Source organism: Protomyctophum bolini (assembly GCF_963924005.1).
Source record: "Protomyctophum bolini genome assembly, chromosome: 8".
NCBI lineage: Eukaryota > Metazoa > Chordata > Actinopteri > Myctophiformes > Myctophidae > Protomyctophum > Protomyctophum bolini.
Genome location: NC_137869.1, coordinates 1,830,197 through 1,902,285, shown reverse-complemented (window position 1 = coordinate 1,902,285; position 72,089 = coordinate 1,830,197). Strand labels below are relative to the sequence as shown.

At 46.1% G+C, this 72,089-nt stretch overlaps 1 protein-coding gene across 1 annotated transcript; it reads right to left on the bottom strand.

Moving 5' to 3' along the window:
* Positions 1-12,548: 12,548 nt before the first annotated feature.
* Positions 12,549-54,667, bottom strand: dsg2.1 (desmoglein 2, tandem duplicate 1; the record flags this gene model as incomplete). Its single annotated transcript, XM_080769636.1, has 18 exons — positions 54,583-54,667; positions 40,180-40,305; positions 38,408-38,566; positions 37,644-37,785; positions 35,813-35,979; positions 34,757-34,891; positions 34,248-34,433; positions 32,241-32,448; positions 30,758-30,983; positions 29,780-29,922; positions 23,542-23,763; positions 22,647-22,889; positions 20,202-20,332; positions 18,928-19,281; positions 18,695-18,795; positions 17,165-17,517; positions 12,748-13,234; positions 12,549-12,666 (listed from the first exon to the last, which is right to left on the bottom strand). The coding sequence occupies exons 1-18, from the start codon at positions 54,634-54,636 to the stop codon at positions 12,549-12,551; spliced, it is 3,555 nt and encodes a 1,184-aa protein (XP_080625762.1). The 5' UTR covers positions 54,637-54,667.
* Between the last annotated feature and the right edge of the window lie 17,422 nt (positions 54,668-72,089).

Here is a 72,089-nt window from a genome sequence, read left to right as displayed (position 1 = left end):
ATCAAATTCCAACGCCAAAAACTTTTTAGTCGACTAAAATCATATATATATATATATATATATATATATATTTCTGTATCAGTGGTTCTCAATATTTCATGTCAAGAAGAACCCCCCCAGTTAAATGTAATCCGCCCCCTCATCTGAAAATATGTAGTTCCATGCAGGGACCCCCCCCCCCCCCCCCTCCCCCAGAAGCAAAGATTTGAGTTAAAATGTTCACTCTGTAATAATATACATTCAAAGATATTTTCACGATTTTTTCAAAAATAGCAGACCTACAAGCTCGTAGCACGGCACTCGGTGCCGCGCTACGAGCTTGTAGATCTAGTATAACATAATGCTTTCACCCATTTAGACCTGAGTTAAAAACATTCACTTTGAAAGAATATATATTCAAAGATTATTTTTCAAAAATAGCAGACCTACAAGCTCGTAGCGCGGCACTTGGTGCCGCGCTACGAGCTTGTAGGTCTAGTATAACATAATGCTTTCACCCTGCATTTACACCTGAGTTAAAAACATTCACTTTGAAAGAATATATATTCAAAGATTTTTTTCAAAAATAGCAGATCTACAAGCTTGTAGATCTGCTATTTTTCAATAGCTAAATTATAACATTTTGGGGGTTCCCGCCCCAAAATGGGTTAAAACACCAAAAGGGGTTCCCGCCCAGAATGGGATAATTCATTGAATAGTAGTCAAAATAAAAACCAACGGAGAAGAAGGGGGGGAAGTCCCGCCTCGTTGTCTGGGCCAGCCAATGGGCCAGCTGGGCCCAAACGGATCTAGAAAGATGGCAATGTACACAAGGAAGGACTGACAGGCTTCATTTTGCGTTCATGTTAGACCCGCGGAACGCTTTGTCCATATTTTTTACAGTCTATGCCGGGGACCCCCGGATTTGCCAAATAGCAGATGGACAAAGTTGCAGCGCGACACAAAGTGATGTGCTGTGAACTTGTATATTTGGCTATTTTTGAATAGCCAATGCTAAAAGAATCTAAAAGAACACAAACTGCCACTGCTGGCTTCAAAGGAAAAGGGGATTGAAGCAAAGAGAATACACCATCAATTATCTGTTTTGTTTTTCTTTTTAGGTTTTCATTAAATAGAAGATTTGAATCCATGACTGTTAAAGTGGGGTTATTTTTGTCTTTTGATACATCCGTGGTTTCAACTATATAAGGTCGCAGCCATTGCACCAGATTACACATTGTGAGATGGGGAGCTGTGTGTGTGTGTGTGTGTGTGTGTGTGTGTGTGTGTGTGTGTGTGTGTGTGCACACCAGGGCTGCATATAGATGGGGAGCTGTGTGTGTGTGTGTGTGTGTGTGTGTGTGTGTGTGTGTGTGCGCACCAGGGCTGCATTATAAGGCTCTGGCCTGACAGCACGCCGCGTGTTCGAGTCCTGTGTTTATTTTATTTTTTTAAATATATTTTTTATCCCACGATTTTGTAACCCATTTTTCACCCCTGTGTCAATCATCTACTGTGAACCTGGGCTCTACACACCCTCCGCCAACCTGGGGAGAGCAACGGACTTGACTCATGCTTCCTTCATGCTTGAGTGTCCAAGTTGCTCCTTTACACCCGACAGGGGGGAGTTTCCCTGGTTGGACGTATAGCGCGTGGAAGGAACACGTTATTCCAACCAGTTCCTTTCCCCTCCATCAGGCGCCCCGGCTGGCCAGCGGGAGGCCGTTTAGAGACCAGGATTACTGCATGTTTTTGTGAGGGTACCTACCCTAGGGGACACGGGGAGAACATGCAAACTCCACACAGTCCTGTGTTTATGACGACCCTTGCTGTGTGTCTCCCCCCTTCTCTCTCTCTCTCTCCCTCTTTCCTGTCTGTCTTCACTTGTATCTATCAGTAAAAGCCTAAATCAGGGGCGGCCGTGGTGGCTCAGGGGGTAGAGTGGCCGGATGGCAACCGCAAGGTCGCCAGTTCGAACCCTGTGGGCTCCTCCCCCAGAGTTAGTGTCCAAGTGTCCTTGAGAAAAGGACTCTGAACCCCTGATTGCTCCTGATGTGCAGGTTGGTGCCTTGCATGGTTTCCGCCGCCATCGGTGTGTGAATGTGCATGTGAATATATAGGTGAACGTAATGCACAATCTATGTAAAGGTGTGTGAATGTGTGTGTGTGTGTGTGTGTGTGTGTGTGTGTGTGTGTGTGTGTGTGTGTGTGAATGGGTGAATGTAATGCACAATCTATGTAAAGGTGTGTGAATGTGTGTGTGTGAATGGGTGAATGTAATGCACGATCTATGTAAAGGTCTGTGAATGTGTGTGTGTGTGTGTGTGAATGGGTGAATGTAATGTACAATCTATGTAAAGGTGTATGAATTTGTGTGTGTGTGTGTGTGTGTGTGTGTGAATGGGTGAATGTAATGCACATTCTATGTAAAGGTGTGTGAATGGGTGAACGTAATGCACGATCTATGTAAAGGTGTGTGAATGTGTGTGTGAATGGGTGAACATAATGCACCATGCATCTATGTAAAGGTGTGTGTGTGTGTGTGTGTGTGTGTGTGTGTGTGTGTGTGTGTGTGTGTGTGTGTGTGTGTGTGTGTGTGTGTGTGTGTGTGTGTGTGTGTGTGTGTGTGTGTGTGTGTGTGTGTGGGTGGGTGGGTGGGTGGGTGTAATGCACGATCTATGTAAAGGTGTGTGAATGTGTGTGTGAATGGGTGAATGTAATGCACAATCTATGTAAAAGCGCCTTGGATAAAGGCGCTATATAAATGCACCATTTACAAATCTTCCAAAAAAAAATGATGTCTGCTATCTGTGAAGAAATGCAGAATAACTAATTTATTTCACCCTCATAACACGTCAACACCGTCTACCAGCCATAACACATTGCGTTGTTTGTAACACATTTTGCTGACGGTGCAACCTTATTGACTTATCTGTTACCACTTAGTGGAGTCTATAGTGTGACCATAAGAATGTTCACGCCCCACCGGAGAGCAGTAAACCATTTCTAGTGGAATGAACACCACATGCACTATTTTTTTCCTTTTTTTAATAATATATATTTTTTATCCCACGATTTTGTAGCCCATTTTTCACCCCTGTGTCAATCATCTAATGTGATCCTGGGCTCTACACACCCTCCGCCAACCTAGTCCCCATATATGGGGGACAAGGGGAGACCAACCTAGTCCCCATATATGGGGGACAAGGGGAGACCAACCTAGTTCCCATATATGGGGGACAAGGGGAGAGCAACGGACTTGAACTCATGCTTCTTTCATTCCTGAGTGTCCAAGTTACTCCTTTACACCTGACTGGGGGGAGTTTCCCTGGTTGGACGTCGTAGCGCGTGGAAGGAACACGTTATTACAACCAGTTCCTTTCCCCTCCATCAGGCGCCCCGGCTGGCCAGGGGGAGGCAGTTTAGAGACCAGGATTACTGCATGTTTTTGTGAGGGTATCTACCCACTATGCACTATTTCAACAATAGAAAAGTGGAGACAAGAGATAGGAATACCATATTATAATAACAATAATAACAGACAAACGTCACCGCCCACCACCCAACAAACCGACCACATTCCCGGTGCGTATTTCCGAACGCACCCTACAGTATATATATTCTGGTGTTAGAATCATGTCATGCTTTTAGCTATTTTTGAAAAATCGAAGAGCGACTGACCATAGAAGACATTTTTTTTAGAATCTGATCTCAGGTCAGAATGGAAAACTGTCAGGATGTAGAAGACATTTTTTATAGAATCTGATCTCAGGTCAGAATGGAAAACTGTCAGGATGTAGAAGACATTTTTTATAGAATCTGATCTCAGGTCAGAATGGAAAACTGTCAGGATGTAGAAGACATTTTTTATAGAATCTGATCTCGGGTCAGAATGGAAAACTGTCAGGATGTAGAAGACATTTTTTTAGAATCTGATCTCAGGTCAGAATGGAAAACTGTCAGGATGTAGAAGACATTTTTTATAGAATCTGATCTCAGGTCAGAATGGAAAACTGTCAGGATGTAGAAGACATTTTTTTAGAATCTGATCTCAGGTCAGAATGGAAAACTGTCAGGATGTAGAAGACATTTTTTTAGAATCTGATCTCAGGTCAGAATGGGAAAACTGTCAGGATGTAGAAGACATTTTTTATAGAATCTGATCTCAGGTCAGAATGGAAAACTGTCAGGATGTAGAAGACATTTTTTAGAATCTGATCTCAGGTCAGAATGGGTTAAGACAGATCACAACAAACCACACTGTAGTGGGCAGTAATCGGTTGTACACAATGATTGCTTTTTCAAAGTTTTTATAATGCCGGCATGGTTTTGCTCGACTTAGCCTGATACAGCTTTTTTCTTCTGGAATGGTGTGATACATATGACACTGTAATACAGTCAGCTATAGGCTAATACTGTGTAGGCTATACTGGAGGCTGGAGGCTCATACAATCAGTGCACTGTGTCTGTGCACACACCCTGTGTGTTTGTGTGAACTACGTTACTGTATGTGGACACGAGTCCTATAGTTCTAGTCTCTCCTCTCTGCCTTGTGTTTCCTGTCTCTCCGTTGAGGCAGCGGTGGCCGAACGGTTTGCGGAGCGGTCTTGATATCGTGAAGGTCGCTATAGTTCGTATCCCCCGGACCGGCACGTTAAAATTACCACCGCTGAAGTGCCCTTTGAGCAAGGCATTGAACCCCCTACCATGAAATGTTCTATGAGCAGGGTCTGGCTGTAAACAAGTTGAGCTTAGTCCAGAGGTGGGTTTTCACACTATACGGCGGGAGATTGGGGGAGTGAGGCTGCAGTTCTGACTGTGATGGGATGAAGTGCATTCCCTGAAAATATGCCAGAATGTAGGGCATAAATGAAGTGCCTGCATGCAGGCTTTTATGTTCTAGATCGTGTTTTTTATGTGATGTCATTAAAGAAATATTTTGACACGGCACACTGACATTTTCGATTGGTTCCACACATACATACCAGTAAGACGCGCAAACGCGGGAAGCGAACGCAGCTCGTACATATTTGGGTTTTGGACGTATAGCTGCTTTGGGGACTCCTTATATGGTTATGGCTGAGTCATGGTGACACAAATCACTCAGCTCCATATATGGGCACAAAAGCGGGACAGACAGACACACAGACACACAGACAGACATGATCTGCTAGGTCTCATAGTAAGTGCTCACTGCGTTCGCAATCACTGCGTTCGCAATAACCTTTTCCCTTCTTTGTTTTAAATATTCTTTCACATTGTTATAAATGATCATTATAGACTCATGAGGTCAGCGTTTTTTAAGGAACGTATAGGATTATGTGCAGGGCTGTAATTTACCTACAAATGGGACGGAACCCCTTTTGGTGTTTTAAACTATAAGCATCATGTTATGCTAATTAGCTTTTGAAAAATAGCAGATCTACAAGCTCATAGCGCGCCTGCACACGACGAGCTTGTAGATCTGCTATTATTTTTGAAAGATCGTGACAATGTGACGCAAATTATATGTTTTTTCTGAAAACTGTCACGACTTAGAAGACATTTGTAGAATCTGGAATCGGGTCGACATGCAGGATTAAGTAGTTAATATAAAACTAACCCTCCTCTCTCTCTCTCTCTCTCTCTCTCTCTCACACCTGTGCCTGCAGTGTGCCAGTGATCCTCACCCTCACCTCACCCTCACCTCACCCAGTGATCATCACCCTCCTTTGTGCCGGCATTGGCAGCGAACTGGGTGCCAAAGGTTGCCTCTACCCTGCATGCTGTAAGTATACAGAAGTGATCCTCATAAAGCTGTGTGTTGTGATAAGGTCAGAATCAGAATCAGAGTCATTTTATTTGTCATTTTCCTATGTACTTACATACAAAAGAACATGAAATATCGTTTCCCCACAGTTATTGGCAGTGCAACATAAAACATAGAGCCTATTTAAAAACACAAGCTAAGCTGTGTTGTTTGTGATAAGGTTGCCTCTACTCTGCATACAGTAAGTAAGTGATGCTGTTAAAGCTGTGTTGTTTTGTGATTAAGGCTCAGTAATCATTGACAGACGGAATAACCCTATATAAAGATGAGTCCTCATCAGCTCCAGTCTGTATATCCTGCTGTGTGACAGACAGGGGTTCTCAACCCGTGGGTCGCGAGCCAAATTATTATTTTTGTTTTGGTTTTTTTTGGCTGGGAGGGAGGGGTTTGAAACTGAATTGCTGGAAAATTGAAATGAAGAGTTTACATAATAGTACACATACCCCAGACAAAACCGTTGAGTATATGACAGCAGGGGTCCCAGTGTTGGCCCACACACACACACACACACACACACACACACACACACACACACATGCAAACACACACACACACACACACACACACACACACACACACACACACACACACACACACACACACAGTCACACACGCTGTTCAAATCACATCACATCACACATAAAGCCCCCTTTAAGAAAATAATTGAATAAAACATCCCAACTTATCTGTGTTTGACCGAACGACAAAAGGTCAACTCAGGGTCATCAACAGACTAGCATGCGTATCTGTGCATGTGTGCGTAGCCTATACGTACAAGCACACACACGCGTGTGTGTGTGTGTGTGTGTGTGTGTGTGTGTGTGCGTGCGTGCGCGCCACCTGAGAAGTCTGAGAGAGAGCGAGTGCAGACAGACACTGTCTGTCTGTCTGTCTGTCTGTCTGGGACAGTATTTTAGTGTCTGTATATTTTTAGATTGACTGTTGATACATTTTCGTGTCCTGCACACAATGTGCCCAATTGACCCTCATGGGTTTATAATTGCCATTTATTTTACAGCATGTTTACAGCTTGTAGATCTGCTATTTTTCAACAGCTAAAGCATAACATAATGCATAACATTATGCATAACATTATGCATAACATAATGCTAACACCAAAAGGGGTTCCCGACCAAAATGGGTCACAGTTACTGTACCGTTGTTGGAGAGTTGTTGTATACTCTGCATTGTGTTTCTGGAGGTGTGTCGTGGATGGATTATGGATTTGGCTGTTGTGTAATTTGACGTACGATATGTAGCATCGAAGTGTAATTTTAGTTTCTGCCTCTTGGCCAGTTCAATTTACAATGTAGGCAATTTAGCAGACGCTCTTAATCCAGAGCGACTTACATTAAGCAAGAACAAAAGCATGGGAATACATCACATAAAAACATTCATCATGGAACATGCGTAAGCTAAGAAAGTAACAGTGGAATATCTATAATGAAACTATACATACTGTATAAACTACTATGCTATACATCTGTACTATGACTACATACAATGTAATTATAGTGCTGTCTACATAACATGCTATAAGTCTGTATCAAATGCTATCCAAGTCTACAGAAATGCTATCTAAGGGGGTATAGGGTAAGTGCTATATATGGGCCATGATGGAGTTCAAAATGAGACTCAGTCTCATTGTGTTTTTACCGGTTAAATAAAGGTTAAATAAATGAAATAAAAAGGATTATATGCTCCAGAAAGAACCTTCTCTAACAGAGAGGTGGTAATAGGGTACAGATCTACAAGCAACTCAAATGATTAATATTAATAATAATAATAATAATAATGACAATAATAGTAATTTTATGTATAGGCTTAGCTGGGTGCCCATATGTCTCTGTCTGGGCACACCTGCATCCAAACACACCCATTATTAACTTTATTACTTTATTAAACTGCATGCCTGTTGTTTTAGTTGTTTAAACGTTGCTGTAGAGTTTAATCAGAACTGGGAAACGAACTGTACGGAACCGGCCTGTAGTTTTTCATGCGGCCCTTTAACCCCATTCTGACCTGAGATCAGATTCAAAAAAATGTTCTTCTACATCCTGACAGTTTTCTGAAAAATCTATGTTTCTATGTCAGTCGTTCTTTTGATTTTTCAAAAATAGCAGACCTACAAGCTCGTAGCGCACCACTCGGTCGCGCGCTATGAGCTTGTAGATCTGCTATTTTTCAATAGCTAAAGCATAACATGATGCTATAACACCAAAAGGGGTTCCCGCACAAAATGTGTTTTAAGCAATGGAATTCCTTGCCTCTCCCTGGCAGTGAACACACCCCAGAACCACGAGATCATCTCTACTGCCCTACATGTTCGTTCTGACATGTCCTGACTGGGCCATCCGTTCCGTCAGAACGTGTTATAGTTCTGACATGTCCTGACAAAATTGAGTGCTGGCATTTAATTCATTTAAAGACGGTTATGCCGCGGACAAAGCCAACTCGGATCGTGACAGATCATGACAATGAACACAATGTTTTGGGAGCCGATCAAATAGTTTATGAGAAGAAAAACAAAACAAATAGTGTTGTCTCCTGACTTTGTTTTCTTCTTTCTAATATGGAACTACATATTTTCAGATGGGGGTCCCTGGAACTACATATTTTCAGATGGGGGTCCCTGGAACTACATATTTTCAGATGGGGGTCCCTGGAACTACATATTTTCAGATGGGGGTCCCTGGAACTACATATTTTCAGATGGGGGTCCCTGGAACTACATATTTTCAGATGGGGGTCCCTGGAACTACATATTTTCAGATGGGGGTCCCTGGAACTACATATTTTCAGATGGGGGTCCCTGGAACTACATATTTTCAGATGGGGGTCCCTGGAACTACATATTTTCAGATGGGGGTCTGCGGCCAAATGAAAAAGGTTGAGCACCCACTGACTGACATAGAAAACTGTTTTAGAATGAAATAGGAAGCCTTTTTTTTATCAGCCTCAGGTCTAAATGGAGTGAAACTAAATTAAAGTGTCAGGCTAGCATAAAATAATACTGCGTTCACAACCTTTCCAAAACCTTCAAATTTATTAGAAAACTGCATAACAGTATGAATTATGATTTGTATTTTTTTTTACAGATGATAGAAGACCACTTTAAGGTCACATTAAAACATCATAATAATAATAATAATAATAATAATAATAATAATAATAACAATAAACAGCAGTACAGACAGACAGACAGACAGACATCCCTCCTCCATTACCGTAACACAGGGGTGGGCAACTTTGACGATGGAGAGGGCCACTATATTTCCACACTCACTCCCTATATGGCCATATGTTACTGTCGTAGCAAAAACAGCCGATCTACAAGCTCAAAACGCGTCGCAGCTTGTAGATCGGCTATTTTTGCTATATTCGAATTGGAATCCCGAAAATTTACATTTTTACGTCATTCCAAATGCCTTTAATTATACGTGTGTTGTAATTGAGTATAATTAAAGCGGGTCATGTTTAGCATGTTGTGGAATTGTAAACAGCTGAAACCAATATTATATCAGTGTTCTGATATTAACGGGTCAAAGTCCCGTTGCGTTCTCATTTTCTTTGACCATTTACATGAGAACGCACACTTGAATGAAAACGCTACAAAGTGCATGCATATACATGCCAGGTCGCTAGGTGGCGCGTGTCCTTGTGGGGTCCGTGTGACGCAGCGCATATATAAACCATAGACATAAGTCACGCATGCGTAGAACTACTTCCGTTCTTCTTCTACACAGAAAGTAAACAAACGTCGCGTCCTCATCACTAGCATGGTTGTTGTTGTTCGTTTCCCCTAGCAACTGACGCATGCCTATGACACCATGTATAAACGTAGGACACGGGTGAGCCGACCAGAGCTGACGTAAGCCATGATGTCACAATTTTTGCGTATCCACCGTTTTGCCTGTTTATATGGAGACCATAGGAAACGGCGTTCTAAAAGATTTCCACTCTGGGAGGTGGTTTCACTTTGTTGCGTTTTCACCTCCTGTGAACACGGTTCTCGTCTAAATGACAGCAGCAAACGATACTTTATTTTGCCGTTTTTTATGAACACCATCCTCGTGTAAAAAGCACCTAAGATCAAACAGTGAAAAGTACAAATGACTAATCGTCGCTGTCGGGTTTATTTATCAGTGTTGATTTCGTCGACTAAAAGACTAGAACACAAAATGGTCGTCCGCCACCCTTTTTTCACTGACGAAAAAAAACAAAAAAACACTAAGCTACGATGACTAAAACTATAAGACTATAAATTCATATCGACAAATTTTGTTTGACAGACAAAAAAAAACTAGACTAAAATGTTAGGCAGCGACCAGTGGAGAAGAGATACAGTAGAACTAAAAGACAAGTCATTTTATGTTTGGTTGTGTTCTGAAAATAGCAGATCTACAAGCTCACAATGTGTCGCTGCAGGCACTGTGCGTTGTGAGCTCGTAAGACCGGCTATTTTCAGCATGCAACCAAGTGTAAAATCAGGCATTATTTATACGATGCCATCAAGGCCCAAATACTACATTTTCTTTGTCGACAAAATCAACTGTATAGAATTAGTCCTAAAATGTTATGACTAAAACTAGACTAAACACTAAAACATCTCAGATGACAAAAAACGTGACTATAATAAAACTATAAATGGAGTTTTATTCAAAAGACGTTGACTATAACTAAGATCAACACCGTCCAAAAGTGTTCCAAACAAAAGGGCCTGCATGTGTTCCAATGTCGTTGTTAATTACAGTCACCATCTCTTCTTAATACTTAATTACATTGGTTCGATATTCATAAAAACCCACGGACAAATTATCATTTCATTTTGTTGACACATTAGAGACAAAGAAAATTACAGATGGGATTTTAGATATCTCTAATTATCACTCCACAAATCAGAAAATAGTGTCATCAACAGGCATAAAAAAAACCCACATTTCGGCATGTTTTTAGGTATAAAATGTGATGTAAATCAGGCTGGGAATGATATATCAACAAGAATGATATATCAACAAATCCCTCTGTACATTTCTGCGGAATATAGTTATGAATAAGACTGTAACGTTTGGTGTATGTGAGTTCAACTGAAGTGGAGATTCTTTGTCCCAAGTATGAGGAAAACTCATTTTGAGAAAACGGCCTTTAAAGATTTGGTATTGTCAAATTCCAAAACGTTTTATTTGAAGCCACTATTTTGAGACAAAATATCTCATCCAAACCTTGGCAACAACATATAATGCCATATATCATTGGAAAGGTCTGGACCTCGAGCTGACTGTGGTCTGATCCAAATATGGTCACTTCCTTTGTACCAACAACCAATCATGAAAATAGAGATGGTGGCTTTTCACCCAGAAAAACGAGCTGTCATTGGCTAAAATAAACTATCAAAATAAACATCTAAATCTGTATTTTTAATGTTTATTTTGCTTTAGTTTGAAAGAAAACATGTACAACAAAATAGCAAAAAAAAAAAATCATGATTTCACCTGCCATGTCTCTCCTTTGTTCCCATGATTCATTCATTCACACCCATCACCCTAAACGTCTAATTCTGTCCTATCTTATAGTTATTTGGTGCACATAAACTATTACTAACTATTACATAAACCACTAGTAATCCTGTTCTTTACCATCTGTGTGGCGTCTCTCAGGAAGACAGGAGTGGTACGATCATATATCTACTAATATCAGGATTGAATCGCTTGTTTGCTAAATTATTACGTTTAGCGTGTTTTGTATGTTCATTAAAAAGAAAAGATGAAACAAGAATATGCAAATGAAACAACAATCCATGTAAATAGACACCGCATGTTTGTTTATGAACCACTTTCTCCCCGAGATCCCACATTTTTACAGATAAAAAACTAAAAGCCAACTTATAAAATATAGGGCTTGATTGAGTGATCATAACCGCAAGTGGATTAGAAGCAGATCTTTGTGATTCAGCAGCACACACACACACACACATACACACACACACACACACACACACACACACGCACGCGTGCAGTGAAGAAGGCTGCGTTCTACGCGCACGCGAAGAACTGGAAGGTCATTACACACTGGCGAATTAGCGATGCGAATAAGCGATCTGAAAATGTCGCCCACCACCGGCCCACCACCGGCAGACGGAAGGAGACATGATGTGCTACTTTTTTATAACGGCTTTTTCTCACGTCCACAAAGTCACTGACGGAACCAGTCGTGCTAGCAGGCTAGGACTCTGAGGAGAGAGGAGCCAGGTGCTCTGAACGCCGCTTGTTAAGTCTTTTTCCGTGTCATCTTTTACCAGTCGCGTTGAAAAGCCTCAACCATCCATCCATCCACCCATCCATCCATCCATCCATCCATCCATCCATCCATCCATCCATCCATCCCTCCATCCATCCATCCCTCCATCCATCCATACATCCCTCCATTCATCCATCCATCCCTCCATCCATCCATCCATCCATCCATCCATCCATCCATCCATCCATCCCTCCATCCATCCATCCATCCATACATCCCTCCATCCATCCATCCATCCCTCCATCCATCCATCCATCCATCCATCCATCCATCCATCCATCCCTCCATCCATCCATCCCTCCATCCATCCATACATCCCTCCATTCATCCATCCATCCATCCATCCATCCATCCCTCCCTCCCTCCCTCCCTCCATCCATCCATCCCTCCCTCCCTCCCTCCCTCCCTCCCTCCCTCCCTCCCTCCCTCCATCCATCCATCCATTGGGTGAACTCCTGTTGCCTCAGCGCGCCCGGTTCTCCTGCACCACCGTCTTGCGTGCGGCGGGTACAGGGGCGGGGCCCACGCAGCTCGCCGTGAGGCCGCCGCCGCTGAAGGAGGAGGTGGTCGTGGTGGTGACCCTGTGGGAGGAGGAGGAGGCGGAGCCTCCGGAGGAGGAGGAGAGGCCGCCACCCCCCCCCGCCGCCGCCTCGTGGATCAGCTGGGAGACCCCGCCTCCGATCAGCATTCCCCCCTGGGAGGAGGAGCCTCCCTGACGGACCAACCCGCCGCTGCTCTGCTCCAGCAAGACCACGCCCCCCCCTGGCTGCTGCTGGCCCAGAACCGCCGGTCCGCCGGGCCCGTTGACCAGGAACACGTTGGCGCCGTTGGAGCGGGCAGCGCCGGCGGGAACGGCCTCAGCGAACAGCACGGTGTTGTTCTGCATCTGCAGCGCATGCGGCGGCTGCATCTGCATCTGCAGGGTCTGCGGCTGCATCTGCATCTGCAGCGCCTGCGGCGGCTGCATCTGCAGCGCCTGCGGCTGCACGATGTAGTGCATCGGCTGCTGGACGGCGTAGTTTGGCTGCTGAATGGCGTAGAAGATCTGAGGCTGCTGCTGCTGCTGCTGCTGCTGCAGTAGGATGGTCTGGCCGCTAGAGGGCGCCACCGCCGCCGCCGCCACGTTGACTACTTGCTTCTTGGTGGAGGCTGAAGAAGAAGAAAAAGGGGTTATTTATTATCATAGACATTATCATATTATAATAATACATTCAGACCTGAGGACGATTCTACACAATGTCTTCTGAATCCTCACAGTTTTCTGGAAAAAAACCCTCATGTTTCTGTGTCTCGGTGGTCTGTGTCTCGGTGGTCCTCAACCTTTTTCATGTCAAGGACCCCCAAAAATGACCGCCAACCTGTCGTTCGTTAGCACAGTACCCGCCCTCCCGAACCTCAAATTACGTCACATTGTAGGCTCCACAGAGCCTGAATCAGCCCTTACTCATGATCAAAAGGTTGAGATTTTATCTCGACCGGTCGAGATGAAATTAATTTGGTTCTATGGCCCATTGCAGGGCTCTGTACTGATGGTTCTATGGCCCGTTGCAGGGCTCTGTACTGATGGTTCTATGGCCCATTGCAGGGCTCTGTACTGATGGTTCTATGGCCCGTTGCAGGGCTCTGTACTGATGGTTCTATGGCCCATTGCAGGGCTCTGTACTGATGGTTCTATGGCCCGTTGCAGGGCTCTGTACTGATGGTTCTATGGCCCATTGCAGGGCTCTGTACTGATGGTTCTATGGCCCATTGCAGGGCTCTGTACTGATGGTTCTATGGCCCATTGCAGGGCTCTGTACTGATGGTTCTATGGCCCATTGCAGAGCTCTGTACTGATGGTTCTATGGCCCATTGCAGGGCTCTGTACTGATGGTTCTATGGCCCATTGCAGGGCTCTGTACTGATGGTTCTATGGCCCATTGCAGGGCTCTGTACTGATGGTTCTATGGCCCATTGCAGGGCTCTGTACTGATGGTTCTATGGCCCATTGCAGGGCTCTGTACTGATGGTTCTATGGCCCATTGCAGGGCTCTGTACTGATGGTTCTATGGCCCGTTGTAGGGCTCTGTACTGATGGTTCTATGGCCCATTGCAGGGCTCTGTACTGATGGTTCTATGGCCCATTGCAGGGCTCTGTACTGATGGTTCTATGGCCCATTGCAGGGCTCTGTACTGATGGTTCTATGGCCCATTGTAGGGCTCTGTACTGATGGTTCTATGGCCCATTGTTGGGCTCTGTACTGATGGTTCTATGGCCCGTTGCAGGGCTCTGTACTGATGGTTCTATGGCCCATTGTAGGGCTCTGTACTGATGGTTCTATGGCCCATTGCAGGGCTCTGTACTGATGGTTCTATGGTCCATTGTTGGGCTCTGTACTGATGGTTCTATGGCCCGTTGTAGAGCTCTGTACTGATGGTTCTATGGCCCATTGTAGGGCTCTGTACTGATGGTTCTATGGCCCATTGTAGGGCTCTGTACTAATCGACTGCTAACATGAATGTTAATTATATGAAGATATCGGCTTAATGATCGGATTGAGAGCAAAACAAAATGAGATCATGACATCCCTAATAAAACAGGGTACTGCGTAGCACTGAGACCATGACATCCCTAATAAAACAGGGTACTGCGTAGCACTGAGACCATGACATCCCTAATGAAACAGGGTACTGCGTAGCACTGAGACCATGACATCCCTAATAAAACAGGGTACTGCGTAGCACTGAGACCATGACATCCCTAATGAAACAGGGTACTGCGTAGCACTGAGACCATGACATCCCTAATGAAACAGGGTACTGCGTAGCACTGAGATCATGACATCCCTAATAAAACAGGGTACTGCGTAGCACTGAGATCATGACATCCCTAATAAAGCAGGGTACTGCGTAGCACTGAGATCATGACATCCCTAATAAAGCAGGGTACTGCGTAGCACTGAGATCATGACATCCCTAATAAAACAGGGTACTGCGTAGCACTGAGATCATGACATCCCTAATAAAGCAGGGTACTGCGTAGCACTGAGATCATGACATCCCTAATAAAACAGGGTACTGCGTAGCACTGAGATCATGACATCCCTAATAAAGCAGGGTACTGCGTAGCACTGAGATCATGACATCCCTAATAAAGCAGGGTACTGCGTAGCACTGAGATCATGACATCCCTAATAAAGCAGGGTACTGCGTAATGAGATCATGACATCCCTAATAAAACAGGGTACTGCGTAGCACTGAGATCATGACATCCCTAATAAAGCAGGGTACTGCGTAGCACTGAGATCATGACATCCCTAATAAAGCAGGGTACTGCGTAATGAGATCATGACATCCCTAATAAAGCAGGGTACTGCGTAGCACTGAGATCATGACATCCCTAATAAAGCAGGGTACTGCGTAGCACTGAGATCATGACATCCCTAATAAAGCAGGGTACTGCGTAATGAGATCATGACATCCCTAATAAAACAGGGTACTGCGTAGCACTGAGATCATGACATCCCTAATAAAGCAGGGTACTGCGTAGCACTGAGATCATGACATCCCTAATAAAGCAGGGTACTGCGTAATGAGATCATGACATCCCTAATAAAACAGGGTACTGCGTAGCACTGACCTTGGGTAATAAAACAGGGTACTGCGTAGCACTGACCTTGGGTAATGAAACAGGGTACTGCGTAGCACTGACCTTGGGTAATGAAACAGGGTACTGCGTAGCACTGACCTTGGGTAATGAAACAGGGTACTGCGTAGCACTGACCTTGGGTAATAAAACAGGGTACTGCGTAGCACTGACCTTGGGTAATGAAACAGGGTACTGCGTAGCACTGACCTTGGGTAATGAAACAGGGTACTGCGTAGCACTGAGATCATGACATCCCTAATAAAACAGGGTACTGCGTAGCACTGAGATCATGACATCCCTAATAAAGCAGGGTACTGCGTAGCACTGAGATCATGACATCCCTAATAAAGCAGGGTACTGCGTAGCACTGAGATCATGACATCCCTAATAAAACAGGGTACTGCGTAGCACTGAGATCATGACATCCCTAATAAAGCAGGGTACTGCGTAGCACTGAGATCATGACATCCCTAATAAAACAGGGTACTGCGTAGCACTGAGATCATGACATCCCTAATAAAGCAGGGTACTGCGTAGCACTGAGATCATGACATCCCTAATAAAGCAGGGTACTGCGTAGCACTGAGATCATGACATCCCTAATAAAGCAGGGTACTGCGTAATGAGATCATGACATCCCTAATAAAACAGGGTACTGCGTAGCACTGAGATCATGACATCCCTAATAAAGCAGGGTACTGCGTAGCACTGAGATCATGACATCCCTAATAAAGCAGGGTACTGCGTAATGAGATCATGACATCCCTAATAAAACAGGGTACTGCGTAGCACTGAGATCATGACATCCCTAATAAAGCAGGGTACTGCGTAGCACTGAGATCATGACATCCCTAATAAAGCAGGGTACTGCGTAGCACTGAGATCATGACATCCCTAATAAAGCAGGGTACTGCGTAATGAGATCATGACATCCCTAATAAAACAGGGTACTGCGTAGCACTGAGATCATGACATCCCTAATAAAGCAGGGTACTGCGTAGCACTGAGATCATGACATCCCTAATAAAGCAGGGTACTGCGTAATGAGATCATGACATCCCTAATAAAACAGGGTACTGCGTAGCACTGACCTTGGGTAATAAAACAGGGTACTGCGTAGCACTGACCTTGGGTAATGAAACAGGGTACTGCGTAGCACTGACCTTGGGTAATGAAACAGGGTACTGCGTAGCACTGACCTTGGGTAATGAAACAGGGTACTGCGTAGCACTGACCTTGGGTAATAAAACAGGGTACTGCGTAGCACTGACCTTGGGTAATGAAACAGGGTACTGCGTAGCACTGACCTTGGGTAATGAAACAGGGTACTGCGTAGCACTGACCTTGGGTAATGAAACAGGGTACTGCGTAGCACTGACCTTGGGTAATAAAACAGGGTACTGCGTAGCACTGACCTTGGGTAATGAAACAGGGTACTGCGTAGCACTGACCTTGGGCGAAGCCGTCCACATGGTCGCTGACCACCGTCCTCTCTGTGTGGCTGAAGGAGGAGGAGGAGGAGGGGGGGGGCTGCTGGGGGCGGGGTCGGCTCAGGTCCGGCTGGCTGGTGGACGACACCGCGCTGGACATCGACGAGACTCTAGCGAGGCTGGCGGCCGCCGACACGCCCGACACGCCCTCGCCGCGGTCCAGGAGGTCGGGGAAGCTCACGTTTCGCCGGACCACCTCGGCCGTGGTCTTCACCTGCCCGCCGCCGCCACCGCCGCTGCACACCTGGGCCAGGGTCTTGAACTTTGGCCCCAGGTCGTCCAGGAAACGAAGGTCGTCGTCGTCCTCAAAGAAGCTGTTTACATTACAACGTTGTTCAGTGGCGCGCACAGGTAGACACTATAGGGGGCGCTAGAGCACCACAGACAGACACTATAGGGGGCGCTAGAGCACCACAGACAGACACTATAGGGGGCGCTAGAGCACCACAGACAGACACTAGGGGGCGCTAGAGCACCACAGACAGACACTAGGGGGTGCTAGAGCACCACAGACAGACACTATAGGGGGCGCTAGAGCACCACAGGTAGACACTAGGGGGTGCTAGAGCACCACAGACAGACACTATAGGGGGCGCTAGAGCACCACAGGTAGACACTAGGGGGTGCTAGAGCACCACAGACAGACACTAGGGGGTGCTAGAGCACCACAGACAGACACTATAGGGGGCGCTAGAGCACCACAGGTAGACACTAGGGGGTGCTAGAGCACCACAGACAGACACTAGGGGGTGCTAGAGCACCACAGACAGACACTAGGGGGTGCTAGAGCACCACAGACAGACACTAGGGGGCGCTAGAGCACCACAGATAGACACTAGGGGGTGCTAGAGCACCACAGACAGACACTAGGGGGTGCTAGAGCACCACAGATAGACACTAGGGGGCGCTAGAGCACCACAGACAGACACTAGGGGGTGCTAGAGCACTACCCTGCCCTTGTCCCCCCCCCCCCCCCCCCCCCCCACCCATACTGCTCAGTGGCACCGCATATACTATAGCATAAAATAGTAAGATGAAAAATGGATAACATCTGAAAAGAAAGAAACTGGCGTACAGTCAGTCAACCATATATCAGTATCCTATCCCGGTATCCTGTCTATTCATTGTTTCCACTCAGGCAATGGACACGGGGGGAAGCGAAACCTTATCAAACTGTCCTCCCTTCTCTGGTCCTACCTGTGGCCCCTGACCCCTGACCCCTGACCCCTGGCCCTCCCTTCTCTGGTCCTACCTGTGGCCCCTGACCCATGACCTCTGACCCCTGGCCCTCCCTTCTCTGGTCCTACCTGTGGCCCATGACCCCTGACCCCTGGCCCTCCCTTCTCTGGTCCTACCTGTGGCCCCTGACCCATGACCCCTGACCCCTGGCCCTCCCTTCTCTGGACCTACCTGTGGCCCCTGACCCCTGACCCCTGGCCCTCCCTTCTCTGGTCCTACCTGTGGCCCCTGACCCCTGACCCCCGGTCCTACCTGTGGCAGCCCACGGAGCCGGCGGGGGACCCCTGGCCCTCGAAGTCGTAGACCATCACGATGTCCTTGGCTGCCTGGTTGCCGGCCGCCATGCTGGCCTTCTGTGGCGGGAAGGAAGGACAAGGGACAGGAACAGGAAGTCAAAACAAAACGCTCCGGTTCGGTCTCTATCCTTTCATTAATCTATGGGGGGCGACAGGGCGACAGCCTGCAGGGTGTCTCATCCCTCTCACCTGGTCGTAGTACTGTCGCAGGTAGAACTCTGGCAGGGCGATGCCCTCGTAGACTCCGCCTCCTCCTCCTCCTCCTCCTCCGCTGAACTCAGAGTAGACGCCGCTCTGCCCGCCCATCCACGTGTCATGGCCGCCGCCCATGCCCATGCCGTTGCCCATGCCGTTGCCCATGCCCATGCCGTTGCCCATGCCCATGCCGTAGTCGTAGCCGCTGTTGAAGCCGCGCTGGTCGTACTCTGACGTAATGAGGATCTCCTGCATGCCGTTGGCTCCCATGCCCCCCATGCCCCCCATGCCCATCTGGGACTGGGTCGGCACCGCGTCCGTCTGGACGATTTGGACCAGCGGCACTTCCTGTGGCAAGACGAGGGTGAAAAGGGTTAGACCCCATTTAGACCCGACAGGAGATTCTACAAATGTTCTGAATCCTGACCGTTTTCTGGAAGAAAGAAAAACTGCATGTTTCTACGTCAGTCGTTTCTACGTCAGTTGTTTCTACGTCAGTTGTTTCTACGTCAGTGGTTTCTACGTCAGTGGTTTCTACGTCAGTTGTTTCTACGTCAGTGGTTTCTACGTCAGTCGTTCTCATTTTCATGTCAAGGACCCGCCAAAAAATATGTATTTGGCCCCCCCCAGAGGAAAAGATTTGAGATAAAAACGTTCGCTGCGAAATAATATATGTGTGCCACATTTTGACGATTTAAGAAAAATATCAGATCTACAAGCTCATATATAGAGCAGCACCGAGAGCTTGTAGATCTGCTATTTTTCAATAGCTAAAGTATATATGCTTAAAACACCAAAATGGGATCCCGCCCAGAATGGGTTCAACATTTATGTCAACGTATCACTCACAATAAGACAGCAAAAACGTTCTCCCCCTGGCCCTCGGTGTGGTAGGGTGAGGGTCTTACCGTGTTCTCCCCCTGGCCCTCGGTGTGGTAGGGTGAGGGTCTTACCGTGTTCTCCCCCTGGCCCTCGGTGTGGTAGGGTGAGGGTCTTACCGTGTTCTCCCCCTGGCCCTCGGTGTGGTAGGGTGAGGGTCTTACCGTGTTCTCCCCCTGGCCCTCGGTGTGGTAGGGTGAGGGTCTTACCGTGTTCTCCCGCTAGCCCTCGGTGTGGTAGGGTGAGGGTCTTACCGTGTTCTCCCCCTGGCCCTCGGTGTGGTAGGGTGAGGGTCTTACCGTGTTCTCCCCCTGGCCCTCGGTGTGGTAGGGTGAGGGTCTTACCGTGTTCTCCCCCTGGCCCTCGGTGTGGTAGGGTGAGGGTCTTACCGTGTTCTCCCCCTGGCCCTCAGTGTGGTAGGCGATCAGGTGTGATTTGGTGTCGAAGGGCATTTCGGTGAAGCCCCCCGGCAAACCCCCGGGACCCCCGCAGTGACAGAACAGCAGCAGCAGAGGGATGACTGTAGTGAACACAACAAGGAGGAGGGATTGTTAAAAATAATAGAAATAATAATTCAACCCTTTTCATATTAAGGTCTCATTCAGCATTTGAGCTACGGACCACCATTGGATGATATTTTTAGCCCACTCAGGCCCACAAGACTTTGTTGTGGTTGGATAGGATTTTGTCCACAATTCCATGCGGTATGTATTGGTGTTGGTACACTTGTTTACAATAGGGTCCACCATGTTTAATTAAGCAGTTAATTAAGTCCTTGGCAGGATCAGAACTTTTCGAGCCCTTCCAGCCTGTCAAAGTGGGCAGGGGTGAGGTGGGTTCGGGGGAGCGAGGCCAAGTAGTAGCCTGACCAGTTTGTTTTGGGGAAGTCTGGAGCCTAGTTTGAAGGGCTTGTTTGAATGACACGGTGTGTAGGTTGAACCAGTTGGTACACATGCCACGACAGCACAGTGTCCTCCTGTCTGTCTCCCGATGACACATTAATCCTCTCTCCTCCTCCTGAGCTCTTCAAAGTAAACTTTGGAATGCTCTCCCACTATAGCACTGAGATTTTCCTCCTCTGTGGGCATTTTTTAAAAATAGCCTCAAAACATTTCTTTTTAAAGTGTCAGACAGCGTTGGACGGCTTTACACACGGAATGAACGTTCAGGACACATGCCCCGGTGAAACTCTGCCATCTAGTGGCACAAAACAACGACTGCAACCTTGTGGTTTTCTAAGGCAGTGGTTTTCAACTCAATTTCACATCAAGGCCCACTATTTATTCCGCGTTTATTTGAGCCACGGACGGACGGACGAGGTTTAGCCTCAGAACAGGTTCACATTTCCATGAGGTTTAGCCTCAGAACAGGTTCACATTTCCATGAGGTTTAGCCTCAGAATAGGTTCACATTTCCATGAGGTTTAGCCTCAGAACAGGTTCACATTTCCATGCTGCATTGATGTCGGTGCCATTAGGAGAGACAAACAGGCTAAACATTGATCTTCTACATTCTCTAATTGTGGAGACTTCTTGTGAATGAACTAATGCAGATGTCTTGTGTCTTGTGTCTTGTGCTCTGAAGAGTTAAAGATCTATGAAGGCTCCATTTGGTTACAAACTCTCCATCATTTAGATTCATTCATGTATTTACTCTGGCGGTTAACAGCAGTATTGATTGGTAATCACGCAGCAGCAGTAAATGTGAATCCCAGACCATACAATTAACTGACCATTAAATCAACTAGCCGCCCGGGGGCCACATGTGGCCCCCACCTTCACTTAATGTGGCCCTCAGGTTAATATCAACTGGTGGCCCGGGGGCCCCCACCTTCACTTAATATTCAAAATAGTGATATATTATTGATTTCAGCTGTTACAATTCCAAACATGAACCCGCTTTCATGTCTATATTAGTAGCTTAATGAGTATTAAAAAAAATACTATAATTAAAGGCATTTGAAAGGTATAGGCTATTTGAAATTAAAATTAAATTTTTACTTTTCAGGATTGCAATTAGTGTGGAACTATATAGTGGCCCTCTGGGAGTGAGTGTGGAACTATATTGGCCCTTTGGAGTGAGTGTGGAAATATAGTGGCCCTCTGTGGAGTGAGTGTGGAAATATAGTGGCCCTCTGTGGAGTGAGTGTGGAAATATAGTGGCCCTCTGGGAGTGAGTGTGGAAATATAGTGGCCCTCTGGGAGTGAGTGTGGAAATATAGTGGCCCTCTGGGAGTGAGTGTGGAAATATAGTGGCCCTCTGGAGTGAGTGTGGAACTATAGTGGCCCTCTGGGAGTGAGTGTGGAACTATAGTGGCCCTCTGGAGTGAGTGTGGAACTATAGTGGCCCTCTGGAGTGAGTGTGGAACTATAGTGGCCCTCTGGAGTGAGTGTGGAACTATAGTAAGACATCAGTAAAACAACGTTATACAGATGGTCATAACTCACAGTATCAGTAAACCAGCGTTATACACAGACGGTCATAACTCACAGTATCAGTAAACCAGCGTTATACACAGACGGTCATAACTCACAGTATCAGTAAACCAGCGTTATACACAGACGGTCATAACTCACAGTATCAGTAAACCAGCGTTATACACAGACGGTCATAACTCACAGTATCCGTAAACCAGCGTTATACACAGACGGTCATAACTCACAGTATCCGTAAACCAGCGTTATACACAGACGGTCATAACTCACAGTATCAGTAAACCAGCGTTATACACAGACGGTCATAACTCACAGTATCCGTAAACCAGCGTTATACACAGACGGTCATAACTCACAGTATCAGTAAACCAGCGTTATACACAGACGGTCATAACTCACGTAGCAGTATCAGCAGACCCAGCAGCATCAGGCCGATGGCGGCCGCTCCCAGCTCCGCCCCTCGGTCCACCGCGCCGTGGGCGCCGCGCATGCTGCACGTGTCTCCGGCGTCACACGTGCACACCTCCACGGTGACGCGCTGAGGCTCGGGGCAGCTCAGGCCCTGCTGGTCGCTCACCGTCACCGTCACCTGGTAGGAGCCGGGCCACATGGCCCGGTGGGCCCGCAAGATGGCCGCCGTGTCTGTGTGGGGGGGAGAAGAGGGTTTATGAGACTTTATTTAAAAACATTTTTTTTGTTGGCGGGTAGAACCCCCTTTTGGTGTTAGCGTTATGTTATGCTTTATAGCCATTTAAAAATAGCAGATCTACAAGCTCGTAGCGCGCCACCGAGTGGCGCGCTACGAGCTTGTAGGTTCTGCTATTTTTGAAAAGTCGAAGAACGACTTGACATACAGAAACATAGCTTTTTTCAGAAAACTGTCAGGATGTAGAAGAACATTTTTAGAATCTGATCTCAGGTCAGGTCTCAGGCCTCACCGTTGAGGTGCTTAATTAAAGCCCTATAGGCCTCACCGTTGAGGTGCTTCATTAAAGCCCTATAGGCCTCACCGTTGAGGTGCTTAATTAAAGCCCTAGGCCTCACCGTTGAGGTGCTTAACTAAAGCCCTATAGGCCTCACCGTTGAGGTGCTTAATTAAAGCCCTATAGGCCTCACCGTTGAGGTGCTTAATTAAAGCCCTATAGGCCTCACCGTTGAGGTGCTTAATTAAATCCCTAGGCCTCACCGTTGAGGTGCTTAATTAAAGCCCTATAGGCCTCACCGTTGAGGTGCTTAACTAAAGCCCTATAGGCCTCACCGTTGAGGTGCTTATAATTAAAGCCCTGGGCCTCACCGTTGAGGTGCTGGGCGGTCCACTGTCCCTTGGTGCCGTCCTCCAGCACGGTGAAGCTGAAGGGGGCGCCGTTGGGGAAGGCGTCGCGGTCCGAGGCCGTCACGGTGACCGCCGTGGCGGTGGTGCACATGGTGAGCACGCCGCCGCTCAGCACCGGACAGTGGTCGTTGAAGTCCTGCACCTGGATGGCTACGGTCCCTGTGGCGGTCTGGGACGGGACGTCTGTCCACAGAGAGAGAGAGAGAGACAGAGAGACATGGTTATTATAGGATGGTCCCTGTGGCGGTCTGGGACGGGACGTCTGGACAGAGAGAGAGAGAGAGAGAGAGAGACAGAGAGAGAGAGACATGGTTAATATAGGATGGTCCCAGTGGCGGTCTGGGACGGGACGTCTGGACAGAGAGAGAGAGAGAGAGAGAGAGACAGAGAGAGAGAGACATGGTTAATATAGGATGGCTACGGTCCCAGTGGCGGTCTGGGACGGGACGTCTGGACAGAGAGAGACAGAGAGAGAGAGAGAGAGAGAGACATGGTTAATATAGGATGGTCCCAGTGGCGGTCTGGGACGGGACGTCTGGACAGAGAGAGACAGAGAGAGAGAGAGAGAGAGAGACATGGTTAATATAGGATGGTCCCAGTGGCGGTCTGGGACGGGACGTCTGGACAGAGAGAGACAGAGAGAGAGAGAGAGAGAGAGACATGGTTAATATAGGATGGTCCCAGTGGCGGTCTGGGACGGGACGTCTGGACAGAGAGAGACAGAGAGAGAGAGAGAGAGAGAGAGAGAGACATGGTTAATATAGGATGGTCCCAGTGGCGGTCTGGGACGGGACGTCTGGACAGAGAGAGACAGAGAGAGAGAGAGAGAGAGAGAGAGAGACATGGTTAATATAGGATGGTCCCAGTGGCGGTCTGGGACGGGACGTCTGGACAGAGAGAGACAGAGAGAGAGAGAGAGAGAGAGACATGGTTAATATAGGATGGTCCCAGTGGCGGTCTGGGACGGGACGTCTGGACAGAGAGAGACAGAGAGAGAGAGAGAGAGAGAGACATGGTTAATATAGGATGGTCCCAGTGGCGGTCTGGGACGGGACGTCTGGACAGAGAGAGACAGAGAGAGAGAGAGAGAGAGAGACATGGTTAATATAGGATGGTCCCAGTGGCGGTCTGGGACGGGACGTCTGGACAGAGAGAGACAGAGAGAGAGAGAGAGAGAGAGAGAGAGACATGGTTAATATAGGATGGTCCCAGTGGCGGTCTGGGACGGGACGTCTGGACAGAGAGAGACAGAGAGAGAGAGAGAGAGAGAGAGAGAGACATGGTTAATATAGGATGGTCCCAGTGGCGGTCTGGGACGGGACGTCTGGACAGAGAGAGACAGAGAGAGAGAGAGAGAGAGAGAGAGAGACATGGTTAATATAGGATGGTCCCAGTGGCGGTCTGGGACGGGACGTCTGGACAGAGAGAGACAGAGAGAGAGAGAGAGAGAGAGACATGGTTAATATAGGATGGTCCCAGTGGCGGTCTGGGACGGGACGTCTGGACAGAGAGAGACAGAGAGAGAGAGAGAGAGAGAGAGAGAGACATGGTTAATATAGGATGGTCCCAGTGGCGGTCTGGGACGGGACGTCTGGACAGAGAGAGACAGAGAGAGAGAGAGAGAGAGAGAGAGAGACATGGTTAATATAGGATGGTCCCAGTGGCGGTCTGGGACGGGACGTCTGGACAGAGAGAGACAGAGAGAGAGAGAGAGAGAGAGAGAGAGACATGGTTAATATAGGATGGTCCCAGTGGCGGTCTGGGACGGGACGTCTGGACAGAGAGAGACAGAGAGAGAGAGAGAGAGAGAGAGAGAGACATGGTTAATATAGGATGGTCCCAGTGGCGGTCTGGGACGGGACGTCTGGACAGAGAGAGACAGAGAGAGAGAGAGAGAGAGAGACATGGTTAATATAGGATGGTCCCAGTGGCGGTCTGGGACGGGACGTCTGGACAGAGAGAGACAGAGAGAGAGAGAGAGAGAGAGAGAGAGACATGGTTAATATAGGATGGTCCCAGTGGCGGTCTGGGACGGGACGTCTGGACAGAGAGAGACAGAGAGAGAGAGAGAGAGAGAGAGAGAGACATGGTTAATATAGGATGGTCCCAGTGGCGGTCTGGGACGGGACGTCTGGACAGAGAGAGACAGAGAGAGAGAGAGAGAGAGAGAGAGAGACATGGTTAATATAGGATGGTCCCAGTGGCGGTCTGGGACGGGACGTCTGGACAGAGAGAGACAGAGAGAGAGAGAGAGAGAGAGAGAGAGACATGGTTAATATAGGATGGTCCCAGTGGCGGTCTGGGACGGGACGTCTGGACAGAGAGAGACAGAGAGAGAGAGAGAGAGAGAGAGAGAGACATGGTTAATATAGGATGGTCCCAGTGGCGGTCTGGGACGGGACGTCTGGACAGAGAGAGACAGAGAGAGAGAGAGAGAGAGAGAGAGAGACATGGTTAATATAGGATGGTCCCAGTGGCGGTCTGGGACGGGACGTCTGGACAGAGAGAGACAGAGAGAGAGAGAGAGAGAGAGACATGGTTAATATAGGATGGTCCCAGTGGCGGTCTGGGACGGGACGTCTGGACAGAGAGAGACAGAGAGAGAGAGAGAGAGAGAGAGAGAGACATGGTTAATATAGGATGGTCCCAGTGGCGGTCTGGGACGGGACGTCTGGACAGAGAGAGACAGAGAGAGAGAGAGAGAGAGAGAGAGAGACATGGTTAATATAGGATGGTCCCAGTGGCGGTCTGGGACGGGACGTCTGGACAGAGAGAGACAGAGAGAGAGAGAGAGAGAGAGAGAGAGACATGGTTAATATAGGATGGTCCCAGTGGCGGTCTGGGACGGGACGTCTGGACAGAGAGAGACAGAGAGAGAGAGAGAGAGAGAGACATGGTTAATATAGGATGGTCCCAGTGGCGGTCTGGGACGGGACGTCTGGACAGAGAGAGACAGAGAGAGAGAGAGAGAGAGAGAGAGAGACATGGTTAATATAGGATGGTCCCAGTGGCGGTCTGGGACGGGACGTCTGGACAGAGAGAGACAGAGAGAGAGAGAGAGAGAGAGAGAGAGACATGGTTAATATAGGATGGTCCCAGTGGCGGTCTGGGACGGGACGTCTGGACAGAGAGAGACAGAGAGAGAGAGAGAGAGAGAGAGAGAGAGACATGGTTAATATAGGATGGTCCCAGTGGCGGTCTGGGACGGGACGTCTGGACAGAGAGAGACAGAGAGAGAGAGAGAGAGAGAGAGAGAGACATGGTTAATATAGGATGGTCCCAGTGGCGGTCTGGGACGGGACGTCTGGACAGAGAGAGACAGAGAGAGAGAGAGAGAGAGAGAGAGAGACATGGTTAATATAGGATGGTCCCAGTGGCGGTCTGGGACGGGACGTCTGGACAGAGAGAGACAGAGAGAGAGAGAGAGAGAGAGAGAGAGAGAGACATGGTTAATATAGGATGGTCCCAGTGGCGGTCTGGGACGGGACGTCTGGACAGAGAGAGACAGAGAGAGAGAGAGAGAGAGACATGGTTATTATAGGATGGCGACGGTCCCAGTGGGGAGAGCGGGAAGCCCTAGGGCAGGACTTAGCTGGGAAGAACAGAGTTAAAATAAACATGTGTTGTGTTGTCCTATACTGCCCTCTGCTGTTGAGATCAGAGACGAGCGGTCCAGAACAAGCTTACTACTGTCTTCCTTCATCAAACAGGGAAGCCTTACTGTACTGTACTGTACTTTACTGTACTGTACTGTACTGTACTGTACTGCACAGTGCAGTACACTATACACTACACTGTCTTTACACTACACGGCGTAATTAGAGGAAACTGTCCATCTTTAAACAACTCTGCATAACTTCATAACTTCACTTCTTGTGTTTTTTACTAGTTGTCTTAGTTGCCTAGTTTACCAGTCGACTAGTTGTTTAACTAGGCCTGCCTATTATGAAAAAAAAAAAGAAGAAGAAAAATATTATTAGTATTATTTTGTATAATAGTTGTACGTTTATAAACTGTGTACATTGGTGAATATAATCTAGCTGATCTTGAAGCATTTTTAGAATCTGATCTCGGGTCAGAATGGGTTAAAGCCCTTTACGATATTGCCTTGGCACACGTACAGCGCGGCTACGCGGTAAAGGTCATTACACACTGGCGAATTGGCGACGCGATATATTCGTGCGAAGAATAATTCGCATTTAAAAAAAAAAAAAATTGAAGTCCATGGAAGTCCAGGAAGCTTCCACATCAGTGGCGAATGTGCGAAAATGCGACCGTTTTCGCTCTTTATTTGTTCGCTCTGGTGTCGTATTTTGCAGAGATTCGCAGGCGAACTGCAACATGCGATATTTCGCATTTTCAGATCGCTTATTCGCATCGCGTCGCTAATTCGCCAGTGTGTAATCGCCTTAAGAGTATACAAACAGCGGGTGTCGTGGTTTTACCTTCCGTCATACACATTATCTTGGCATAGTAAGGTTTAATAGTAGTGGTTTTAATACCTTCGGTCATAGACAGTATCTTGGCATAGTAAGGTTTAATAGTAGTGGTTTTAATACCTTCGGTCATAGACAGTATCTTGGCGTAGTAAGGTTTAATAGTAGTGGTTTTAATACCTTCGGTCATAGACAGTATCTTGGCATAGTAAGGTTTAATAGTAGTGGTTTTTATACCTTCGGTCATACACAGTATCTTGGCATAGTAAGGTTTAATAGTAGTGGTTTTAATACCTTCGGTCATACACAGTATCTTGGCATAGTAAGGTTTAATAGTAGTGGTTTTAATACCTTCCGTCATGCACAGTATCTTGGCATAGTAAGGTTTAATAGTAGTGGTTTTAATACCTTCGGTCATACACAGTATCTTGGCCTAGTAAGGTTTAATAGTAGTGGTTTTAATACCTTCGGTCATACACAGTATCTTGGCCTAGTAAGGTTTAATAGTAGTGGTTTTAATACCTTCGGTCATACACAGTATCTTGGCATAGTAAGGTTTAATAGTAGTGGTTTTAATACCTTCGGTCATACACAGTATCTTGGCATAGTAAGGTTTAATAGTAGTGGTTTTAATACCTTCGGTCATACACAGTATCTTGGCATAGTAAGGTTTAATAGTAGTGGTTTTAATACCTTCGGTCATACACATTATCTTGGCGTAGTAAGGTTTAATAGTAGTGGTTTTAATACCTTCGGTCATACACAGTATCTTGGCATAGTAAGGTTTAATAGTAGTGGTTTTTATACCTTCGGTCATACACAGTATCTTGGCATAGTAAGGTTTAATAGTAGTGGTTTTAATACCTTCCGTCATGCACAGTATCTTGGCATAGTAAGGTTTAATAGTAGTGGTTTTAATACCTTCGGTCATACACATTATCTTGGCATAGTAAGGTTTAATAGTAGTGGTTTTAATACCTTCGGTCATACACAGTATCTTGGCATAGTAAGGTTTAATAGTAGTGGTTTTAATACCTTCAGTCATAGACAGTATCTTGGCATAGTAAGGTTTAATAGTAGTGGTTTTAATACCTTCGGTCATAGACAGTATCTTGGCGTAGTAAGGTTTAATAGTAGTGGTTTTAATACCTTCGGTCATGCACAGTATCTTGGCGTAGTAAGGTTTAATAGTAGTGGTTTTTATACCTTCGGTCATAGACAGTAAGGTTTAATAGTAGTGGTTTTAATACCTTCGGTCATAGACAGTATCTTGGCGTAGTAAGGTTTAATAGTAGTGGTTTTAATACCTTCGGTCATACACATTATCTTGGCCTAGTAAGGTTTAATAGTAGTGGTTTTAATACCTTCGGTCATACACAGTATCTTGGCATAGTAAGGTTTAATAGTAGTGGTTTTAATACCTTCGGTCATACACATTATCTTGGCCTAGTAAGGTTTAATAGTAGTGGTTTTAATACCTTCGGTCATAGACAGTATCTTGGCATAGTAAGGTTTAATAGTAGTGGTTTTAATACCTTCGGTCATACACAGTATCTTGGCATAGTAAGGTTTAATAGTAGTGGTTTTAATACCTTCTGTCATACACAGTATCTTGGCATAGTAAGGTTTAATAGTAGTGGTTTTAATACCTTCGGTCATACACATTATCTTGGCCTAGTAAGGTTTAATAGTAGTGGTTTTAATACCTTCGGTCATACACAGTATCTTGGCGTAGTAAGGTTTAATAGTAGTGGTTTTAATACCTTCTGTCATGCACAGTATCTTGGCGTAGTAAGTCCCGTTGATCAGGAAGGGAGACTCTCGGTCGGGGTTCTTGTTGAGTTTGATCTGGGCCGTCTTTGGGTCGACCGTCAGCCAGTTGTCAGGGTCTGAGCCTTTAGCGTACCTGCACCACCGAGACAACAACCGGTTACTTTGTTTGTTAACCTTTATTCTTTTCTTTTAACCCCTTTTGGTGTTATAGCATTATGTTGTGCTTTAGCTATTGAAAAATAGCAGATCTACAAGCTCGTAGCGCGCCACCGAGTGGCGCGCTACGAGGTTGTAGGTCTGCTATTTTTGACAAATCGAAGAACGACTGACATAGAAACATAGCTTTTTCAGAAAACTGTCATCTGATCTCAGGTCAGAATGGGTTAAAAGTGAGAACTGGTCAAGAGGCCGGAATAAAATTCCACTTCAATACTTCAATCGTAAATGTCACCTTTTGGAAAGGCAAATAAAACATCCATAATACACCTCAAAGGACCCAAAGTGCTAATCTTTTAGTGACAGGTGTGTGCGTATAACCACTGACTCACCTGACATTGGGGACAGGTGTTGTGCGTATAACCACTGACTCACCTGACATTGGGGACAGGTGTGCGTATAACCACTGACTCACCTGACATTGGGGACAGGTGTTGTGCGTATAACCACTGACTCACCTGACATTGGGGACAGGTGTGTGTGTGTATAACCACTGACTCACCTGACGTTGGGGACAGGTGTGTGCGTAACCACTGACTCTTCTGACGTTGGGGACAGGTGTGTGCGTATAACCACTGACTCACCTGACGTCGGGGACAGGTGTGTGCGTATAACCACTGACTCACCTGACGTTGGGGACAGGTGTGTGCGTATAACCACTGACTCACCTGACGTTGGGGACAGGTGTGTGCGTATAACCACTGACTCACCTGACGTTGGGGACAGGTGTGTGCGTATAACCACTGACTCACCTGACGTTGGTGGCAGGTTTGCCCGTGTCGCCGTCCAGCGCCTGGTACGTGGTGATGACCTCGTTGGTGTCGACCACGCCCCCCTCGGAGATGGGCACGGCCTTGACCTTGGGGTCGAAGCGCGGGCCCTCGGGCTGGTTCTGCACGGCAATCTTAATGGGATAGGTCTTGAACTTGGTGGTGCTGGTGGTGCCGGTCGCACTGCCGTCTCCAGTAGCTCCAACTCCTGTGGATTGGATTGGATGAAATGAATGGATGGATGGAAGTTGATCAAATTGATTGATTTAAACCATTTTTGGTGTTAGCATGATGGTATGCTTTAGCTATTGGAAAACAGCAGACCTACAAGCTCGTAGCGCGCCACAGAGTGGCGCGCTATGAGCTTGTAGGTTCTGCTAATTTTTTTTAAATCGAAGAACGACCGACATAGAAACATGGCTTTTTCAGAAAACTGTCAGGATGTGTAGAAGACATTTTTTTAGAATCTGATCTCGGGTCAGAATGGGTTATTAATTGATTATGATACAGAGGCTGCCTGTCGAAGGTACAGTGTTATTAAACTACAGAGGCTGCCTGTCTATAAGGTACAGTGTTATTAAACTACAGAGGCTGCCTGTCGAAGGTACAGTGTTATTAAACTACAGAGTACAGGTACAGTGGGAGCTTGTTCCATGCCGTCGGCCCCTAGAAGCAAAAAAGCTGCTTCCCCGTATTTTTTAGTTGCCAATTTATTTTTAGGCAAAGCGAGCAGGCCAGCAGTGGAAGACCTTAGGGGGGGTTCAGAGTCTTGCTCGAGGACAATATAACTCTGGGGGAGCCCACGGGGATCGAACCGGGGTCACCGGCCCCACTCTGCGCCGCTAATGAAAGTAATGAGAAACTCCTGCAGTCCTACACACTAAACCCAAGCGTTTAGGTTATAAACTGTTTTAAACACATATTTGTAACACTTTTTAAACGTGTCACAGTGTTTAGATTATAAACAGGAGAACATGTTTAATCGCCTGTAACACTTTTTAAACACATAAACGTGTTTAGTTTTTACAATCAAAGTCAGTCATATTATATAGGTATTTAGAATTCAAACCCTAGGTGTTCTCGTGAGGTGTTTGAGTGAACTCGTGTTCTTACTGTATTGTATGAATATTAATAAACACTTGGCATTTTATTATTACACACATGGTGTTTAGGTTTAACCCATTCTGACCGGGAACCCGTTTTGGTGTTAGCATCATGTTATGCTTTAGCTATTGAAAAATAGCAGATCTACAAGCTCATAGCGCGCCACTCGGTGGCGCGCTATGAGCTTGTAGATCTGCTATTTTTTTGAAAAATCGAAGAACGACTTGACATTTTTTCGAATCTGATCTCAGGTCAGAATGGGTTCATCAGACCAGTGTGTGTCCGCAGTGGAAACCTCGTATGAATCTGATCTCAGGTCAGAATGGGTTAAACGCGTCACATGTTCCAGTGATATATTTACCTGTGATGATCGTTCCGTCCGGGCCGATCTCGACTCCTCCTCCCCCTCCTCCGTCTCCGGGCACGCCCCCCCCTCCTCCCCCTCCCCCTCCTCCTCCAGGTATAACCACGCCCCCGCCGGTCGCCCCCGGTCCTCCGCCATGAGGTGGCGCTATGTTCTTAATGGCCAGTCCCAGCTCCAAGTCCTTCACGTCCTCGTAGTCTACGGCCTGGGGGAAGGGGATGGGGAGGGGGAGGGAGGCGGAGGGGGAGGGGGAGGGGGAGGGAGGCGGAGGGAGGGGGGAAGGGGAGGGGGGAGAGCACACACAGATATTGATTATATTAATTATATTATATTAACCCATTTAGGCCTGACGTCGAAATTAACAAAAAAAAAATATATTTTTTTAAATGTCTTTTTTTCCTCTGAAAAACCCCATGTTTCTGTATCAGTGGTTCTCAATATTTCATGTCAAGGACCCCCCAAAAATATATGAAATTGGCCGCTGACCCCCCCCCCCATCTGAAAATGTGTTGTTTCAGGGACCCCCCCCCCCCCTCCTCCCAGAAGCAAAGATTTGAGTTAAAAACGTTCGCTCTGAAAGAATATATATATTCAAAGCTTTGCACCACATGTTCATGATTTTTCAAAAATAGCAGATCTACAAGCTCGTAGCGCGCCACTCGGTGGCGCGCTACGAGCTTGTAGATCTGCTATGTTTCAATAGATAAAGCACGACATGACGCTAACACCAAAACGCGTTCCCGCCCAACATGGGTTAGAGGCCTATTTCATAGTCCAGTTTTCGGTGAAGAGGTGACCACCGAAAACGAGGTTTGTTTGCATACTAGGGACGTCCCGATGTTCCCCATCCGATCCCCGTAACACCATTCCTGTGTTTAATAAGAGCAGATATCGATACAGAATACCAATACCAGAGAATAATATTTATAATAATAAAGAAAAAAAAGACAAATTACTTATTTTATCTGGTGTTGTTAGTTAATAGCAGACTCCTCACTCAAGCGTACATAGTGTCGACCCCTTCCTTGCCCCTGTGTCGGATCGGTGACTGGCATTATATTCACTGATATACCGATATGACCCGATATGACCCAAAAGGGCCGATACCTTACCGATACGGATACCAGTGTTGTCGACTACCTTTTTTCACTGACTAAAACTAAATGGAAACGAAATGAAAACTAAGCTACGATGACTAAAACTATAAGACTAAATATACTGACAATTTAGTCGACAAATAAAAACTAGACTAAAATGTTAGGAAGGGACTAGTGGACAAGAGATCCAGTATAAGTCATTTTACACTTGGTTGCATGGAGCTTGTAGATCGGCTATTTTCAGCATGCGTAAAAACACTCATTACGACGGCATCAAGACCCGACAAAATAAATTTTTGTCGACTAAATCAACTGTAGATTTAGTCGACTATAAAATCTTATGACATTTAGTCGACTAACACTAAGACATTCCAGGTGACTAAATAAAATGCGACTAAAAAACGAAATGAAGTTTCAGTCCAAAGACTAGATGACTTAAACTAAAATAGAACTTTTTGCTGCCAAAAAACAACACTGACCGATCCCTGGAACATGTGACGCGTTTAAACCTAAACACCATGTGTGTAATAATAAAATGCCAAATGTTTATTAATATTCAAACAATACAGTAGAACACGAGTTCACTCAAACACCTCACGAGAACACCTAGTGTTCAAATTCTAAACACCTATAATATGACTGACTTTGATTGTAAAAACTAAACACGTTTGTGTGTTTAAAAAGTGTTACAGGCGATTAAACATGTTCTCCTGTTTATACTCTAAAAACTGTGACACGTTTAAAAAGTGTCACAGGCGATTAAACATGTTCTTCTGTTTATAATCTAACCACTGTGACACGTTTAAAAAGTGTTACAAATGATGTGTTTAAAACAGTTTATAACCTAAACGCCTGGGTTTAGTGTGTAGATACAGTGATGGGGACGTACTGTACGTGCGTACTGTACCTTGTCCAGCATCAGAACGCCCTCGTTGGTGGCGGGGTCTCTGTGGACGCTGAAGTACCCCGCCTCGTTTCCCTGGACGATCTCGTAGACGGGGGTCCAGTTGTCGGTGCCGACCTGGTCCCGGTCCAGAGCTCTGATCCTCATCACCTCCACGCCCTGCGTGTTCTCCACCACGCTGCCCTCGTACTGTAAATACATGTCTATAAATATAATACATACATAACCTCATCACCTCCACGCCCTGAGTGGGCAGGTTGTCGTTACCTGTTCTTTCTCCAGGGTGGGCAGGTTGTCGTTACCTGTTCCTTCTCCAGGGTGGGCAGGTTGTCGTTACCTGTTCTTTCTCCAGGGTGGGCAGGTTGTCGTTACCTGTTCCTTCTCCAGGGTGGGCAGGTTGTCGTTACCTGTTCTTTCTCCAGGGTGGGCAGGTTGTCGTTACCTGTTCCTTCTCCAGGGTGGGCAGGTTGTCGTTACCTGTTCTTTCTCCAGGGTGGGCAGGTTGTCGTTACCTGTTCTTTCTCCAGGGTGGGCAGGTTGTCGTTGACGTCGGAGATTTGCACCGTGACGCGCCCCGTGCCCGACTTCCCCCCCGGGCGGCCGTTCAGGTCGGCCCCTTTCACCGTCAGGACGTACTTGTCATGGAGCTGTTATAGGGTTAAAACATGTTTCACTAAAAACGCCGGGGCAACAACGCTCGATCCACATGTCCCAAACTCTTCTACCTTCTCTAAAACACCCTGGACAACGCAACACACGTCCCAGACTCTTCTCCCTTCTCTAAAACACCCTGGACAACGCTCCACACGTCCCAGACTCTTCTCCCTTCTCTAAAACACCCTGGACAACGCTCCACACGTCCCAGACTCTTCTCCCTTCTCTAGAACACCCTGGACAACGCTCCACACGTCCCAGACTCTTCTCCCTTCTCTAAAACACCCTGGACAACGCTCCACACGTCCCAGACTCTTCTCCCTTCTCTAAAACACCCTGGACAACGCTCCACACATCCCAGACTCTTCTCCCTTCTCTAAAACACCCTGGACAACGCTCCACACGTCCCAAGAAATGCATATTTTGGACATAGTTCGAACTACGAGGCCTCCGAGTCTGAAATGCCAGTGCGATGCGACCCCCGTCTCCAGTCCTCCTCCTGTCACAAGTGAATCGCCTAGTAGCGCAGCCCTCTTCATAATAAACACATACATGTATACACAATCACATCACACAAATAACAGAATTGCTATTTTTTTTATTATAATAACACTCTTTTTAAAAAAAGATAAAAAGAACAAAATCGCGAAAAATCACCGAGCCCAGGGCTCGGCCCGGCCCGGCTAATTAGCATATTATTTTGGGCCAGGCCTGGTCGGGTTCGGGCAGAGTTTGAGAACTTTACTTCGAATGGTGATTAATCGTGATTAATTTGTGTCTAAACTGTGATTAATCTGATTAAAATGTGTAATGGTTTGACAGACCTAATTTCATTTCTCAAAGGATCAAATAAGAGATGAAAGATGTTTATTGTATTATTATTATTATTATTATTAATATTATTCATACAGTACCTCTCTGTCCAGTGTGGGTTTCCTGACGAACAGTTTCCCATCCTTAGTGATGTAGAACATCTCTTCTCCACCAGGGGGCAGCGAGTCTACAATGCTATACGCGATGATGGAGTTGTTGTTCCCTGGCTCGTCTGCGTCTGTAGCCAGCACCTGCATTATGAAGGTATCTGCACGCACACACGCACACACACGCACGCACGCACACGCACACACACACACACACACACACACACACGCACACGCACACGCACACACACACACACACACACACACACACGCACACACACGCACACACTTATGAATCTGTGTACCAGTGTTGATTTTGACAGCTAATTCTGATTTTTAGTTCTAGTCACATTTTAGTAGCCTACTAAAGATGTATTTTTGCGGGCCATGAACATGGCTGATTTAAGTGATAGTTGGACTCTGAGAATAGATGATCTACAAGCTCACAACGCACCGCAGCGTTGAGCTTGTAGATCTGCTATAGTAGTAGTCGACATAGTTTTAATCGACATACATACTGTACACATACGTACTCGCAAACACACGAGCATGGAATTCTCCTTTAACCCATTCTGGGCGGGAACCCCTTTTGGCGTTATAGCATTATGTTATGCTTTAGCTCATACATGGGCAACTGGCGGGCCCGGGGGCCACATGCGGCCCCCCCACCTTCACCTAATGTGGCCCTCAGGTTAATATCAACTGGCGGGCCCGGGGGCCACATGCGGCCCCCCCACCTTCACCTAATGTGGCCCTCAGGTTAATATCAACTGGCGGGCCCGGGGGCCACATGCGGCCCCCCCACCTTCACCTAATGTGGCCCTCAGGTTAATATCAACTGGAGGCCCCGGAGGCCACATGCGGCCCCCCCACCTTCACCTAATGTGGCCCTCAGGTTAATATCAACTGGAGGCCCCGGAGGCCACATGCGGCCCCCCCACCTTCACCTAATGTGGCCCTCAGGTTAATATCAACTGGAGGCCCCGGGGGCCACATGCGGCCCCCCCACCTTCACCTAATGTGGCCCTCAGGTTAATATCAACTGGAGGCCCCGGGGGCCACATGCGGCCCCCCCACCTTCACCTAATGTGGCCCTCAGGTTAATATCAACTGGAGGCCCCGGGGGCCACATGCGGCCCCCCCACCTTCACTTATTGTGGCCCTCAGGTTAATATCAACTGGCGGCCCGGGGGCCACATGCGGCCCCCCCACCTTCACCTAATGTGGCCCTCAGGTTAATATCAACTGGTGGCCCCGGGGGCCACATGCGGCCCCCCCACCTTCACCTAATGTGGCCCTCAGGTTAATGTCAGAACGCTGATATAATGTCGGTTTCAGCTGTTTACAATTCCACAACATGCAAAACATGACCCGCTTTACTTACTTCAGTCTAAATTAGTATAGCTCAATGCTTCAACACAAGTATATAATTAAAGGCATTTGAAATTACATAATGTTAATTTTCAGGATTCAAAAATAGCAAAAATAAATTCCGCCTCTAAACGCGTCGCAGTGCGACGCGTTTAGAGCTTGTAGATCTGCTATTTTTGCTACGACAGCAACGTGGCTCTCTGGAGTGAGTGTGGAAATATTAGTGGCCCTCTCCATCGTCAAAGTTGCCCACCCCTGCTTTAGCTATTGAAAAATAGCCGACCTACAAGCTCGTAGCGCGCCACCGAGAGGCGCGCTACGAGCTTGTAGAACGACTGACATAGAAACATAGCTTTTTCAGAGAACTGTCAGGATTCAGAAGACACACACGCACGCACACGCACACACACACACACACGCACGCACACGCACACACACACACACACACACACACCTTTGGCGCTGAGCTCGGGCACCGTCTGGGGTTCCATGGCGCTGAACACAGGAGCGTTGTCGTTCTCGTCCACGACCTTCACCCTCAGCTCGATGTCTTTCTCCGCAAGGCGCCCGTCACGGAACCGGGCGATGCCCGACAGCTGGGAGGAGGAGGAGGAGGAGGAGGAGGAGGAGGAGAGAGGGCAGCGTTAGTACCCATGGGGTAAACTACAGGGACCGGGCGATAAACTACAGCTGGGAGGAGGAGGAGGAGGGGAGGGCAGCGTTAGTACCATAGACTGTAAAAAATATGGACAAAGCGTTCCGCGGGTCTAAACATGAACGTAGAATGAAGCCTGTCAGTCCTTGCAAAGGAAGTCGCCATCTTTCTAGATCCGTTTGGGCCCAGCTGGCCCATTGGCTGGCCCAGACAACGAGGCGGGACTTCCCCCCTTCTTCTCCGTTGGTTTTTATTTTGACTCGAGTGGGTGGGGGATCCCGATCATAGACTGTAACGGTAGCCACGCCCCTCAGAACATACGCGACTTTATGGTCATTTCTTTTTATAAATGGGACCATAATTTTCCAAAAAGAATATTATGACATTAGAAATGAGACTTTAAACTAGTGACTGGAAGCAGAAAGTATTCATGACCATGTTTATTAAGGTAATACAGTCTAGGTGAAGTTGGGCCCAAATACATGGACTTCTATGGGGCTATGGGGAGGAGGGGGAGGAGGAGGGGGAGAGGGTCACCGTTAGGAGAGGACCGGGTCACTCACGTTGTACTGGGCGATGACCTCTCGGTCCAGAATGCCGGTCACTGTGACCCAGCCGGTGACCGGGTCCACCACGAACAGGTTGAAGGGGAACCTGTCTGCCCCGACCCCCGTGAGGGAGTACTGCACGTCGCCCGGCAGGCTCTCACTGTCCGAGCGGATCTGAAACGGAACCACACAGTCACACACACACACACACAGTCTCACACACACACACACACACACACACACACACACACACACACACACACACACACACAGTCTCACACACACACACACACACACACACACACACACACACACACACACACACACAGTCTCACACACACACACACACACACACACACACACACACACACACACACACACACACACACACACAGACAGACAGACACGGTCTTTATTGTCACATCACAGGTATAACAAAACTGACATCAGATCAGATCTGTTTTGATGACACCTGCATACCTGCAGCCCTGGCCTCATCCCTTCCCTTTGAGACGGCCCCTGGCCCCGGCCCCGCCCCCACCCCCCCCGGCCCCAAACCGAGACCTCCTCGCCTCGTTTTTCTCACTTTTACTGTAACACATATATTGCTGTACATGATATGCTGTGGAGTGTGGATGTTATAGTTAAAGGAGAATTCCATGCTAGAAGGCTTTCTTACCTTTCTTAACTTTCTTTGTATAGTTGTTACGTCGACTCCCCACGAAATGCGTCCAGGTGTGTTTTTGTGCAAAAGCTCCTTATGGGCTATTTTCCCTACCATAAGCCCTCAATGAATTGCATTGAATTGAATGGGAATTGAATGGGGCGTGTTGGGGTGTTGTTGCTAATCCGCTTATTTCCATCGAAATAAGTACTGGTAGTAAAGTGTGCCGCTTGGGATATTATTTACATGATATATACATTTTTACATTTTTTACATTTCACATTTTTTGAGCGATGGAAATAAGCGAGCTTTAATTTGCAGACATTATACTTCATATGTCAGACTATAGACATGTCGGTGCAGGCGGGCTTTGATCATAATTATTTGCTGCAGCTCACAGTTAATAACTCCATTCCATCTGTGGCGGATGCTTTCAGCAGCTTATGTTTTTAGAGAGAGAGAGAGAGAGAGAGAAACAGATCTACAAGCTTGAAGATCTGCTACTTTTGTGTGACACTGTAGTTGTGACACTGTAGTTGTGACACTGTAGTTGTGACACTGTAGTTGTGACACTGTAGTTGTGACACTGTAGTTGTGACACTGTAGTTGTGTAGTAGTGTGATCAAGTAGGGCCTTAATTTACGGGCCTAATAAGCCAGGCCGAATCAGCCGTTGGCGGATTACGGTCTGGAGAGGCCATTTCCTACACCAGAGAACTGGTGTGGCCAATCGGGACACGGTATGCAATATGGGCGGGCTTTTGGTACAGTGACGTTCGTTCAATGCTTACATTGAACATTACAATACACCTGAGTGGACTCACCTTCCATTCACCCTGAGCGGTGTGAACACCTGAGTGGACTCACCTTCCATTCACCCTGAGCGGTGTGAACACCTGAGTGGACCCACCTTCCATTCACCCTGAGCGGTGTGAACACCTGAGTGGACTCACCTTCCATTCACCCTGAGCGGTGTGAACACCTGAGTGGACTCACCTTCCATTCACCCTGAGCGGTGTGAACACCTGAGTGGACTCACCTTCCATTCACCCTGAGCGGTGTGAACACCTGAGTGGACTCACCTTCCATTCACCCTGAGCGGTGTGAACACTGAGTGGACTCACCTTGGCGATGTAGTCCTTCTTGGTGTGATCCTTGTTCTCCTCCAGTTTGGTCGGAGGGATGATCCATTCTCGTCTCTTCCTCAGCAGACGACTCCTGAAGCTAGCCTCTACCACAGCTGGAAGGACCTGCAACAGAATCCAAGTGTACAGTGTGTCAGATTGAGTGACTCCTGAAGCTAGCCTCTACCACAGCTGGAAGGACCTGCAACAGAATCCAAGTGTACAATGTGTCAGATTGAGTGACTCCTGAAGCTAGCCTAGAGCGTCGCAGTCCCGCCCCCTCGAGTGACCCCGGACAAAGACAACTCTTGTCGTGACAAATCATGACAACAAACGCAATTTTTCGGGCCAAAACAAAGAAAACGGCAGTTTACAACACTTTATTTTGTTGTTTTTCTTCTTTGTAATTATTTGTTTGGTCCAAAATATTGTGTGTGTTGTCATGATTTGTCACGACAAGAGTTGGCTTCGTACGACGCTTAAAAGGTCTTTAAATAAATAGTAATAATAACAGTGGTTTCCAACCCTTTTCATATCAAGACCAGGGGGGCAGTCAGAGTCAGACAGATATTTTGTGAAGCCACTAAGGAAATCGGGACTTCCTGAAAGTTCATATAATGGCCTGTTGTGGCGCTGTCTGTCATTGGGCCCAAAAAAACCCATAGCTCCATAGAGGTCCATGTATTTGGGCCCAACTTCACCTAGACTGTATTACCTTAATAAACATGGTCATGAATACTTTCTGCTTCCAGTCACTAGTTTAAAGTCTCATTTCTCATGTCATAATATTCTTTTTGGAAAATGATGGTCCCATTTATTAAAAAAATTACCATAAAGTCGAGTATGTTCTGAGGGGCGTGGCTACCGTTACAGTCTATGATCGGGATCCCCCACCCACTCGAGTCAAAATAAAAACCAACGGAGAAGAAGGGGGGGAAGTCCCGCCTCGTTGTCTGGGCCAGCCAATGGGCCAGCTGGGCCCAAACGGATCTAGAAAGATGGCGATTTACAATTCAAGGACTGACAGGCTTCATCTTATGTCCATATCAGACCCGGGGAACGCTTTGTCCATATCTTTTTTTTTACAGTCTATTTTCAATTCAATTCAATTCAATTCAATTCAATTCAATTCAATTCAATTCAATTCAGTCTATGATCAAGACCCATTATCTATCAGAATGGTGGGAGATCGTATCATCGTCTTTGGAGGATGTAAAACACCATGGTGACCTGTACAGTATGTCTGTACAGTATGTCTTAGACTTCAGTCCGAGCCTCAAGACATTATGTAAGCTATAGCAGTTATTCAGTACGGTCTGGAGCAGTCTGGACTCCCACACAACATCAGGTGGGAACTGGCAGCCATGACTATATAGCAAACAGCTGCTGAAAACAAAGAAAATACCCCAAAAAAGAACACAACACTACGAGACTGACCATAAAATAACAAAATCACACCCGTGTGAAGTGAGGGGCACTCTTATCATTGTATACATCATCATGACTTCAAATTATATTACGGAAAAATTATATTAATTATACATTTCCACAATTCTCTTTTTATATTAACCTAGTAAAGCTGGGGTCAAGCAACCCTTTTGGCATGATCTAATTATGATGCCACATCAAAACAAAATGTCCAACCAATTCTGATCGTCCATAATACAGTAACAACCTTTTTTATATATTTTCTTTCCAATTAGGATATTGTATAATGACCGTAAGAGATCCTCTCCAGTTCAGAGTTCAGAGTTTAAATCATGTATTCAATTTGCATTCAGACCATGGGGACTGCAATTTTTTTTATTTTATTTTAAAAGAAAAGTCCTCTCTCACACACTTATGCCACGCAGGGTGCCAGTGATCACCCTCCCTGTGCCAATGTTGGCAGCACTCATTCTGGGCGGGAACCCCTTTGGGTGTTTCAAGCATCATGTTATGCTTTAGCTATTGAAAAATAGCAGATCTACAAGCTCATAGCGCGGCACTCGGTGCCGCGCTATGAGCTTGTAGATCTGCTATTTTTTGAAAAATATGAAAAATATGTGTCGCAAATCTTTGACTATAATCTTTATAGTACAGGTCACCATGGTGTTTTACATCCTCCAAAGACGATGATACGATCTCCCACCATTCTGATAGATAATGGGTCTTGATCATAGACTGAATTGAATTGAATTGAATTGAATTGAATTGACGTTTTTAACTCAAATCTTTGCTTCTGCGGGTGGGGGGGTCCCTGGAACAACATATTTTCAGATGGGGTTCGGCAGGCCAATTACTTATTATTTCCGGGGGTCCTTAATTGACATGAAAATGTTTGAGAAGGACTGACATGAATAGAAACAGGAGGTTTATCAGAGAACTGTCAGGATTTAGAGAACATTGGTAGAATCTTTTCTCAGGTCTAAATGGGCCTGAGGCTCTCTAAAGGATGATGAACACTTACTCATCCGACTGAAGCAACGAGCGTTTATCAACTTATTATGCAACAACAACTCAGCTACATGTTGGGAGGAATTCACTGGAGCAGAACTCCACCCTTCATCTGCCCTCTTATGTAAACAAGTTTAAACACCCTCTTTGTATTTATTTATTTCTCCCGGTGTCAGAAGAACCAGTCGAGTCTCTTTTCTTTTTTTTATGAGCCCCGTGGCCAAGAGTGCAGCGAGCCCACATTAGGAAACACAATGCAATACAATGCAAACTAAACTACGCACGTATACAGACTCAAGTAAAACGGATCTAATTCTTTAATCAACCTGCAGTGACTTCCAGGAAAGTCTGCGTGGCAAACCGAGGAAGGCTCAGTGACGCTGCAGAGACCCAGTGGGACGTGGTCCTTGGTCTGCCCCCCGGGGGTCTCCTCCCAGTGGGACGTGGTCCTTGGTCTGCCCCCCGGGGTCTCCTCCCAGTGGGACGTGCGTCGAGGACCTCCCTAGGGAGGCGCCCGAGAGGCATCCTAACCAGATGCCCCGAAGCACCTCAGCTGACTCCTTTCCAGGCGAAGGAGCAGCGAACTTATTCTTTCGGTCATGACCCACACTTCATGACCATAGAGGTGAGAGTAGGAACACTTCATGGCCATATAAGGTGAGAGTAGGAACACTTCATGGCCATATAAGGTGAGAGTAGGAACACTTCATGACCATATAGGTGAGAGTAGGAACGAAGATCTCAGTCTGAGAATCCTAATGGAGTTGTTCATTCTTGTGTATGTTGTGTTTCTGCACCACCAGTATTCATGCTCTGAGGTAATGTTTGGACAGGCCTGGATGCTGCACAGTGTCTACGGAGAGGAAACAACCTCTCACATGTTGGAACGTATCCCATTCAGGACGGGAAACCCTTTGGGTGTTTTAACTAAGCATTATGTTACAATTTAGGCATTTAGCAGACGCTCAGTCTTAATCCAGAGCGACTTACATTAAGCAAGAACAAAAAAGCATGCAGGGAATACATCACATAATATATAAAAAGCGTGAGCTAAGAACGTAACGGTGGAATATCTATATAATGAAACTATACATATACTATGCTATGACTACATACAATGCAATTATAACTATCTCTAAATGTTATACTTTAGCTATTTAAAAATAGCAGACCTACAAGCTCGTAGCGCGCCACCGAGTGGCGCGCTACGAGCTTGTAGGTTCTGCTATTTTTGAAAAATCATGAAAATTCAGCACAAATCTTTGAATATACTATATTCTTTCAGAAGACTTTTTTTTTTGTTTATTTCGACGCCGGCCCTAAATGGGTTATACTAGTGGCAATAAAATATGTTCCACGTCTGTAATGGAGCCTGATATAGTCTCTGATCCGTACTACAGAGAAAGTTACAACGCTGTCTGTCACATACAGCTGTCCTAACGCTGTCACATAAACGACTAGTCTAATGCGTTGTGCGCTTGTAGATCGGCTATTTTCCATTTTTCAACATGACCACCGGACCCTCCCTACAGATCAACATGACCGGACCCTCCCTACAGATCAACATGACCGGACCCTCCCTACAGATCAACATGACCACCGGACCCTCCCTACAGATCAACATGACCACCGGACCCTCCCTACAGATCAACATGACCGGACCCTCCCTACCGATCAACATGACCGGACCCTCCCTACAGATCAACATGACCACCGGACCCTCCCTACAGATCAACATGACCACCGGACCCTCCCTACAGATCAACATGACCGGACCCTCCCTACCGATCAACATGACCGGACCCTCCCTACAGATCAACATGACCACCGGACCCTCCCTACAGATCAACATGACCAGACCCTCCCTACCGATCAACATGACCGGACCCTCCCTACCGATCAACATGACCACCGGACCCTCCCTACAGATCAACATGACCACCGGACCCTCCCTACCGATCAACATGACCACCGGACCCTCCCTACAGATCAACATGACCACCGGACCCTCCCTACCGATCAACATGACCACCGGACCCTCCCTACCGATCAACATGACCACCGGACCCTCCCTACAGATCAACATGACCACCGGACCCTCCCTACTGATCAACATGACCGGACCCTCCCTACAGATCAACATGACCGGACCCTCCCTACAGATCAACATGACCACCGGACCCTCCCTACAGATCAACATGACCACCGGACCCTCCCTACAGATCAACATGACCGGACCCTCCCTACAGATCAACATGACCACCGGACCCTCCCTACTGATCAACATGACCGGACCCTCCCTACAGATCAACATGACCGGACCCTCCCTACCGATCAACATGACCACCGGACCCTCCCTACAGATCAACATGACCACCGGACCCTCCCTACAGATCAATATGACCGGACCCTCCCTACTGATCAACATGACCGGACCCTCCCTACTGATCAACATGACCGGACCCTCCCTACAGATCAACATGACCACCGGACCCTCCCTACAGATCAACATGACCACCGGACCCTCCCTACAGATCAACATGACCACCGGACCCTCCCTACAGATCAACATGACCGGACCCTCCCTACAGATCAACATGACCGGACCCTCCCTACCGATCAACATGACCGGACCCTCCCTACAGATCAACATGACCACCGGACCCTCCCTACAGATCAACATGACCACCGGACCCTCCCTACAGATCAACATGACCGGACCCTCCCTACAGATCAACATGACCACCGGACCCTCCCTACAGATCAACATGACCACCGGACCCTCCCTACAGATCAACATGACCACCGGACCCTCCCTACCGATCAACATGACCACCGGACCCTCCCTACCGATCAACATGACCACCGGACCCTCCCTACAGATCAACATGACCACCGGACCCTCCCTACAGATCAACATGACCACCGGACCCTCCCTACCGATCAACATGACCACCGGACCCTCCCTACAGATCAACATGACCGGACCCTCCCTACAGATCAACATGACCGGACCCTCCCTACAGATCAACATGACCACCGGACCCTCCCTACAGATCAACATGACCACCGGACCCTCCCTACAGATCAACATGACCGGACCCTCCCTACAGATCAACATGACCGGACCCTCCCTACAGATCAACATGACCACCGGACCCTCCCTACAGATCAACATGACCACCGGACCCTCCCTACAGATCAACATGACCGGACCCTCCCTACTGATCAACATGACCGGACCCTCCCTACAGATCAACATGACCGGACCCTCCCTACTGATCAACATGACCGGACCCTCCCTACAGATCAACATGACCGGACCCTCCCTACCGATCAACATGACCACCGGACCCTCCCTACAGATCAACATGACCACCGGACCCTCCCTACCGATCAACATGACCACCGGACCCTCCCTACAGATCAACATGACCACCGGACCCTCCCTACCGATCAACATGACCACCGGACCCTCCCTACAGATCAACATGACCACCGGACCCTCCCTACTGATCAACATGACCGGACCCTCCCTACAGATCAACATGACCGGACCCTCCCTACAGATCAACATGACCACCGGACCCTCCCTACAGATCAACATGACCACCGGACCCTCCCTACAGATCAACATGACCGGACCCTCCCTACCGATCAACATGACCACCGGACCCTCCCTACAGATCAACATGACCACCGGACCCTCCCTACTGATCAACATGACCGGACCCTCCCTACAGATCAACATGACCGGACCCTCCCTACCGATCAACATGACCACCGGACCCTCCCTACAGATCAACATGACCACCGGACCCTCCCTACAGATCAACATGACCGGACCCTCCCTACTGATCAACATGACCGGACCCTCCCTACTGATCAACATGACCGGACCCTCCCTACAGATCAACATCACCACCGGACCCTCCCTACAGATCAACATGACCACCGGACCCTCCCTACAGATCAACATGACCGGACCCTCCCTACAGATCAACATGACCGGACCCTCCCTACCGATCAACATGACCGGACCCTCTCTACAGATCAACATGACCGGACCCTCCCTACAGATCAACATGACCACCGGACCCTCCCTACAGATCAACATGACCACCGGACCCTCCCTACCGATCAACATGACCACCGGACCCTCCCTACCGATCAACATGACCACCGGACCCTCCCTACAGATCAACATGACCGGACCCTCCCTACCGATCAACATGACCGGACCCTCCCTACAGATCAACATGACCGGACCCTCCCTACAGATCAACATGACCGGACCCTCCCTACAGATCAACATGACCGGACCCTCCCTACAGATCAACATGACCACCGGACCCTCCCTACAGATCAACATGACCGGACCCTCCCTACAGATCAACATGACCGGACCCTCCCTACAGATCAACATGACCGGACCCTCCCTACCGATCAACATGACCGGACCCTCCCTACAGATCAACATGACCGGACCCTCCCTACAGATCAACATGACCACCGGACCCTCCCTACCGATCAACATGACCACCGGACCCTCCCTACAGATCAACATGACCACCGGACCCTCCCTACAGATCAACATGACCACCGGACCCTCCCTACAGATCAACATGACCGGACCCTCCCTACAGATCAACATGACCACCGGACCCTCCCTACCGATCAACATGACCACCGGACCCTCCCTACAGATCAACATGACCGGACCCTCCCTACAGATCAACATGACCACCGGACCCTCCCTACCGATCAACATGACCGGACCCTCCCTACCGATCAACATGACCGGACCCTCCCTACCGATCAACATGACCGGACCCTCCCTACAGATCAACATGACCACCGGACCCTCCCTACAGATCAACATGACCGGACCCTCCCTACAGATCAACATGACCGGACCCTCCCTACAGATCAACATGACCGGACCCTCCCTACCGATCAACATGACCACCGGACCCTCCCTACCGATCAACATGACCACCGGACCCTCCCTACAGATCAACATGACCACCGGACCCTCCCTACAGATCAACATGACCGGACCCTCCCTACAGATCAACATGACCGGACCCTCCCTACAGATCAACATGACCGGACCCTCCCTACAGATCAACATGACCGGACCCTCCCTACAGATCAACATGACCGGACCCTCCCTACAGATCAACATAACCACCGGACCCTCCCTACCGATCAACATGACCGGACCCTCCCTACCGATCAACATGACCACCGGACCCTCCCTACAGATCAACATAACCACCGGACCCTCCCTACCGATCAACATGACCACCGGACCCTCCCTACAGATCAACATGACCACCGGACCCTCCCTACAGATCAACATGACCGGACCCTCCCTACAGATCAACATGACCACCGGACCCTCCCTACCGATCAACATGACCACCGGACCCTCCCTACAGATCAACATGACCACCGGACCCTCCCTACCGATCAACATGACCACCGGACCCTCCCTACAGATCAACATGACCGGACCCTCCCTACAGATCAACATGACCACCGGACCCTCCCTACCGATCAACATGACCGGACCCTCCCTACAGATCAACATGACCACCGGACCCTCCCTACAGATCAACATGACCACCGGACCCTCCCTACCGATCAACATGACCGGACCCTCCCTACAGATCAACATGACCGGACCCTCCCTACAGATCAACATGAACACCGGACCCTCCCTACAGATCAACATGAACACCGGACCCTCCCTACAGATCAACATGAACACCGGACCCTCCCTACAGATCAACATGACCACCGGACCCTCCCTACAGATCAACATGACCACCGGACCCTCCCTACCGATCAACATGACCGGACCCTCCCTACAGATCAACATGACCGGACCCTCCCTACAGATCAACATGACCACCGGACCCTCCCTACCGATCAACATGACCACCGGACCCTCCCTACAGATCAACATGACCGGACCCTCCCTACAGATCAACATGACCGGACCCTCCCTACAGATCAACATGACCGGACCCTCCCTACAGATCAACATGACCGGACCCTCCCTACAGATCAACATGACCGGACCCTCCCTACAGATCAACATGACCGGACCCTCCCTACAGATCAACATGACCACCGGACCCTCCCTACAGATCAACATGACCGGACCCTCCCTACAGATCAACATGACCGGACCCTCCCTACAGATCAACATGACCACCGGACCCTCCCTACCGATCAACATGACCGGACCCTCCCTACAGATCAACATGACCGGACCCTCCCTACAGATCAACATGACCGGACCCTCCCTACAGATCAACATGACCGGACCCTCCCTACAGATCAACATGACCACCGGACCCTCCCTACAGATCAACATGACCAGACCCTCCCTACAGATCAACATGACCAGACCCTCCCTACCGATCAACATGACCACCGGACCCTCCCTACAGATCAACATGACCGGACCCTCCCTACAGATCAACATGACCACCGGACCCTCCCTACAGATCAACATGACCGGACCCTCCCTACAGATCAACATGACCGGACCCTCCCTACAGATCAACATGACCAGACCCTCCCTACAGATCAACATGACCACCGGACCCTCCCTACAGATCAACATGACCGGACCCTCCCTACAGATCAACATGACCGGACCCTCCCTACCGATCAACATGACCGGACCCTCCCTACAGATCAACATGACCGGACCCTCCCTACAGATCAACATGACCGGACCCTCCCTACAGATCAACATGACCACCGGACCCTCCCTACAGATCAACATGACCGGACCCTCCCTACAGATCAACATGACCGGACCCTCCCTACAGATCAACATGACCGGACCCTCCCTACAGATCAACATGACCGGACCCTCCCTACAGATCAATATGACCGGACCCTCCCTACCGATCAACATGACCACCGGACCCTCCCTACAGATCAACATGACCGGACCCTCCCTACAGATCAACATGACCACCGGACCCTCCCTAGCGATCAACATGACCACCGGACCCTCCCTACCGATCAACATGACCACCGGACCCTCCCTACAGATCAACATGACCACCGGACCCTCCCTACAGATCAACATGACCGGACCCTCCCTACAGATCAACATGACCACCGGACCCTCCCTACCGATCAACATGACCACCGGACCCTCCCTACAGATCAACATGACCACCGGACCCTCCCTACAGATCAACATGACCACCGGACCCTCCCTACAGATCAACATGACCGGACCCTCCCTACAGATCAACATGACCGGACCCTCCCTACAGATCAACATGACCACCGGACCCTCCCTACAGATCAACATGACCGGACCCTCCCTACAGATCAACATGACCGGACCCTCCCTAGCGATCCCAGACACTAGACTAAAGGCTGCAGCCTATAACAGATGAGTCAGGACAGGTTCAGGTTTGTGTCGTGTGTCGACTCGACTCCACAACAAAAAGGACAAGATGGTGATTCAGGAATCTGCTGTGCAAACACACACGGTGTACAGTAACAGTTACAGTATGTTGAAAAGTGTTCCGGCTCAGAGGATGTTTCCCACGCTTTAGTTTCATGTTGGAGGTCAGTGTTCTGTGAGGAAATTTAAAGGTATGCGTGATAAATACACACTGTAATATGTAAACAGAGCTGCTACCTTTAACCCATTCTGACCTGAGATCAGATTCTAAAAAAATGTCTATTACATCCTGACAGTTTCATTATTAACCCATTCTGACCTGAGATCAGATTCTAAAAATGTCTGTTTGAAAATAACAGTTTTCTGAAGATTTTTCAAAAATAGCAGACCTACAAGCTCATAGCGCGCCACTCGGTGGCGCGCTATGAGCTTGTAGATCTGCTATTTTGTCAATGGCTAAAGCATAACATAATGCTAACACCAAAAAGGGGTTCCCGCCCAACATGGGTTAAATACTGTATGCTATTTATTAGGGATGCACCGAAAGGGAAATTCTTGGCCGAAACCGAATACCGAATATAGGAAACAGTTGGCCGAAAACCGAATACCGAATATCCGAATATGATTAATATTATATATCATTTTTCCTACCATTGCTGTCATGGCCGTACCTTAAAGCTACCTGATTTATGGCAAAAGAAATGGTTATGGTTATAACTTATTATGGGTCCATGAAACATTTATTCAGCTCTTTTGAATGCATTAATTGCATACACTATTCAGTGTTTATTTCTGCCTATTCGGGCCGAAACCGAATAGGCCGAAAATGCATTTTTTGCCATTTTCTGCCCAATATTTTCTGCGGCCGAATATTCGGTGCATCACTACTATTTATCTTGAGGGGGGGGAAAAATGCTATTTGTCCCAAAGTGACTGCAAAGAAAATGCTGCCATTTGTTTTTTTTAAACAAAAGCTTCACAATGCAATGTGACACAGCAGCTCTGTTTACAAAATGCAGCACCCCCTCCCACTGTACTTTCACCATTTTCAACAGTTTTTTTATATTGTATTTTGACTCTTGCTTTGGCAATGTAAACAAATATGTTTTCTCATGCCAATAAAGCTCATTTGAATTGACAAATAAGCAAGTAAATTAATGAATTAATGAAATACATTTCTAACTTTCTTGATTCAGTGTTTCAACATGCAGTTACATGAATGTGATTTATGGTCTGACTGCATGTAAATATCCATAAATAATGTAAAAGTCCAGTTAAGGTGCCATGCCTGCTCAGGGTGGGACAATGTCCGGTCAGTGTCTTGAGACTAGGATGACCCCATGTCCCCCCTCTGTGTGAGACAGACAGTCCCTCATGCCCTCTGTGTGGGACAGACAGTCCCTCATGCCCTCTGTGTGGGACAGATAGTCCCTCATGCCCTCTGTGTGGGACAGACAGTCCCTCATGCCCTCTGTGTGGGACAGACAGTCCCTCATTTCCTCTGTGTGGGACAGACAGTCCCTCATGCCCTCTGTGTGGGACAGACAGTCCCTCATGCCCTCTGTGTGGGACAGACAGTCCCTCATGCCCTCTGTGTGGGACAGACAGTCCCTCATTTCCAAGACTTCTCAGGCGTCCCACAAACCCAGACCCTGTCCCACATTGTGACTGACAGGCATCAGTGTTCACATTGAGACCCTGTCTGTCCCACATTGTGACTGACAGGCGTCAGTGTTCACATTGAGACCCTGTCTGTCCCACATTGTGACTGACAGGCGTCAGTGTTCACATTGAGACCCTGTCTGTCCCACATTGTGACTGACAGGCGTCAGTGTTCACATTGAGACCCTGTCTGTCCCACATTGTGACTGACAGGCGTCAGTGTTCACATTGAGACCCTGTCTGTCCCACATTGTGACTGACAGGCGTCAGAGTTTAAATTGAGACCCTGTCTGTCCCACATTGTGACTGACAGACGTCAGTGTTCACATTGAGACCCTGTCTGTCCCACATTGTGACTGACAGGCATCAGAGTTCAAATGCCCTAATAGTTACTAGTGATTCCCCCAATAGTTGGATTTCTGTTGTAAATCTCTCTCATTGTCTCTCTTTTTCCAGCAAGATGTGTTTTTATAAGACCATTAAAACAACCTGAGAAACATCCCCTACAGCACAGAGTCTGCCTTACACCACCCATGACCATTCTGACCTGAGATCAGATTCTAAAAATGTCTTCTACATCCTGACAGTTTTCCTTTCTGACCTGAGATCAGATTCTAAAAATGTCTTCTATGGTCAGTCGCTCTTCGATTTTTCAAAAAACAGCAGACCTATATACAAGCTCGTAGCGCGCCAGTCAGTGGCGCGCTATGAGCTTGTAGATCTGCTATTTTTCAATAGCTAAAAAGCATAACATGATGCTATAACACCAAAAGTGGGTTCCGGCCCAAAATGGGTTAACCCATTCTGACTGGGCACCCATTTTGGTGTTGGCATCATGTTATGCTTTAGCTATTGAAAAATAGCAGATCTACAAGCTCATATCGCGCCACCGAGTGGCGCGATACGAGCTTGTAGGTCTGCTATTTTTGAAAAATTCGAAGAACGACTGACATTTTTAGAATCTGATCTCAGGTCAGAATGGGTTAATCAGACCAGTGTGTGTGTCGTGGAAACCTCGTATGAATCTGATCTCAGGTCAGAATGGGTTAAAACAAATTGTGAGCAGTGGTTTCCCAAAATGACACTCTCTCTGATCTCTATAGCATGTGATTTTCAACCATTTTCAATTCAAGGACCCCCAGTTTGATGTGCAACACAACAGGCTACGGAGTACGGACCCCCATTTAATGTCATTTCTATCTCTGAGACCCCGTGCCGGTTCTATGCCTTTTGTGGCCCCAAGCGACATATTTTTGTGAGGCCCCCCTCCAGCTTGGCTATGCCGGGGGGGGGGGGGAGGATTGTAAATTTGCCATGAAAATGCTTCAATCTGGTGCACTTTGAGCTCAAAATTAAGAGTGACGTGGCCCCCTCAGTGGTTGAGGCCCCAAGCGACCGCTTGGTTCGCCTATGCCTAGAACCGGCCCTGCTGAGACCTGTACGTTTATATTGTCAAACCAACGTTAATGTAACTCTGAGAGTGTTAATGTAACTCTGAGAGTGTATACAAATGGAACCAAATGATGGACCCTATAATACTCTGAGTTTGGACTCCCTGAGTTACAGAGCCATGTTTAAGGGTCCATTTTGGTTCCAAACTATCATTTAGCTGCATGGGGACCCCCTGGGAACTCCCTTAAGGACCCCCGGGGGGGTCCCCGGACCCCCTGGAACTCCCTCAGGGACCCCCCCCCCCCCCCCCAAAATGACATCAGAAGTCAGGACATTTAGTAGCCATTTTGTCCCCCTGTCCGTCCCATGCACACAAGCAATATTATTTCTACTTCTGTCCCTGAAATGGACAGTTTGGATCTGGTCACCTTACTGTATACTTGAGAGAACTTGGCACTATACTATATAATGTAATTTAACTGACATAATTATGACATGTACGGTCATGGTCTGATTGTTCTGTTCTCTTCTCTTCTCTTCTCTTCTGTTCTGTTCTGTTCTGTTCTGTTCTGTTCTGTTCTGTGACTATATTGAAGTGTCTATTTGTACGTCTCTAAATGTTTTGATGAATTGAACATGGTGGACCCTCTCTTGTAAACAAGTGTAATGCTTAATTGGGGTCGTCCACTCACAGTTGACAGTCTTTGTATTGAGTTTGTGCTTGAAATGTAATACTGTAATTCTGCAAACTGTTAATACATATTTCAATCGATCAATCAATAGGCTATAGTACCATCTAGTCTAGCAGTCCATATGAATGTGTGACATATTGTCATATTGACCACCATCAGCTCTCTCTTTCTCTCTCTCTGTGTGTGTGTGTGTGTGTGTGTGTAACCTGAGAGTGGCTGGATGTATGCTAGCTCCGCCCTTTCTCCCACAACAACCCACCGTTGTCATGTCAACCAGGTACAGACCCAGTTTCTTGCCGTCATTCTGCTCTTCACGACACTATTTACTTTTAACTCGCTTCCATAGCCGGACACTTTACTGTTAAAGCCTCGTTAGTGTGACTGTAAAGCCCTCATATCAGCATAGCTGTCACTCGTCAGAAAAAAAGATCTACAAGCTCACAGATCGAGCTTTTATTAGATCTGTTATTTTACTGTTGTTTTACAAGCGACAGACATTGTCCTCCTAATAAACGATACCAGTTTACCCACTTTGTCCACAAACAAAACAAACACGCCTTGAGAATTCCCAAAAAAGCATATCGAGCAGGCTGAAGCATTTTTTTACTATAATTTGTCAATGATCAGCAGCACAGCCTAAAGTCACTCACTCACAAATAGCGCCGTACCACATAGGCCTATTTAGAATTACACATAGATCTATAGCCATGCAGTTGTATAAGAGTCGATCACAACGAGATAACGATCGATTACAACAATTAAGTTAAAACTCACCGTCACAGCAAACAGCGATAATAAGAGCAGAGCTGACGGACGGACGTGTTTCATGGCGATCCGATCCGAGCGCCCTGCAGGTCCGGTGTGTTTATTATAATCCACCAAAGTATAACTTCCTTAGAACTCCCGCGGCAAGTAGGCTATAAACACAGTATCCGATGGAGATGATCTGCTGCTTCTCCCTGTGTGTGTGTGTGTGTGTGTTTCCCTTGAATGAAGAAGCAATAATAAGTTGTCACTCGGTCAGTGAGCCAGACACTGTTCTGTTGAGACGGAGATATGACGAACTATGATGATGATGATGATGACAGAATGAAGAGGCGTCGACATCCACACCCTTCACCTGTAAGGCAGGGGAATGTCGCTACACACTCTCACTCGGAAGTGCAGTGTGTGTGTGTGTGTGTGTGTGTGTGTGTGTGTGTGTGTGTACTAGAGTGTGTCAGAGACAGGGAGAGTGAGATTTGATCTAGATATGTTGCAACCTGATACACATTACCTTAATCTGGCAGACTATCTAGCATTAGTCTGTTTTTCTTTTATTTATTTTTTCTTCAGGGGAGAGAGAGAGAGAGAGAGAGAGAGAGAGAGAGAGGGGGGGGGGGGAGAGAGAGAGGGAGGGAGAGTGAGATAGGGGGGAGGGAGAGAGAGGGGGGAGAGAGAGAGAGAGAGGGGGGGAGAGAGGGGGGAGAGGGAGCGAGAGAGGCAGGGAGAGAGAGAGGAGGAAGGGAGGGAGAGAGAGAGAGAGAGTTTGACATTTAGTTATAGTGTATCTAGTTTTTAGGGCCCTCCTATTTACAGTTTTAATGTTTGTTTTTAGTTCAATGTTTGTTTTAAAAACGCCATCATTGACAATGAAGGGAAAATACGTGATCTTGTCCCTATAAACACAAACATTAAATGCCATCAACAATGAAGATATAATGTAATGTTTATAAATCATATTTAGATGAATAGAGAGGTTAGTGGTTACACCTAAAACATACCTGTAGTTTTTACGTTTGAGTTGTTCCCAGATTCCCTCCTCGATTTTCTAAGATGATAAGAGCGCCCCTCACTTCACACAGGTGTGATTCATTTCTATTGATGATTATTATGAGGTATCATTTCTGCGCTATATAGACCCACATTATGTGTTACTGTATATCCTGACTGTAACACTGAGGATCATAAACACAAAGCAAACCCACCTGCTCAAGAACTGTAAATCACCGACACGAGACACCTGTCAGTGTGTCTGGTCCTGAGGCTATACTGTACTGTACTACACTTCTGAGGTAGTCTACTGTACTGTACTGCAGTTCTGAGGTAGTCTACTGTACTGTACTGCAGTTCTGAGGTAGTCTACTGTACTGTACTGCACTTCTGAGGTAGTCTACTGTACTGTACTGCAGTTCTGAGGTAGTCTAAATGGTAAATGGTAAATGGTGCATTTATATAGCGCCTTTATCCAAGGCGCTTTACATAGATTGTGCATTACATTCACCCATTCACACACCGATGGCAGCGGAAACCATGCAAGGCACCAACTAGCACATCGGGAGCAATTAGGGGTTCAGTGTCTTGCTCAAGGACACTTCGACAGTAACTCTGGGGGAGCCCAGGTTTGAACTGGCAACCTTGCGGTTCCCATCCAGGCACTCTACCCCTGAGACACCGCCGCCCGTAGTCTACTGTACTGTACTGCAGTTCTGAGGTAGTCTACTGTACTGTACTGCAGTTCTGAGGTAGTCTACTGTACTGTACTGCAGTTCTGAGGTAGTCTACTGTACTGTACTGCAGTTCTGAGGTATCGTGACCATGCGTTTGTATTAGTGATGCACCGAATATTCGGCCGCAGAAAATATTCGGCAGAAAATGGCTAAAAATTAATTTTCGGAAAATATATCACCGAATAGTGTATGCAATTAATGCATTCAAAAGAGCTGAATAAATGTTTTATGGACCCATAATAGTGATTATTATTTAAGTAAAGTTTTGCCATAACCATTTATTTTACCATAAATCAGGTAGCTTTAAGGTCCATGACCGCTATGGTAGGAAAAAAGATATATAATATTAATCATATTCGGATATTCGGTTTTCGGCCAACTGTTTCCTATATATTCGGTATTCAGTTTCGGCCAAGAATTTCCCTTTCGGTGCGTCCCTATAGTTTGTATACTTGAGACCATTCTACAAAATAATGTCTTCTAAATCATGACGGGTTTTCTGAAGAAAATAATCATAAATAATAATACTACAGTCAGTCAGTGGTCCTCAAACTATTTCATGTCAAGGACCCCAAACATTTCACGTGTTTGGCCGTCGACCCCCATCTGAAAAACACGTTGTTCCAGGGACCACGATCATGATTATTAATAATCCTTAACAGTAACTAAAGGGGTTTCCCGTCCTGAATGCAGATTAAACTACTCCCCTACACCTCAGAGGCAAATATTGTGACCTATACTTTTCACTCTACTGTATTTATGTATGAACACAAACAATTGGCTTAATTGTGATTGGCTGATCACCCCATAGCGATGATTAGATTGGCTGAGCACCCTGCATAGAGCGAACATTTTTAACTCATATCTTTGCTTCTGGGGGGAGGTCCCTGCATGGAACAACATATTTTCAGATGGCGGCCAAATACATATAATTTTTGGGGTCCTTGACATGAAAATGTTTGAGAACGACTGACTGATAGAAACATTGTTTTTTTCCACAAAACTGTCAGGATTTAGAAGCCTTTTTTAAAATTTATAATCGGCCTCTTAACCATGTATCGTAAGTGGGGTCCTAGAATCCATCATGAATACTATAGCGAAAAGAGATTCATCATAACGTTAAACAATTTGAGAACTACTGTACACTAAACGGAGCCTTTTGGCTTAATTATAGTCATTATCGTCAAGTGGGAAAGAGTTCCTATAGCTGGCAGTAGGAGTTGTTTTATGTAGGTATGTAGGCATGGGTAAGCTGAAGGTGAATCATAACATAAACATTGGCAGTTGGCCATCTTCAACTCTCAGCTTCTCAAACTTAATGCCAGTTCAGGAGCCATGAACTCATTGACACATATCTGTTAAATGGTGCATTTATATAGCCCCGTTAGGAAGAAACCATGCAAGGCACCAACCAGCACATCAGGAGCAATCAGGGGTTCAGTGTCTTGCTCAAGGACACTTCCACACTGACTCTGGGGGGAGCACCACAGGGATCGAACTGGGAACCTTATGCGGTTCCCATCCGGCCACTCTATACCGCTGAGCCACCGCCACCCCCCTGTAGTTATACCTGTAATTCACACACACACACACACACACACACACACACACACAGTCACACAGTCACACACACAGTCACACACACACACACACACACACACACACACACACACACACACACACACACACACACACACACACACACACACACACACACACACACACACACACACACACACACACAAAACTAAAATAGAAATGTGCTGCCAAGAACAACCCTGGTTGGATCTAGTCTTCCTGCCCATGAGGGCCTTAAGACTGGCTCAGTGTTCAGTGACACAGGAGGGCCTGGGTGTGGCCGGGCCGGATTCACAGAACCGGTTCTTCAGGATACTGTCTCACACAAACTGTCACTATATCACCATGACAACCAGGGAACCTCGCTCGCTCTCATGCGTGCGTATGTACGTACGTACGCATGCATGTGTACGCGTGCATGTATAATATTATTAACTTATTGATATCTGTCAGGCAGAGATAGACGCAGTGCACGCACGCACGCACACATGCGCTGACACAATGAATCACACACACACTGGCCCAAACATGCTCAGAGTATTTAGTGACATATAGGTGTGGTCGTTCTCCAGACATGAAACAATAATGTTGTAGTAACAGATGTGTGTCCTCGAACCCGACCCAGCCAGGGAGGTGCCACGCCCTAGCAGGGCGTGCAGGGTCGGAGAGGAACATTAGACACTGAAAATAACACTAACAAAAATTAACAAAAACGAATCAAAAACCAAATAAAAATGAAATACTAATTAAACTAATGCAAAACCAACGAAATAAAATAGAATTGCATGAAGGACAATGTCGTTGTATTCGTATTCCCGTCATGGCATTCTCTCAAAACTGGAAAATTAACTAAACTAATGGATTCCTAAAACTATAAAACTAACTAAACGCCAAAGGAAAAAATGAATGACATGCGCGCACACGCACGCACACACACACACACACACACACACACACACACACACACACACACACACACACACACACACACATTAAAAGCCTTCATTAATTTACGTCTGACACTTACAAAAGCATAACTTCACATGGGCGGAACTCAGGAACTGTGCACGTAGCCTACAACCTGCACACACACACACACACACACACACACACACACACACACACACACACACACACACACACACACACACAGTATTTTGCAGTTTCTAGTGAAGAATCTTCTTTGATGATTGTTCATGATCAAAGCATGCCTGCGGTTGTCATGGCTACTTTCCAAATGTTTCCTCGTTATACAGCCGGCCGAACTGCCTTCATGTAGGCCTACTGTAAATGCATCTTTATTCATGTAGGCCTACTGTAAATGCATCTTTATTCCTTCATGTAGGCCTACTGTAAATGCATCTTTATTCATGTAGGCCTACTGTAAATGCATCTTTATTCATGTAGGCCTACTGTAAATGCATCTTTATTCCTTCATGTAGGCCTACTGTAAATGCATCTTTATTCATGTAGGCCTACTGTAAATGCATCTTTATTCATGTAGGCCTACTGTAAATGCATCTTTATTCATGTAGGCCTACTGTAAATGCATATTTATTCCTTCATGTAGGCCTACTGTAAATGCATCTTTATTCATGTAGGCCTACTGTAAATGCATCTTTATTCATGTAGGCCTACTGTAAATGCATCTTTATTCCTTCATGTAGGCCTACTGTAAATGCAGCTTTATTCATGTAGGCCTACTGTAAATGCATCTTTATTCATGTAGGCCTACTGTAAATGCATCTTTATTCATGTAGGCCTACTGTAAATGCATCTTTATTCCTTCATGTAGGCCTACTGTAAATGCATCTTTATTCATGTAGGCCTACTGTAAATGCATCTTTATTCATGTAGGCCTACTGTAAATGCATCTTTATTCATGTAGGCCTACTGTAAATGCATCTTTATTCATGTAGGCCTACTGTAAATGCATCTTTATTCCTTCATGTAGGCCTACTGTAAATGCATCTTTATTCATGTAGGCCTACTGTAAATGCATCTTTATTCATGTAGGTCTACTGTAAATGCATCTTTATTCATGTAGGCCTACTGTAAATGCATCTTTATTCCTTCATGTAGGCCTACTGTAAATGCATCTTTATTCATGTAGGCCTACTGTAAATGCATCTTTATTCATGTAGGCCTACTGTAAATGCATCTTTATTCATGTAGGCCTACTGTAAATGCATCTTTATTCATGTAGGCCTACTGTAAATGCATCTTTATTCATGTAGGCCTACTGTAAATGCATCTTTATTCATGTAGGCCTACTGTAAATGCATCTTTATTCATGTAGGCCTACTGTAAATGCATCTTTATTCATGTAGGCCTACTGTAAATGCATCTTTATTCATGTAGGCCTACTGTAAATGCATCTTTATTCATGTAGGCCTACTGTAAATGCATCTTTATTCATGTAGGTCTACTGTAAATGCATCTTTATTCATGTAGGCCTACTGTAAATGCATCTTTATTCCCATTCTGTCAAATAACACTTACGGTCGCTCATGTATAATCTGTTTGTGTGCTTCCCCGCATTACAGGTTTTTCCTACTGTACATGGTAAGGTGTGTGTGTGTGTGTGTGTGTGTGTGTGTGTGTGTGTGTGTGTGTGTGTGTGTGTGTGTGTGTGTGTGTGTGTGTGCCTGCCTGCCTGCCTGCCTGCCTGCGTGCATTCATGCATGCCTGCCTGCGTGCTTGTCTGTCTGTCTGTCTGCCTGTCTGCCTGCCTGTCTGCCTGCCTGCCTGCCTGCGTGCGTGCGTGCGTGCGTGCGTGTGCATTGTGCATGCTCCACTTTCATATTATTTTCATATAAATTTGACACTCAAAGTCATTAAGACACTATACCGACAACCCCAAAATGAAAGTATATCTCAAATATGCTCACCTACACACATGTCCTTGTTCCCTAAACCTGGAACATGTTGCGTAGCCTATGTTATATAATTATATGTGTTTATTATAGTGTTGATTCCATTGAGTCATTTTGTCAAAAAATAAAATATTCTAGACAAAAACATGAAGGAGGGACTATAGTGGAGAAGATATCCAGTAGACAAGTCATTTCGTGCGTGTTGAAAATAGCAGATGTACAAGCTCACAGCGCGTCGTGTCGCAACGCGTTGTGAGCTTGTAGATCGGGCCACCAACTCCAAGTGTAAAAAAATCTACCATTTCAACGCCATCAATCAAAGCCCGCCTTTGATACCTTTTAGCCGACAAAATCAACCGTACATTTAAGTCGACTAAAACCGTGCGATGTTTAGTCAACTAAAACAACACTAACACATTTCAGACGGCTCTACCCTTCGTCAACACAGTCGTAAGACATCACCTAAATACTAGCGAAGGGAGATTGATCTGCAAACTCAGCGGTATCGCCCGATTTGAGTTGTTTTTAGATTCATCAATCAGGGAAAAAAACAAGCCCAAAGTAACAGCTTGAACAGATCTACAAGCTCACAATATTAAATATATATATATTAAGGTTCAATCTGACTTGTCTAAGCCTGCAGTGCAGACAGACAGACCAACCTGTCACATGTATTTTTCAGAATGGACACAATTATTATAATTTTTCTTCCTCATGCTCTCTCTCTCTCTCTCTCTCTCTCTCTCTCTCTCTCTCTCTGTCTCTCTCTCTCTCTCAGTGTAATGTGAGAGTTGTGGTCAGACTGAGTAGAGGATTATAAAGAAGTCACTGTTTGTCCTCGCTGCAACTTAACACCAACATAATGCCAAGGACCCCCAGAAGACCCCCAGAAGACCCCAACAAGACCCCCATGAGAAGATCTTTATATGTGCCAAGGTTCCATCATGTTTGTCCGCACCGTAAACTGAATTATAAAACGTGTGAATGGAGTTTCTAGCTGAAAGTGATATTTTTGATACATAATCTGCCTTTATACATTTCTCATAGTGCTTTTTATAGTGCTTTCATTTATAAGCACTATATTTCTAAAACTATGAAACAACAAGAATCATTTTCAGGCAAACATGTCCACCGTAAGATGTTTTTAACGTTTCAAAGGGGTTTCTAGGTGTAAGTATGTAGGAGGTACCTTAGTAGGCATATAGAATTGGCTTGTTTAATCTGAACATGGTCTTTAGCTGCGGTGGGATCCATAATAACGCACGTGCATGTATTTTAATTTAAGTCGTCAGATCGTGCGCGCCACCTCCTGGTCACACGCCGTCACACCACCGCCACCACACACACAGTCACTGACACACACACGCCCAAACAAGCACGCTGCTATAGTGTTTGTTTGTTACAACAAGCGCCGTTTGTTTTAATATTAAACACGTCGGAATGTCACCTTCATTGACATGAACATGGAGCTAATGAGAGTCGACGGTGTTTTTTTTTACCAGCTGGTGGAAAAACTAAAACAAAGAAACACCAATAAGTTCTACAAAGAAGAAGCTGATCAAACAGAAGTTAGGCCTTCATATCATCCAGCTGAGACCTCCTCAACAGGTGAGCGTTTGCTGCCGTGTTGTTAGCTGTTAGCTTTAAGATCAGTGCTTTAAAACCTTTTACACATCGGGTCCATTGTTTATGTATTCAGCATTTGAGCCACGGAACCACCATCTGATGACATTTAGCCTCTCAGACCCACAACTATAACTTTAGGATATTTTGTTGTCGGATAAGAGTTTGTCGAATTGTCCACATACTCCCATGCCGTGTTGATTTTGGCAGGCGGGCCTATAGGAGAGATATTAACAGGCAAACGTTGATCAAAATGCTATCTAGACTTGTGGTAAATGAATTAGCCTAATGCAGGTATTAAACAATATTATTATCTTTTACTGTTGACGGGTCCATTTGGTTAAAGTCCTATCTGCATGCGGACCACCTGGGACCTGCACCCTCAAGGACCACTGCGGTGGACTGGCTCATTTTAGCTGCTTAATTACCTTTAAAGGAGTCGATAATTTCACTTTGATGTAGCAGCAAATGGTTATAGTTAAGTGGTTCCCAAACTTTGTCATGTCAAGGACCCCCAGTGATTCTCAACCTGTTTAATTTCGGGGACCCCCAGTTTGACATGCATTAGTTCTACGGACCCCCATTTAATGGCATTTCTATCTCTGGAACCCCCGATTTATATTATTGTAAAATCAACGTTTATTTAATTCTGAGAGTATATAAATGGATCTGTTATTATAGGGTCCATTTGGTTCCATTCTACTCTCTCAGAGTTACAGGTCCATTTGGTTCCAAAGTTATCATTTATCTGCGGGGACCCCCTGGAACTCCCTCGAGGACCCCTGGGGGTCCCCGGACCCCCACTTTGGGAACCACTGAGTTATAGAAGGATTGTTGTTTTTTGTGTGATGTGATATTAATCTCAGAGGCTATTTTTTGGTTACTTTAGCGTGTGTGTGTGTGTGTGTGTGTGTGTGTGTGTGTGAGAGAGAGAGAGAGAGCTTGGCTGTTTGGACATGTTGTGAGCTTGTAGATCTGCTATTTGTATACATTTCATACAAATCGTCCCCCTGGGTCCACAGTTGATGTAGCTTAATGTGCAACATTGAGATTGGGATTGCACACAAGCACGTGCACACACACGCGCGCACACACACACACACACACACACACACACACACACACACACATGCACACACACACACACACACACACACACACGCACACGCACACACCTGAGTCAAATGACTAATTGACATCACCAGCTGGATTGGTAGTGACTGTTGTGTCGTGTTGTGTTGCATCATGTTTCTGGTGTACAACATCTAGACCATTATGTTTAAGTAGCCTAATAATACAATAACTAAAAGGGTTTTAATGTGTTAATTTATTGACGCTGTGCGGAAGCTAAATGATGTGTGTGTCACCGGCCTCTCATCTGATGAGAGAGAGAGAGAGAGAGAGAGGGGGGAGTTGTGTGTTGGAGTTTGGAAGCACTTGTTGTTGTTGTTAACTGGCCGTCCTGCTGCTTCCTGCAGTATGTGCACATTCAAAAGGGTGGTGCGCTGGGGCCGTTCAGTGACTCCAACCAGGTGGTGCGCTGGGGCCGTTCAGTGACTCCAACCAGGTGGTGCGCTGGGGCCGTTCAGTGACTCCAACCAGGTGGTGCGCTGGGGCCGTTCAGTGACTCCAACCAGGTGGTGCGCTGGGGCCGTTCAGTGACTCCAACCAGGTGGTGCGCTGGGGCCGTTCAGTGACTCCAACCAGGTGGTGCGCTGGGGCCGTTCAGGGACTCCAACCAGGTGGTGCGCTGGGGCCGTTCAGGGACTCCCAACGAGCGCTTCCAACACTTTAGGAAAAATAATCACCTGCACAAAAATAAATGATGACGCTGGCTTTACCCATTCTGTACGGGAACCCCTTTTGGTGTTTTAACCCATTCTGACCTGAGATCAGATTCATACGAGGTTTCCACTGGGACACACACTGGTCTGATTAACCCATTCTGACCTGAGATCAGATTCTTAAAATGTCAGTCGTTCTTCGATTTAAAAAAAATAGCAGACCTACAAGCTCGTAGCGCGCCACTCGGTGGCGCGCTATGAGCTTGTAGATCTGCTATTTTTCAATGGCTAAAGCATAACATGATGCTAACACCAAAATGGGTTCCCGGTCAGAATGGGTTAAACATTAGGTTATGCTTTAGCTATATTGAAAAATAGCAGATCTACAAGCTCAAAGCGAGCTTGCTATATGTTTGAAAGGTCTTGAAAATGTGGCGCAAATTTGGAATATATATATTCTTTCCGAGCGTACGTTTTTAACTCCAATCTTTCCTTCTGGAGGAGGGGGTCCCTGTGGAGGAGGGGGTCCCTGGGGGGTCCCTCTGGAGGAGGGGGTCCCTGGAACGACATATTCTCAGATGGGGGTCGGCGGCCAGTTACATGATCTTTGGGGGTCCTTGACATGAAATGGTTAGAGAACCCCTTTCAGAACAACGAGTGGCCCAGGAAATGAATCCCAATGCATTTTGACCATAATAGGCATTTCTTAAATTATTAATTCAAAGACCTTTTAAGCGTCGTATACGAAGCCAACTCTTGTCGTGACAAATCATGACGACACGCACAATGTTTTGGACCAAACAAATGATTACAAAGAAGAAAAACAACAAAAAAAGTGTTCTACTTTTTTTTTTCCAGGTTTACTGGCGCCCACCTCCCCCTATTTCCACACCGTGTAAACTAAGTACCGTGCCGAATTCAAATGGCCACTACTTTGCATAACAACAGCTTTAACTGTTCATACCTGATCTGTGACTGTGAGCGCACGTAGCCGCCGGTAATCATGCCATGCACACTTGACTTTAACCCATTCTGACCTGAGATCAGATTCATACGAGGTTTCCACTGGACACACACTGGTCTGATGAACCCATTCTGACCTGAGATCAGATTCTAAAAAAATGTCAGTCGTTCTTCGATTTTTCAAAAATAGCAGACCTACAAGCTCGTATCGCGCCACTCGGTGGCGCGATATGAGCTTGTAGATCTGCTATTTTTCAATAGGTAAAGCATAACATGATGCTAAACACCAAAATGGGTGCCCGGTCAGAATGGGTTAACAGCAGTGTGGACTGCTATGGCTCCAGTAGGAGCCCTACTGCTGCTGTGTGGTATTATTCTCCTCCATCAAAGAAACAGTTACAGATATATTCGTCCAAAGCAAAACCTTTTAGTCTCGCTAGTGTGCAGTAAGGATGTTTGTCTGACCATGCATTTTAAGTCTACGTTTGTGTTTTAGGCTCAGGCTATGCAGCTGTTCTGTGTGCATGTTCTGTGTGCATGTTCTGTGTGCATGTGCACGTGTCACGTTCCGTGGTACCAGTACAATTTAATTTAGCCAGTCATTCATTCATTCATATTTAACTTGAAACTGAATATAAAGGCCATGTCTGGAGTTGACAGAGCAAGCATTATCTTCTTTAATAAGGTATGCCTATGCCTACTATATTTTGAGGGACACATGACACTTAAATCGTTTATATTACCTCCACATTTCACATGCAAATATTATACTTTCACTACAATTATTAGTTATTACTAGACTACTATTACGTTGTATACTACTTAAAACTACTGTTGTATTATACTAGGCAGGTCGGTCCTAAGGCTACTGTTAATTTGCGTATTTATTCTGAAACTTAACCACTTGTAGAGCATGTTACATTGTGATACACCACTGACTTGTAATATTGCAAAATCCTTTATTCTCAAAATTTTTAAAGCGTTATTTGGTTTGTAATGTTGATGCATTAAAAACAATATAGGCCTATGGGCTTTTGAAGGCAGGATTGTGAACCCAATACTGCCACCAGCTGGCGGATTCAGGTTAAGACCATGCAGCCCAGAGCCGTACTCTGTGCTCTTTAAATTCCTGAATACAATTAAACAGTTAGCAAGTCGAAAAACACCCAGTCGGAAAACAATCTGTGATATGTCTTCTATTATATTCCTGGACCGATTATATGACAAAGGTCGCTATCGTTCATAAATAATGTTTGTTTACAAGATGTCCAGCGGGCTCCCATCCACTCCCATGTATTGATCAAACTTTCAGTGTGAGTTTTGGCACAAGGGGGCGTGGTGGGGTGTCATGGCGCAGCCCCTGCGTCCAGTCACGTGACACCATGACGTTGGCGTCTTTTCCTTCTCTAAGCTTTCTTGATGTAGTCCAGGAAGTAAGTGAGCCCAGTGTCCATGACATCAGAGACACTGGGTTCACTGCTAAAATCTAAAATATCCAAAACCACATATTACACTCATAAAGACCCCAAAGGAAAGTGTTCTAAATCTTCTAAACAAATATTGTTTTGCAAAAAGGGTGAAGTTTCCCTTCATTTTCCGGTCATTTTGTGGGGGGCACTGGGGTAAAATAAATGTGTTTTCTACCACTGCCTTTTCGACCAATGACAAAGCTTCTAGGAACATCTTTGAATGCTGATTGTGGCCCCTAGATGTGTTAGAGAGACTTATTTTTTTGGAGCGTTTTACTCATATCTGGCTGTCTGAATATACAAAGAAAACAAAAACAAATCAAAAACATAGAAATATTGCTTCTAGCAGCTTTAATTCTCAGGGCTTCTTGGTAATCCAGTCCCAATGCGATGCCCATATATGGAGTGTCACGGCAGCCTCCGTGTCGCTCTGTTCTCGCTTGTGTCACGAGGCGTGACGGACTGATGCCCGTATATGGTGGAGTGACTGATGGGTCACGCCACGGGTTTCGCCGGTTTTCATAGTAATCTACGGTCGCAATTATTATGCAGAATGTCCCATTTCACACACGTTTTCAAATGTATAAATTGTATACAGATATTTTGAAAATGGCAGATCTATACAAACTAAACAATGTGTCACATCGCATGCTTGTAGATCAGCAATTTTCGAAGTGTATATAGGGCTTAATGTGGTTGATGTGTGTTTTGTACTAATGATCTAAATCAGTGGTTCTCAACCTGTGGTCCGGGGACCACCAGTGGTCCTTGAGAGGGTTCCAGCTATAGGTGGTCCCCAGCTAAATGATGGATAGTTGGTAACCAAATGAACCCTTATAGAGCGTTGCAGTTTTCATGACGACGAGAGACCCGGAAAAGAATAACGTTCATTTTCCTCATAGACTTTTCAAAAAGTATTCATTTAAAGATGTTTAAGCCGCGGACAGAGCCAACTCAAGTGTTCAGAAATCATGTCTGAGTTGGCTTTGCCCACGGCGTAAACGACTTTAAATGAATACTTATCGAAAAGTCTGAGGAAAAAAAGAAATTCCGGGTCTCTCGAGGGAGCGGGACTGCGACGCTCTATAGATCTTTAACTCTTGAGAGCGTAAAATGAAACCAAATATTTTAAAATAATTTTACACTCTCAAGAGTTCAATTATTGTTAAACATCTGCATTACTTAATTTACAAGAAGTCTACCCAATTAGAGAATGTAAAAGAATTGTTATTTTGATCAACATCTGCCTGCTATATCTCCTACAGTATAATATTATATATATATATATATATATATATATATATATATATATATATATATATAATGGTACTAACATCAATACAGCATGGAATGATGGACAACATCTTATCCAACGACACCAAAATATTCCTTAGTTTTGCGTCTGAGAGGCTAAATGTCATCAAATGGTGGTTCCGTGGCTCAAATTGCCCCTCACTTCAAACAGGTGTGATTTTTTTTTTTTTTTTTACACATCGAGGGCGGGAATCCCTTTTGGTGTTAAGCGATATGTTAGATCTACAAGCTCATGTGCCGCGCTATGAGCTTGTAGTTCTGCTATTTCTTGAAAAATCGTGGAAAATGTGGCACAAATCTTTGAATATATTATTTCAGTGCGAACGTTTTTAACTCAAATATTTGCTTCTGGGGGTCCCTTGGAACAGCATATTTTCAGATGAGGGTCCTTGACATGAAAATGTTTGAGAACCACTGACATCGTTTTTTCAGAAAACTGTCAGGATTTAGAAGGCATTTGTAGAATTGTCCTCAGGTCTAATCCTTTTTTCTTTGTTTATTTTTTAAAGGAAAACGATGCCTGGAGCCCTTGTCTGGAACCCTTGTCTGGAACCTTCCTCAGAACGGCGGTGGGGGAGAGGTACAGATTTGGCTCCCTGCCTCTCCCCGGCCTGTGGCCCCGGCAGACCGGTGAGTGTTGTTACAATGATGTTACACTGTTACAGTTATGTTATTACAGTGTTCACTGCGCAAAACGTTCCAGACCTACAGCAACGCACCCAGGGTGCCGGCCCGGTTCCCACGTGCCGCCCCTTGTCCGAAATGGTTACCGTGTGGGGGTCTCTAGTCTAATGTGTACTGTACTGTACTGTACTGTACTGTACTGTACTGTACTGTACTGTACTGTACTGTACTGTACTGTACTGTACTGTACTGTACTGTAGCCACCCAAGGGAGTGACACCACTCAAAAACAGTTTTCGAGGGAATTTGAGTTCTTCGGTCAACTTTAGTTTTGATCAACTAAGGTTCATGTTTTAGGTTATCAGAGAAAGTAAAAGATGAATGTTATTCGAGCTTGTGGGCTAAATATGTATTTTATGGTGATTTTTTAAATGTATTATTTACTATAGTCCTACTAGATCCCAGGAAATTGCATCTGGCCACGGAAGATCACAGGATCTACTGAATGTGAAGGTAGCCTACTGGGGGAAGCCACACTGTGTGTATAGGCTCAATATGTCACATTCAGTAGATCCTGTGATCTTTTGTGGCCAGATTTCTTGGGGTCTAGTAGGGCTTTAGTAAATAATAAATTTAAAAAATCGCCATAACATTTTGTAAAAAAATACATATTTAGCCCTATGCTCGAATGCCCCCTGCCCCCCTGTCAAAAACTGCTAAAATCCCTAAAACGAAAGAAAGCTGCAAATGAAACCTTTTAGTTTCTCTAATAACAACCTAAAACATGAACCTTGGTTGAAAAAAACTAAAGTTGTGCTTTACATTTTGAGGTATTTGCACTTGAAAGTTTTCCCCCGATATTTTTACTTCTACAAGTTACAACTACATCTCGGATCCAAATATTATCCTTCTACCTCCACTACATTTATTTGAAAACATTTGTTACTAGTTACTTTGCAGATTTTTTTAAAATATTTATTACAAGCATGCATTAACCACTTCAGTCCTGTATACATGTATACAAAAGTAGCCGATCTACAAGCTCACATTTGAAAACTTGTAATGGGACATTCTGTAGAATTACTATACTTTCTACTTTTGGTACTTTATGTACATTTTTAAAACCAAATATTTTGTACATTTACAATTCTGGACTTTTTTCACCCAATGTTCATGTTTTTTAGGTCATTAGAGAAAGTAAAAGATGAGCACACATTTTCTTTAATTTCCTGTCTGTCCTGGCCTGCCTGTCTGAAACTGGTTTTGCCTGCCTGCCTGCCTGCCTGCCTGCCTGCAACTTGAATGAGGTGTGTAAACATTTATTTGACGGGTGTGGGTGTTGACCGTGGCTTTTGTGTTGTTTTTGGAAGTGTGTCCTGTCCAGTGTAACTCCAAGTTACATGGGGTGGGTATGGTTGGAGAGTTTGTGACCATCCCAAGTGGCGCTCAGTTATGTTTTCGCGTCTCGGTTCCTCAGGTGGAAGCGGCATAGTGGTGTTTTTGATGGGTTGCGTTTCAGGTGGTTGTATTGTAGTAGCTTGACCTTTCTTGGACGGCACTTATAAAATTATTTACAGGTTCCTTTTCTCTCAGTTCATTTTTTTTAAGTGTAAAAGTAAAAGAAATGACATTACAAGAAAAAGAAAGAAAACAAAACAAAAATACATAGTAATATATTGTATAGTATTGTTTGCCTTGCGAGTGCCTTGGGGATAATTACCCTTTTACTTTTCACTGTGATATGGGAGGTTATATTTTTAGTTTATAATTTAGGATATCTGGGCAGCGTCGTTTGTAGAATCTGCTTCCAGATATTCTGCCACTAACTCCCATCTCCTTTTGAAGTTAGGAAGCTTCATTTGAAGCGGGGCGGTCATATATCCCATCTCCTTTTGAAGTTAGGAAGCTTCATTTGAAGCGGGGCGGTCATATATCCCATCTCCTTTTGAAGTTAGGAAGCTTCATTTGAAGCGGGGCGGTCATATATCCATCTCCTTTTGATGTTAGGAAGCTTCATTTGAAGCGGGGCGGTCATATATCCCATCTCCTTTTGATGTTAGGAAGCTTCATTTGAAGCGGGGCGGTCATATATCCCATCTTATATATTTGTTTAACTTTTTGTCGCCACTGATCCATAGTAGGGCGGTTGGGTTTCATCCAATTAAGTGTCACAATCTTTCTTGCCACTATTAACAAAATATGTATTATATAGCACTGGTCCTTCGTGAATACTTGTTCATATATATCTAATAATGATGACCTTGAGTTCAGTGAAATATATATTTTTTAAGATTTTGTCTAATTCTGTTTTTTATCTTTTTCCAATAAGTCTGAATTTTTGGGCAGTCCCAAAATATATGGGTGATGTCACAGTTTCTCCAACATTTATCAGTGGAGTTTTTTGATTGATTGAATTGATTGAAATATTTATTAACAGTTTGCAGAATTACAGTACATTTCAAGCACAAACTCAATACAAAGACTGTTAACTGTGAGTGGACGACCCAATTAAGCATTACACTTGTTTACAACAGGGTCCACATTGTTCAATTCATCAAAACATTTAGGGACGTACAAATACACTTCTTCAAAGACACTTCTATATAGTCAAAGAACGGAACAGGAATTCATCATAAAGGAAGCAAAAAGGGAAAAGAAACATATACAGTGAGGGGAAAGGGGGGGGGGGGGGGGATTCAGTTTTGAATTGCGGCCGTCCGTAGGTGCCCTTTGAGAGCGGTTTTGAAGGAGTCAAGGGATTCACAGTTGGGTTTATATGTACTGGCTTGGCTGTCAAAGGGCTCCTAAAGAACCTAATTTTCGCTTTCCAGTCAAATTCTTTCCATATGTGTCTCTGTAGTCCTCCCTGACAGCCAGAACATATATCTTCCCATATATCATCCTCTATTATAATGTTCAGCTCCATTTCCCATTGTCCCTTAACCCATTCTGAACGGGAACCCATTTTGGTATCAGCATCATGTTGTGCTTTAGCTACTGAAAAATAGCAGATCTACAAGCTCATAGCGCGCCACCGAGTGGCGCGCTACGAGCTTGTGTAGGTCTGCTATTTTTGAAAAAATCGAAGAGCGACTGACATTTTTATAATCTGATCTCAGGTCAGAATGGGTTAATCAGACCAGTGTGTGTCCTAGTGGAAACCTCGTATGAATCTGATCTCAGGTCAGAATGGGTTAATATGGAGAGTATTATCAGACATATCTAACCTTAATTTTTGAGTGGTGCAACCACTCCTACAACCAGCAATGTCTGTGCCTATATCCATCTGTGTATCAGTGGTCATGAGCACGAGGATATGACTTATTAGCCATCTCCTCATCTTCACTCTGTAACTTTAAACATAGATTGAGGGCCAGCCTCTTGAAGCAACCCTCTCCAATTGATTCTAACGTAATGTAGCCTTATATTGTGCATACTCAGACATACTCGGACTCACACACACACACACACACACACACACACACACACACACACACACACACACACACACACACACACACACACACTTCACAAGTGTAAATAATGTATTTTTTGTTGTTTT